General features: G+C 33.3%; 6 protein-coding genes across 11 annotated transcripts in view; 5 read left to right on the top strand and 1 right to left on the bottom strand.

The window, feature by feature from the left end:
- The window catches only part of LOC129310679 (formyltetrahydrofolate deformylase 1, mitochondrial-like), a 3663-nt gene extending 3274 nt beyond the window's left edge, over positions 1-389 (top strand). For all 4 annotated transcript variants that reach the window (XM_054952590.1, XM_054952591.1, XM_054952593.1 and 1 more), the window contains exon 8: positions 29-389. In XM_054952590.1, coding sequence (XP_054808565.1) covers positions 29-175 — 147 coding nt within the window. In that variant the 3' untranslated portion in view covers positions 176-389. The remainder of the gene's footprint in view (positions 1-28) is intronic.
- Positions 390-2391: 2002 nt separating this feature from the next.
- Positions 2392-3466, top strand: LOC129312206 (uncharacterized). 2 transcript variants are annotated; one of them, XM_054954839.1, is made up of 3 exons: positions 2392-2531; positions 2688-2840; positions 3102-3466. In XM_054954839.1, exons 1-2 carry the CDS (start codon positions 2526-2528, stop codon positions 2838-2840), a joined length of 159 nt encoding a protein of 52 aa, XP_054810814.1. In that variant the 5' UTR covers positions 2392-2525; the 3' UTR covers positions 3102-3466. The 2 variants fall into 2 exon arrangements, with proteins under 2 accessions (XP_054810814.1, XP_054810813.1); XM_054954838.1 differs by having other exon boundaries at positions 2688-2836.
- A 27750-nt stretch (positions 3467-31216) lies between these two features.
- Positions 31217-31882, top strand: LOC129311514 (pathogenesis-related protein 2-like). The gene is made up of 2 exons (XM_054953844.1): positions 31217-31474; positions 31575-31882. Exons 1-2 carry the CDS (start codon positions 31291-31293, stop codon positions 31880-31882), a joined length of 492 nt encoding a protein of 163 aa, XP_054809819.1. The 5' UTR covers positions 31217-31290.
- A 10501-nt stretch (positions 31883-42383) lies between these two features.
- LOC129310281 (pathogenesis-related protein 2-like) lies at positions 42384-43193 on the top strand. Its single transcript, XM_054952092.1, has 2 exons — positions 42384-42676; positions 42776-43193. The coding sequence occupies exons 1-2, from the start codon at positions 42493-42495 to the stop codon at positions 43075-43077; spliced, it is 486 nt and encodes a 161-aa protein (XP_054808067.1). The 5' UTR covers positions 42384-42492; the 3' UTR covers positions 43078-43193.
- A 21212-nt stretch (positions 43194-64405) lies between these two features.
- Positions 64406-68709, top strand: LOC129310323 (uncharacterized). Of its 2 annotated transcripts, XR_008593087.1 has the most exons (8): positions 64406-64734; positions 65080-65250; positions 65805-65969; positions 66045-66209; positions 66627-66761; positions 66918-67015; positions 67516-68241; positions 68322-68709. XR_008593087.1 is itself a non-coding variant. In XM_054952143.1 (7 exons), the coding sequence occupies exons 1-7, from the start codon at positions 64540-64542 to the stop codon at positions 67709-67711; spliced, it is 1125 nt and encodes a 374-aa protein (XP_054808118.1). In that variant the 5' UTR covers positions 64406-64539; the 3' UTR covers positions 67712-68709. The 2 variants fall into 2 exon arrangements, 1 of the variants encoding a protein (XP_054808118.1); XM_054952143.1 differs by having other exon boundaries at positions 67516-68709.
- A 1048-nt stretch (positions 68710-69757) lies between these two features.
- Positions 69758-71781, bottom strand: LOC129311574 (60S ribosomal protein L15-1-like). Its single transcript, XM_054953913.1, has 4 exons — positions 71651-71781; positions 71371-71537; positions 70489-70686; positions 69758-70408 (listed from the first exon to the last, which is right to left on the bottom strand). Exons 1-4 carry the CDS (start codon positions 71652-71654, stop codon positions 70163-70165), a joined length of 615 nt encoding a protein of 204 aa, XP_054809888.1. The 5' UTR covers positions 71655-71781; the 3' UTR covers positions 69758-70162.
- Positions 71782-72089: the final 308 nt, after the last annotated feature.

Here is a 72089-nt window from a genome sequence, read left to right on the forward strand (position 1 = left end):
CTGAAATGGCTGGATCTTATATTTGCAGGTGGAGAGAGTATCCCATAGAGACAACCTACAGAGCTTTGTGCAGAAATCAGAGAGCCTTGAGAAACAATGTCTTTCAAAGGCTATCAGATCTTATTGTGAGCTTCGAGTATTACCATATGAAGGAAAGAAGACAGTTGTATTTTAACTGGGCACATACAAAATGAGACACGAGCTAGTGGTGATGGGAATAGATTGCTGTAATCTTTTTTCTCTTTTGCTTTTTTCTCAACTTGTTAGTATAATCTTTTGTTTACGGATAACAATACGCACCAAAATGAGGTGCATTTACATGTCGATTCCCTAATTCATGTTATAAGTTGCAATAATAAGCTAAAGGAAAAAAGAAAAACCATTGATCATGACTGGTATGTTTCTGAAAACATTATGGTTACAGCTGATGGTTTTTTCAGCCACTTCTTTTCATGACTTCTCTAATGGAAAAAAGTTGGTGATACAGATGATAAAACAATAATACGGTTTTTAATTTTTAGAGTTTTCACTTGTTAAAGACCAATAGACCATGCATTAGCTTGGTTTTCCAGGACAATATGGGTCCGTTTGGTTTTCTTTTATTTCACATCCAAAAAGTAAAATTTTATTTTTAAAAAGTTGAAAGTTGTTTGAGTAGAATATTTTATAGGAAAGAACATTCTGAAAGTATATTCAAACAATAGCTAAAAGTGAATTTTTAAAACATAACTATTTGAAGTTTTTAAAAAGTGAATTTAAAAAGTAGGATGTTATTTGACCATATTACCCTAAGTTTAATTTTTTATTCTTTTATTTAAAAAATAGTTAATTCATTAAAAATATAATTATTATTTTAATAATAATAACTAGGTATCAATTTTTTTAGTATTATAAATTGAGTAATTAATCATGTTAATTTTTAACATTAATGTATAATAAAAATTATAAATCTTTATTACATCTTTTAAAATTACAGATTAAAAAATATAAATAATTAGAGATCAAATTTTTAGTATTATAGATCAAAATTCATGTAATTTAAAATCTTTATTATATTTTTAAAATATATTATATTTGTATAATAAAAATTATAAATTATTATAAATTAATGTCCTTTTTGATAATTGTACATTCAAAAGCATATTTCATTATTATAAATCAAACAACTTTCAATATATCAAACTAATTTTTAAAAAAATATATCCAAACATAAATTTCATTATAACAACTAATTTTTACTAAATTAATTTTTATTAAATAAATTTTTATTAAATAAACTTTTAACAAATTAAAAGTCAAACGCACACTAAGCATTCCTATCAGTCATAGGAAGAATAAAGTGAAAGAGTTTAACAAAACAACGCGCTAGGTTTACCCAAAAAAAAAAAAAAGGGTGAAAGATGCCAAGTTTCCAGAAACATTTTCCTTTAGATTAAAATAACTTGTGACTATTTTGGACTGTTTGCATGAAAGCTCTTTATCAGTAAAAGTTTGCATGTTTGATTCTATTTCGTAATTTTACATCAAGGGCCTGTCCCTGTATTTTTTTTTTAAATCTAATGATTTTGAAAATTTTAAAAATTTTAACAGTAAGAGTAATTTCAACATATAGGTATGCTCTTGTGTAGGTAAAATTTAGATAAAAAGTTGTCTTATTTTTGTTTAAAAGAAAAGTATCAATAAAAATTAAGTTCTGTAAATCTCCATTTTGTCTCACAATTATATATTTATGGCAATTAAAAATTATATATCTTATCATATTGTGATTAACATTTAACAATTCAATGACAAGTAAATAAAAATTTATATATAAATTTAATTTAGTAGTTAATTTGGATTTAGATTCTTGTTGCATCAAGGAAAACTTTTTTTTCAGTTGTAGTATATATGTTTATTTAAAAATAGACAAATCGATAAAGACAGCCGAAATATTTAAATCAAAATTAAGTCATGCAAATATCTCAATGTACACATGCTGTCTGAATTTTTTTTTTTTTGGATTGCTGTCAAAAAATATAATAAAATGTTATCAATACATAAAAATTTCAAGTTGCATTATCATTTTATAAGAAATATTTGTGTAGACTTAATATGATTCATAATTTGTCTAATAAAAACATGCTATATCAAAAATTTGTAAATATAAATTTATTCAGCTCCAAATAATAATGAAGAGAGAAAAGATAAGAAAAAAATTTAAAAAATAAAATCATTGAGAATAATAATATATAATATTTTATTTGATTGAATTAAAATTATCTTGACATGTTTTTATTAGATAGACTATAGATATATATGCAAGAATTTTTCTTATTTTATAGAATTTTTAAATTCAAAAGAAATTTCTTGATTTAAAAATAAAAGAAAAATCCTCATGATCAGTAAGAGTTAAGAAGACAAAACCTCACATCGATCCTTCTATCAGACTCTAAACCAATCCTTCTCCCGTTCACCCTGTAACCCCAAAATTCCGCGTAGAGAGACTTGAGAGCATAGTCCCTAATCCGATCTCTGACTTCCCCGATATGGCTGTAAGGCTCTAATGATTCCCTCTATTGCTTTTTCTGTTATTGATTTATTGTCCAGATCTCGATCTCTTATGTTTTCGTGATTGCCTCATTTTCTTCGAAAATTTTATCAATCTGGTATTGAATTTCTTCATGTGTTGTTAATTTCTCGCGATGCAGGGCAAGATATTCCTCGAGGTGGAACCTCCAAGCCCAATCAGATACTTAATGGGAGCCGCCGTTATGATGATCGGAGTCGTATTGCCCGTCGGTTATATGATGTTCCGAAACAAGCGCGTTCCCTCGTCTTCTTCCTACTCCAAACAGACGTAGGTGTGCCTTTGTTTTCTTCCGTATTTTTCCCTTTATCCTTATCAATGTTAGTTACTTAGATCTGCATTATGGCACAATTTTTTCGTTTCTTTCTTCAATTTTCTAATATCTTGGCTGGCTATAAAAACTACTTCATTTTTTAATGTCTTATTGGAGGATATTATAAAAGAAATTAATAGATCCAGAATAGCGAACTGGGAATGTATGATTGTTGAACGATTTTGATTGAGACCGCTTTGACGACTTGTGTTGTTCTTCCAGGGATAAGGTTCTGATATAGAGACGTAATCACATGAGAGAGCTGCGGTTTACTGGATCTGGATTTGGCAGGTTATGTTTGAACTTGATTCATAGAAGACTTAACCAGATTCAAAAATAGTTCAATTGTAAATGCAATGAGATCCTGTATCTTGTTAGTGGGTTGTTCTCCAAGTTCTGAACTCCGAGATCGAGAAATTATATGATTGGGAATGATTGCATTCCATTTTTTGTCCCGGATCTTAATCTCGTGTATCTCACTGATATTGATTAGTGGTGCGGGAATATTACAACATGAAATGTCTGTTCTTTTACGTTTTTATCATGAAAGGAAGCAGAAAGATCTGACTCTTGTTAATTGGCACTCAGTTTCACTATCAGTCATTGATCATTTGTCTTTCTGCTTGAGGGGATACTCTCACCAAAATGTCTAGGAGCTTTAGTGTTGCGTACTGTGTTTTGCATATTCATGGATACGAAATGGGATTTCAACTGATGGGAAAGGAAACCAATTACACTAATTAACGTGTAATTCAAGAAGGAAATGGTAACGTTATTGGGATTAATGGATATTATTGTTTTTCAACTATTTGTTCAGAGGCATTCGGTATCTTAATCTTTGATTTGTTGCCATGTTTCACTTGTATGTTTAAAAACATTGCAATTTGACCCTTGTGCTATACTTGGGACAAAAAGTGAAAGGGGGGGTGAATACCAACTAAGAATCTTATAAAAAAATTAATATCAAATTAAAATTTTTAGTATTGAAATATGGGAGAAGGAGCATTGAATTTGGGAATGTTAGTATTAAAGAAATCTTAATTTGATACTAATGCTTTTGTAGGTCCTTATTTGTTGTTCTCCCAAAAGGGAGGTGAGGGGGAGGTTTTTTTTTTTTTTTTTTGATAACAATTTTTTCTCCTATTTGGTTATGAAGAGAAAAGTGGAGGGAAAATAACATGTAAGATTTGAATTTTTTACCTTCAACTTTTCTCGCTAAATATAGAGAGATTTTGGAGAGAAAATTTCATTTTTAGATATACCCATCAATTTTTAAATTTTATATTTATAGTGTAATTATATTTTGATAATGGATTTTTGTTAAGCAAGCACTATATTTAATTTTTAGATTAATTAGATAAATGTTAATTCTAAATTTTTAGTGAAGTGCCTTATACTTGGTTGCGGTTTCAAAATCTTATTATATATTTAGTAATTTAATAAATAAAATTATAAATTGGATAAAATAATTTTTGGTCTCTATTGAATAAAATAATTTGTAATTATGTTTTTATTCAATTAATAATATATGATAGAAATTATTATTATATATATATAAAAGATGGTAAAATATTAAATTTTATTATATATAAATAATTTTATAAATAATGAAATTATTATTGTACAAATAAAAATAATAATTTTTTTCCTATTTTTTCTGGCGAGTCAAGTACGACATTAATTTTAAATTGCAACAGGCTATAATGACGTTCCCAAAGTCATCAGTGCAGCGATGAAGAGGAAAGAACGAGAAGGGCGCACTGGAGTAAAATGAATGTTTTAGGTCCTATTTAGTTTTTGTTTTTAAAAATAGTTTTTTATTTTTTAAAAAAACAAAATGAATTAAAAACTTGTTTCGCTAACTGTTTTAAATTTAACTATTTTTAAAATTGTTTTCATTTTTTTTTAAAAAATAAAAAATAAAAAAAATCATAAATCTATTTTTGTTTTATTTTTTCAAAATATATTATATTTTGATTATAAAAAATTATAATTTTCTTGATCAATTATGATCATAAGCTACATTGGAGACCATTATTATCGATCAATTTTTTAATTTTCAAACAATTTTAGAATTAATACAATCAAATATATTTTTTACTTGTTTTGTTTTGAAAAATAGCTTTAAAAACTATATTGCAAAATAATTTTTAAAACAAAAAATGGAAACCCTACCAAATAAGCTCTTAACATCGTCACTCCAGAGGACTTGATTTTGATGCTCATCTTTGATGACAATGAATACCATGGTATTCATTATTTTTAATGAGATTTTGATTGTTCAAATTTAACTTGGACAGTTTGAATTTAAATTTTTTATTTTATATTTATTAAAATAAAAATATAAAAGTTATCAAAATTTTAATAAATTTGTTTATCATTAATTTGGATAGTACATATTTAATTTAAATAATTTAATTTAATATTATTTTTTTATGTTTTCATAAATTGATTGTTCAGATATACATAGACTATACAAATTTAATATCCAAAACTTTTTATAATTTTTATAATTTTTATTTTAATAAATATAATATTAAGAATAAAAATAAAAAATTATGTAGAGGTCCTATAGATAAAATTTATTTATAAATAAATCTTACAAAATTTAGAAATCACAATCAAATTTATTTACAACTGGATATTTTAAGTTACAATTGTAAAAAGTTAAAGTAATTGTTGTGAATTACTTATGTGGTAGTTGTATACAATTAGTATTAAATTTGTGACACGTGATTATTTTAATTGTTGAATATGTAAAATTATAATTATAAAAAGTTAAAGTAGTAATTGTAAATTATTGAGGAGGTAATTATAAACAGTTAGTGTTGAACTTTGTTAATAATAAAAAATTAATTTAAATATTAAATATATAAAGTTATAGTCGTAAAATGTCCAAGTAATAGTTGTAAATTATTGATGAAGTAGTTATACAAAATTAGTATTAAACTTATAATGCATGATTAATTTAATTATTTGATATGTGAGGTTATAATTGTAAAAAATAAAAGTGATAGTTGTAAAGTGATGATGAAGTAATTGTAAACTATTTGATTGATTTAATGTATTTTTAATAGGGAAGTCCTTGAACTCCAATCTCAAATTATACTCAGGCCTCAAGAAACTTGATTGTGATTTTTGAATATTATGAAATTTATTTGTAAATAAGTTTGTTTCTACTAGATCTATACATAATTTTTTCCTAAAGATAATATTCTAATTGGTACTTTTTAAAACACATGTTTCTTAGAAAAATTACAAGTTAAAAATTTTAAATCTAAACTGTTTAAGGTAAACCTGGATAATCCATTTATAAAAATTTAATATTAATTATAGACCATCTAAATTAAATCTAAAATGTCTAGATAGTAATAAAATGTGATAAAATAAATTTATGTAGGGGTGTAAACGGGCGAGTACAGGCCACCCGTGACTGTACCCGTTACCCGCTCGTTTATGGGTAAACGGGTGGCTACCCGCCCATACCCACTTATACCCGTTTGAATCCATTTTTAAACGGGTGCAAACGGGTCTGGGCGGGTCTGGGCCACCCGTTTACCCACCACACCCATTTTCTTAAAAAAAAAAGAAATTAAAACATATAATTTTCATTCCACTAGAACTTAACATAAGTACTCAAGTAGCATCATTCTAAAAATTTAAATCTTTAAATAATACAAGGACAAATATTTTAATAACAAATGCTAAATAAACAAGGATCAACAATTCTAATTTTTAAAGTGAAAATCCAGTCTCATCAATTCTCATTTATCTTCTTTGGAGTCACTTGATACAGCAGAAGATTGAGTTATTGACTCTTCCTCTACAAGACAAATTAAAACAATTAGATTAGTAAGTAATAATATATATTATATAATATGGAGAATTAAAATGAATATAATTAAAATAACTTATTCATATTATTATTACCATCAACAGCACGTAAAGTCTCATCAAAATAGTCAATATCAATCTCTTCCAATAGGGTGCATGATGTTGATGATAGCCAATTCTGCGTGCAAATGAGTGCCTCGACCATTTTTGAAGATAAGAAACTCCTGAAAGTATCTAGTACTCGACCCCCAGTACTAAAAGCAGATTCTGAAGATACTGTGGAGACAGGCATAGCTAACAAATCACATGCAATCAAACCTAGAACTTTATACTTGGAAGAATTTACTTTTCACCATGCCAAAATATCAAAACTATCATCATAAACATCAACTAACTCTGCATTTAAGTACTCTTCCACCTCTGAAATTGATTTCTTTGGATGCTTACTCATTGCAGTGGCTAAGAAATCTTGCATTGTCATATCAATAATTTTTTTAGAAGATAGAGGAACTTGCTTCCCTCCACCATTGGCACTAATATCCCCCATCTCTATACCAGTTTCAGATGGTTCACTACCACTGGTTGTAAGAGTTGCAAAGTACTCATCAAACAAGCGATGCAAAAATCCCATAATCTTCTTTTTCATCATTTCCCTCTCGTGTAATCACCAATAAAATGTTTAAAAGCAACTTTAACATAAGAAAATTTGTATCTAGGATCAAGAATCTTAGCTATTACCAATAATGGATTCATGTTTTTTGCCTTTTCCCAGTACTTGTCATACTTACTTTGCATCCTTTCTGCTATGTCACTCAACAAAGCATTAGATTCAACTGCAATTGAATCCAATCGTGTCTTGATTGCAATTATATTTTGAAAGCATGTGTTTGATGTGACATAATTTGATCCAGAAAATTGAGGAGTCATAGTATAGAACAACTCCAAAAAGGTAAGAAATTCCTTTGCCACACTCCAATCATAAGCATTAGGAGGTTTAACTGTACCTTCATCACCATCATGATCACCAAGCTCATCTTCATCCTCCTCTTCCATCCTATCAACAAAGCTTGAGCTGGAAGACAGTTTAAATTTCTTTTTGAAGTAGTTCTTGTAATCTTGATCCTCATCCTCCATTCTATCAAAGACCTTAGTAAACTTAACGGCATTCTGCAACATGATGTATGTTGAATTCCACCTATTACGGCAAGAAAAAGATTTAAATGTTAGGAAAAATTACATATCATAATGCAAACAATCATAATTTAATAATAATATAAATTATCTAGCGGGATAATCCATGGTAAGAAGACTCTTTGAATCAATTCTCAATTTTTCAACAAGCTCCTTGAATTTTTTAAGCCTACCAGGAGAAGATCTAACAAACTTGATTGCATGCTGAATAAGTTCAATAGATTGATTCATATCTTTAAGGCCTTTTGAAATGATTAAATTCAAAATATGGGTAGCACACCGTATCTGCAAGAATTCTCCATCACAACCTAGACCTCCCAAATCCTTCAAACGCTTCTTTAAAAATACAATGGTAGAATCATTAGAAGAAGCATTATCAACTGTAATTACAAATACTTTCTCAATACCCTAATAAAATAAGCATCCCTCAATTTCATTTCCAATGGTGTCCCCTTTATGGTTTTCTACCACATAAAAATTCAAAATTCGTTTCTACAATGTCCATTCTTCATCAATCTAATGAGCTGTTAAACACATGTAGTTGGAATTTTGAATTGAAGTCCAACAATTTGTGGTGAGTGACACGTGAACTTTAGATTTCTTAAAATACCTCTTCAAATGTCTTGCTTCTTCTAGATATATCTTGTAGCACAACTTAGCTATAGTGGTGCGAGAAGGGCATGTAAATCTCAGTTCAAGCACTTCTAACATTTTTTTAAAACCTTGCCCTTCCACAACTCAAAATAGCATCTCATCCAAAATGATAAATTCAGCAATTGCTTTTTTGCATCATTCTGCATTCTACGGTTGATGAGTCATTGATTTACTAAAAGAAGCAGAGAATAAAGACTGTCCAGCCTTGGCTTTGTTTGGATTCTTTAGGCAAGAATCAAAATGTCGCCAAAGGTTCTTAGTCCCAATTTTAGAAGAATGGCCTACAAAATCCTTTCCATAATAGTTGCATTTAGCTCGATACTTACCTTTTTTATTTATAAATTTTTCATAATGATTCCACATTTCAAATGTTGCACTTCTTTTTTGTTTAGAAAGTGGAGCATCTTTAGCTTGGGAAGCTCTAGGTTCAATAGGTGCTGCTGGGATGGTGGTGGTATTGGGAGCTTTAGATTCATGTGCCCCTTCCATAGCTTGCACATTTTCCATAGTAACTTTAAAAGTAAAAACTATATAGCAACCAAACCAAATCAATCACAAACACATTTGGTACTAGGTACATCACATTAACCAAAATATCAATAAAATTATAAGTTTTCAATACTGCGTGCATCCGTCTGCTAGGCTGCTAGTAAAGTAGAGCCCACCTAGAGCGTGTCCATAAATACAATAGATTTGTTTTAATACAGTTACTACGAAGCATTTCTATTTGTATAAAATAAGTTATACAATAATACATTCAAAATGGCCACAAACATCAGATCGCAATCAGTGCTTCATGTCCCTAATCATGGCAGGACCATATCAGTTCATGCTAGAAAAGCCATGCAGCCAGACAAATCAACACATAAGTAAATGAGTAAAAAATTTATGATTCATAGAAGCAATGGTTTCTGAGTATTGATACAGCATTTAGACAGCGTTAACTTGCTATTGATTGCATCAATTACCACATTCAAATATCAAGAATTTTAAATCCTTTTCCATACCATACAAAAGAATTAGAATGAGGTCTTTTCATGTTTCTAAAAAGTTAAAACTATAGATAGAAAAGAAGGTTCAACAAGTCTTTTTATTTTTCTATTCACCAAGGAAAAAAAATAGCTATGGAGTTCAACTTCTTGTGAAATAAACCCATAGTGCATTTGTAAAAAAGAAGAAAAAGAAAAAGCAATTATCAACAGAGGAGCCTGGAGGTCAAACCTGGAGCTGGAGCGTGCTGCTGCATCTGCGTGCGTGCGTCTGCTAGCAGAGTAAAGCCGAGGTTGATGCTGGAGGTGGAAGCCTAGAGCGTACGTCTGCTAGCTAAAGCTGGAGGAAGGTGAATAGCGTGCGTCTACTAGCTGGAGGCCTGGAGCTGGAGGAAGGATGAGAATCTCGCACAAGCCACGATGAAGATCAGGCGAACAGTGGAGAAATTGGCTAGGCGAACTTGTGAAGTGGTGGACGCCAGACGGAACGACAGAGCTAGGGCACTGGCAAAGGGTGTCGCTGTCGATAACAACTAAAGCAGTCTCAACTCTCATGGGTAAAGACGAAGATGATCTCACGGAGTCACACAGGTTATGGGTAGACAAATGACGAGGCGAGGGTTCTGATTTCTGGAGCAGTGGAGCTTAGGACTAGATTGATTTGGACAACTAGAAGAGGCATGGGTTCTATTCTAACTCTGGAGCTTGGACTAGATCACTGGACTAATTTGGCTATTCTTTTTTTTGCCAATTAACGATAGCACTAGCAGACCACTCATCACTGGACTGAAGTCTGCCAAAAAAAAATATATATATATATATATATAATATATACGGGCGGGTATGGGCTACCCGAGGGCTAACCCGTTACCCGTCTGTTTATACTTATACGGGTATTACCCACCCGTACCTGTTTTTCTTCCCTCACTAAACGGGTATGGGTTGACCCATTCATAAACGGGTTAGGCAGGTTTGGGCGGGTTGATGGGTTTTCAGGTATATTGCACACCCCTAAATTTATGGATGAGCATTGATGAACACATGGCATGACACATGGGTAAAAATTAGTCTAACTTTACATTCTAGCAAACCACTTTAAGCCTTAACATTTCCCAACTTAACATTTGTGTTAAATCACTATGTTTTTAATTGGGATTAATTAGAGTAATTAGATAACTATTGGACCCTTTATTGACTTAAATCTTACACTAAAAAGCTATTAGGTTACTTTGGGTCTAAAATTAATGGGCTTAAGTTAGGGTTGTATGTTTGTTTCATCTACCATAACAGATAGTGCCATATGCCACGGCAAGTGCATCAGAAAATTTAAACTCTAGAGACGAGTTTGGACTTTAGAAAAATAGAAAAGAGAGTTGAAAGAGTGAGGGAGAATGATGGAGGCTCTACAGAGGCATGCTAAATCTGGCTAGAGGAGGCTTTTTAGAATTAGCACACCCCTAAGTAAGCCTCCTTATCCCTTCCTACACTTCCTTTATGAGTTTTTCTGGTAACTTTTAGGGTGGAAAGGTTAAGTCTAAATTTGTGACTAAGTGTTGTTCATTCCAATTACTTTAATGGAGTCTAAGAATGCTGTTAAAAATGGGTTTAGAGTTAACCCTAATGCTAATGATCTTAGATTAAGCTAATTAAATAGTCTAACAATGTTATTTAGACTAATAAAATATTAAATAAGCTAACAGAAGTTAAAAATGAGGTTGTTTATGGTTAATGTAATTAACGGAGGTCTTAGGCTTTAATTTTGATAAATTAAAAATTAATGATGATTAGTCATTAAAAATATTCAATAACTTTGATTGTATATTGACATCTTTTGAATCTTGTTGATTTCTTGAGAGCTCCTTTGGTATCCAAACTTACTTTTGGTGTAATAAAATTAAGAGTTGAGGTAACTGAAAGTTAAATTCTAGTATATGTTTGTATTTTTATTTATAAGCTTGTTTGATTATGTCATGGAATGGCATGAAATGATTTGAGCATTCTTGTGTGAATAGTTGAATCACATGTTTTGAATGCAAGTGTAAATGAATGGCTTTATGGCATGCAATTGAATACTTACATGTGAATGTGGCTTTGATGAATATGAGATGGATAAGATGATGAACATGATTATGATTGCATGGTTAAGTTTAACATGGGAATGGCTTTGAACATGTCATTGCGCATGATTTGGATTTGTATGATCATGGATGGGTAGGAGTTCATTTTAGTAAGATAGGGCATTGTGACAATCCACATGTTATTCACCATCACTATAAGGCCTTGATGTTTGGTTCTTCATTATTAGCCCTTAAACCCCACCTAGCAAAGGTGGTATAGGGTCTTCCCTTAAAACCCCAACAAGCAAAGTTAGTAACAGAGACTTGCAACACCTTTAAGTTTAGAATGGGAGAATCCATAGTCCATGAATGAGCATGTAGCCTTAGCCGAGTCACTCATATGATTTAAGAGCTTGGACTATCCTAGTCAGATGGGTCTAGCTCCTCATTGACTCACATGTTATATGAATATGAGTATATCATTGAGATACATGTTTAATAATTATGGAATCTTAAATATGAACACAAGCCTCATATGCTCTTATGTGCCATACGTTTAGTTTCTTGAATTTATATGTTTGGCTATTGAGATTTCATTTCTCACTCCTTATAGTTTAATATTTTCCTGGTGATGCTTGGGTCAAGGGCAAAGGGAAAGTCGGTGAAGCTAGAGACACTTAGCCAACTTGTAATATCTCTAGCCATCCTCTATATATAACTAAATAGACTATTGCCAACATCATGGGTTATCTACATATAACTATTTGTCATTTGCATCGTAGTCTATAATGTCAACTCAAGCATTTTGGTATTGATCCTATATGTTTTGTGATTATGGGTCACGCGATGCAAGTGTGTGCATATTTTGAAAGGTGAAGCATGAAAGATTTAAACATGTTCATTTGCATCCTTTACATATGGTTTTTTTTTAGAGGCTAATGGCTAAGAAATAGTGTTATGGGACAGTTGGTTGATATTATGAATCTGTTAAGCATGATTCTAGCCTCGAAAGCCTAAAATTTCCATATGATATCAAATGGTGATAAGGCTAGAGTCATTAGCTAGTTTATTTAATTATCATCGTGTGGGTGCTTGATTTACCTAAATTAGAGGTCCGAATAAAAGGTTAGGTGCTTCGAAAGTTGGATCAAAAGTTGTGAGCTGATATGGCTTATACACCATAGAGGAAGGCTTGGTTGAGCCACGGTGTAAGATGCCAAGTGTGTTAGACACAGTGAGGGGTCTTGGTGCCACAAGACGTAAGTGGAATGTGCCTTTAGCCATAATGAGTATCCTCTATACCACGAGCCAAGGTAGATGCATCCTTGGCCACTTTGGATGATAATATTTTTGATGAAATGACTCTTTTTCCCTATTTTAAATAGTTTTCAACGCTCAATCTTTTTCATGCTTCCTAAACTATTTCTTACTTTAATTTAATATGTTTAAAGGGCCTTTAAAATTTATCTTTAAACCTAATTTATTTTTAGGATCCTATTTATATAAATATTTTTATACATAGCCTTTTGAATTGTATTTTAGCCAAGGTTGATTTTTTACTTCTTACTATTTCTTTTATCATTTACATCTATTTAGTCATCCTCCTATGTATCAACAATTACTTGTTTACCTTTTTCCTAAATCTCAATTCACACCCCCTGCTTCTCCCTCAACTCTAGACCTAGTAACCTTATAGATTGTTTCAACTCCAGACCTAATAACCTTGTAAGTTTTATCATCAATTAGAGACCTACTACCTTCCCTTGTTTTTACCTCATTATTACCAAGTGTACCAAATAATCGACAGTGATGATAAATCCAAATGTCCCTAGCATTTTTCAAAGTAGTATGTACCTAAAAAATAAATGACTTGTCATCCTCTCCATTAGACTCACCATTGTTGTTGTCCTCACTAATACAATCTTTAGCACGGTCAAATGCACCATCATCGCTAAACTCTTCCACATAATTGTGTAACCCATCTCAATCGTCATTAACATCTTCCATTCAAAAACAAATTGAATGAAAGGAAAATGTTCAATTTTACTTTCAAAAGCTAACAAAAAGGAATCTTTATAAGTTGAGGTTGAAGAATCTTACTTGTAGCTTGATGAGATATTAGTGCCTCTGCGCTCGTTCTTGCTTGACCTAAGCTCAAAAATCACATATGCCTCCCTCTCTTGTCTTCCCTAGTAACTCACAAGCTTCTTTTGTTCACTTTAAAGTTCAACCGCTCCAAAGAGGCTAGAAGACTTTTCACCTTTGTTCAATTTAGAGTTGACCAATTTCACTTTCACTCTTGCAAAAGTCCCATCTCAAAATTACATTTATGCCCTTCTTATTTTAGTCAAGAGGTCAACCTAGTTCCACCTCAACATTTATGGTCAAAGTTTAGTCTAACTAAGAAATTCAATGGTTAATGTGTGAAGATTTAATGTTATGGTAATGGATACTCCAAATTAATTACTTAAGGGATGAAAATGTTATATGAAATACTTTAGAGTATTGAATATTTCTTGAGGAAAACCTCAAGAGTAGAAATGTAGTTTTACCCTTTATAATAATAAAACAACTTTATATTTATGGCTTGGTGAAGCCAACATTTAAAATTAGGAGGGGAAGGCCACACTGGGGGATTCCGTTGAATGATATAATAAAAAGGGTTAAAGGGAAAAATTGTCTTGGAACTTTTTTTTTTCAAGGGCACCTGGCACCCTAATTTTTTTAGAGCATTTTTACCCCAAACTTTTTAAAAAGAGAACATTTTTGCCACATCGTTAGAAATTACGAATGTTGATGGTTAACAGAAGTTTGACTAAGGGTTAAATAACATATTTTCCCTGAAACTTTTTCTTCAAGGGCGCTGGGTATCCTAGAATTTTTTTAGAGCTTGTTTACCATGGAAGTTTCAAAAAGAGATTAATTTGCCTTGCCGTCAGTATTGACCGTTACTTTGACTTTAATTACCATATGTAGCCATGCAGCATTTAAAAAAAACACCTTGATAGCAAGAACAACTCCATGAACAGCAAGCAATTTCAAATCATCTGAACCTATACCTGAAAACAATCAACTATCCGTTGAGTTAATCTATGTGAACTCAGCCATGTGGAAGCTCTCTTCTTCTATATTCAATAATTCCATTATCTGACTCAACTATAATGACTCTATAGACTTCGACCTTAACTTGAACTCTTTTAAGAGCTTCACATCATTAAAATTGACTATTGTGGCAATAGTAAAAGTAGCAGCTTGGATGTTACATAGGCAGCACGTGGCAATTGTTGAGGGAGAACAAAGGCAATCCTAAAGGAAGTTAAGAATAGTGGATTTGCCTTTGATAGATAAAGCGGTGACGTCGTGGGCTTGAATGATCATTTTTTGGGGGTGAAAGTATCAAGCTAGATGCAAGACTTCTTGTGAGGCTCACAAATCACATCATACATTTATTTTTCCCAACTTCACATTTAGACTCTAATCCATGATAATGTGGGAGTTTTCTAATGGAAAAGGAGCAAGAGGAAGAAGAGAAGGAGGATGAAGAAGAAGGTAAGGAAAAATTACTCTCTTTTTGAAACTTTCAGTAAATAAGCTCTAAACAAAAGTTCAAGGTATCTAGTGCCTTTGAAGAAAAAGTTCAAGGGCAAATATGCTATTTAACCCTTAGTTAAACTTCAGTTAACAATTAACATTTGTAAATCCTAATGGTGGGGCAAAAATGCTCTCTTGTTGAAAAGTTCAGGGCAAAAATGCTCAAAAAAAAGTTGAAGATACTAGGTGCCTCTGAAAAAAAGTTTTAGGGCATTTTTATCCTTTAACCCTAATAAAAAATAATTAAAAGTATAATTGGTTCAAAATAAATCGATGTCCAAATATATATTTTTATTAGACAGATAGAGCTATTATTATTATTATTATTATTATTATTATTATTATTATTTCTTGTTGAAAGATATAGCTATTATTAATATCCTGTGGTTAGTCTTGTTAAAAATCATTCAAATCTTTTTTTTTGTTTTGAATACAACAAAAAAACTTCATCCACTGGAATGTAACCAATTACAAACAAAGAGAAACCTAAAGCAAGAGAGAAAAAGACTCAAATAGGCCCCTCATTAGCTAAGGATGCATCTAATAAGGCGGTTCCTAATACAAAATAGAGTCGCAAGGAACACTATGAGCTAACTTAGCCAAATAATTGGCTTCCTTGTTTTCATCACTATAAACAAAATGAAAATTAATAGAACATTTCCTAAGTAACATTTTCCTAATAACCTAAACAATATCACAAAAAGGATGGTAACTGTGATTGTCTCGTGTGATAGTCGATATAGCATACGCACTATCACAAAAGACCTCCACAGCTCTAAAACCCTTCTTTCAACAAAAATCCAAACCATGTAAGATTCCAAAAATTTCAACAATGCTAGTTGGAACATGATCCAGTTTTTGAGTAAAGACTAGGATCCAATTACCAATTGAGTCTCTTAGTAAACCTCCACATGCATTGCGCCTATCTGTATAGACTGATCCTTCTATCTCAAGTTTAATGCTCTCAATTCTAAGGTGATGAAATCCAACTACCCTCCTTAAGCCAAGGCGGTTGTCAAAGTCCACAATCATCTTAGTGTTTGCAACTACTTTGATCATGAAAGAGTTTGGATTGTCTAGAGAAGCTGCTTCTCCTATTTGGAAAATAACCTTACACCTATCCTTCTAAATGATCCCGCAAGTATAAGCAAATAGAGTATCCCAAGAAACAATGCTAGTGAAATGTTTTCTAGCATTGTGTTTTAAGTTTCATGAAATCCATTTTTTTATATCTAGGCTAAAAAACTTATCAATTACATCTGGCCGAACATAAGCATTCCACCATTTCTTGGCATATGGGCAATCTCAAAAAAGATGCAAAACATCTTCTGTATAAGGACAGCCTAAAGGACACCTTCATTTCCCGTAAGTCCTCGCTTATGTTGTAACTCTGTTGTATGTACTCGATCATGTGCCATTAACCACAAAATTGTTTTGATCTTCTCAAAAAATTTCATCTTCAAATGTTACGCTAAATGGGATTTCCATGTTCCTCCGTACCTATAGAGAGAAGACCATAACCAGAATTTACATAATAGTTACCATCATTAGAATAAATCCATAAGTGTTTATCCTCTTCTCTCTCCTCACAAGGTGCTTTCAAGCTGGCAATGGTGTTTACGATATGGTCTGAAAGCCAAGGCCTCATTTTAAAGATATCTTAACCACCTGAAGGAAGGGACATAGTCCTTAACACATTCATTAATATCAATGAGTTCCCTATCTTGTTCAACATATTCAATCAAAGTTTTTTTGCTAGGAATCCACCTCTCAAACCAAAAAGAAGTATTATTCCCCAACCCTATAGATTTCGTAAGACCTACTTGGAAGGACTCCCAAACTTTCACAATGGTCGTCCATATGATCGATGCCCTTACTCTTCTTTTCACTTTAAGGATATCCCTTTCACTACACTTATACTTGGATTTCAAAACCTTTACTAAAAGTGCTTGATCATTAGTTAACAGACCCCAATATAATTTCTAGATGAAAGCTTTGTTTTGAAGTTTGAAGTTCCTAATGCCATGAACACCCAGGTCTTTGTGTTTCTGCAAAAGATCTAAAGAGATAAGATGTATTTTTCAATTCTCAGTACTATCACCCTAAAGAAAGCCATGGCTAATCTTCCCAAGCTCATTTAAAATCCCTATAGGAAGAATGTAATGTCTGCCTTGACATTACCAGGACAACACTCTTACACACAGTTGTGATAATCAGGATTGAATAAAATCTCAAGCAAAGGTTATCACAAACTAAGAGTTTTAAAAGATAATTAGTTAGAACAATGAGATCTCAAGAAAATCCTTTTTAAAAATATTATTTGAGCTCAAACTAAGATTTAAAATTAATTGAGAAAAAATATGGAAGCATGGAAAAATATCAAATTAAGCTAAAACAAGCCATTTTTCAAAAATTTGGCTCGTCCGCCGCGACGGATGGCATAGAGGGTCAAGTCTCTCGATAGCCACTTGTGCCGCGGCGCAACTACTATGTGCCGTGATGTGCACCTACTATCATGACAGCAGTCATGACAGCTTTCCAAACTTTTAGAGCGAGCCATTTTGCCATCTGACGTTTGATTTGAGCAGTTCAAGTGTCCATACGAAGCTCTTTGAGTCCTCTAGCTAATGACACCGGTCTCATACTCAATTAATCATCTGTTTAAAATTTTGACACCTAAAACCAAAATGGTTTGTTTTCACCTTAAAACACACACAAAGGTGTCCAACTCACAATGACAAATGCCATAAGTCCTAGAGACACTTTGACCACCTTAAATGGACCACACATAACATGACAATTCAATCATCACACACAATTAAGCATTCGCACTCAAAATGACCATCAAAATTCCAATTCACCACAACATAAAGGGATGGATTCAATTTAACATGCATATCAACTTGGTCATTTTGGCACATAAATCACTTCAATTATATCATTTGTAATTATAACTTGTCTAAGCACACAAAAAATCAACCTTGAACTAAGATATGCTCACTTATCACAAATTCATACAAGTGATATCCCAAAATAATGTCATGTTCCTAAGTTAGCATTATATATTGACAATATTCGTTACAATACCCAAAAAGAGGAAAGGAAATAGCTATACAACTATACTCTTCACTCTTCAGACGCCCTTTTCTTCCCCTTGCCCCTACCAAAGCCCTCACCTGTGAAATATAGCCACGAGGTGAGATAAACATTTTAGTAACAGAATAATTACTACTATTAATTAACATGCACAACTATTAGAGAGTAAAGTTATTAAAACACAAAAATATAGTTTTGCATATTATAATATACTCTTTTTCATCAATGTAAATCATTTACCACTAGCATGATCATTCTATCATCCAAGCCTCCTTATCACCCCAATGGAAACCATAGGCTCTTAAATCAAGTACACATCCATAATAGTTCGAGCTCACCTTTGATGGTAGGATCACCCAGCTAAAGGCATCTTATCCCACTTCTGAATTATGGTCTCCCCCTATTGCACACGAATCGGGGTGTCATTACTCCAACATTGGATCATTGATGCTAAAGAGCGTTACTCTCTAATGCCGTATCCCGCATGAATACTAAGAAAAAAATCTCCAACACCGTGCCTTACTAGACACTAAGGAGATATATGTCATATAGACTTTCACTACTCCTTCCTATGGATGAAACCCCACCTCCTAATATAATCATGCTCAAATTACCACACATTTCACATCCTTATGAGAAATCACTAATTTTCATGTAAGAACTCAAAATTCTTTATCATTTTGAAAGTAGTTTCTAATGCATGAGAAAATCATCTTCTATAATATGCCAAACTTTCGAAACACATGTAAACATATATTTATCTACTCACAAATAGTTAAGCAATATAATCAATCAATGTAAATTATTCCATTATCTCAACCTGTTGTTACACAAAAAGGTTACTGTGGCTCAACATTAGCTCCACACATTTTATACACACGAGGTAGCTCGAGCAACACTCAATCTACACAATCAAGTCACAATTGTCAATTATCATTCCTGATAAACCCTAAACTTTCTAGGTTCTAAATACTCATAACACTCAAATTCCTTTTCTAACAACACCAACCATTCCCAAACACTCTAACCATCCTATTAAACATCCTAACACACCAAAATCATTAGCCAATTCCCCATATTAACTCAAAACCTTCAAATTATACTTAAGGTTTGTCTAAACCCTCAACAAAAATTCTCAATCACCACAAACCTCATAAACTTAGAGTTAGAGGCTTGATTTAATTCCCTAAGATCTTGAGTAAACTAATGGATCGGTCTAAACCCAAAGTAATTGAGATCAAGTCCCGCACTACCACTTAAGTTAGAAATTTTGCATAAATGGGGAAAGAGAAGGAATGTGAAACTTATCCAATGGTGATTCAAGCTCCAAATGGTCTCAACGTGGCCTAAAGATCGTGCCCTAGTAGAAAACACTCTCTTCTCTGTCGCTCTCTCATTATCTCTTTTTCTTTCTTTTATTTCAGGTTTGTTTTCATGTTTGATAATTATAGATTTTGCACGTGCGCTGCGGTGCATTGACATGTCCTGCTCAAAATTTAAACTCCCTTCCATGCCATGTCCTGCTCAAACATCAACTTAGCCCTCTTCTAAGGCTATCCAAAAATCCAAAAACTATAGTAGTCTCTCATCAACCTCATTAATCAATAATTTACCCAAATTGACCAAATTACCATTGGAAACACTAAAAATTCCTAATTAGGAAACTTAAAATGTTACAAAGAAGGATAGTTTGCATAAAGTAAGACAATAAAGTTGAAAGGACTAACTTAACAAGAGTAGATCTTCTAGCCATTGTGAGATAGTTCCTTTTCCAACCCAACATCCTTTTCCTAGCTTTCTCTAAAATTGGAACAAAGAGGTTGTTAATGACCCTCTTGTGAATAAAGGGGATAGCTAGGTATTTCCCCAGGTCCTCAGTTAGTCCAACTCCCAACATATAACTGAGTTCTTGCTTTCATGCAGAACTCATATTAGAAAAGATAAAAAGCTTTATCTTCACCTTATTCATTTTTTTCCTTAAAACTAGCACAAAAGCGAGACATACAGCTATCCATGGTATCCATTTATCTTCGAGAAGCTTCCCCAAATAGCACAAGATCATCAGCAAAAAATAAGTGCGAAAGTAAAGGACCATCTTTCACCAACTGTATCCGTTTCCATTCCCCTCCTGATATCGCATCCTCAATAATGTGGCTCAATTTTTTCATGCACAGAGTGAAGATATATGGTGATAAACAGATCCCTTTGTCTTAGACCTCTGGTAAGGGCAAATCTAAAGTAGGTTCTCCATTCTAGAACAGTTTAGAGACAGGAGTATTGACACAAGCCATAATGATCTCACACATTTGATCTCCAATACCCACTTCTTCAAGGCATCTCTAGATAAATGGCCAATCAAGCCTATCATAAACTTTTTTTAGGTCTACTTTCATCGTAACAAAACTTTTTTTCCTAATTTCCTCCTCATGGAATTAATGACCTCCTAAGCTACAATGATATTATCAATACTCTGTCTACCTGCAATGAAACCACTCTAGTGTCCACCAATAACTTTATGCATAAAATCTTGCAAAGGGATATAGGCCGAAAGTCTTTCATAAACTCTGGTTGATCAATTTTAGGAATAAGAACAATATGTGTACTATTTATCTCCTTGACTCTCAAGGGGTCTTGGAAAATCCTTCTCACCAAATCATAGATCGAGGCCCTTAAGGATTTCCAATATTATTGGTAAAAAACAATTTGAATACCATCCGGGTTGGGAGCCTTAAAGGCCCTTAAATCAAAGGTAGCTTGCTTGATTTCCTTATCTGAAAGTTCTCATTCCAAGTTAGCCCTCTCTAGATCATTAACTATAGCATAACTTGTAAAGGACACAACTGGTAGCTTGTAGGTAGGTTCCGACTTGAAGAGCTTCTTATAATAATCTAGAGCTACAGCTTTCAATTTCACACTCTCAAAAACCCAGTTGCCCAATTCATCTCTAAGAGCCTCTACTTTGTTTTTCCTCTTGCAGATTTCAGTAGTAGCATGGAAAAATCTACTATTTTTGTCTCCCTAATTTAACCACTTGCATCTTGACTTTTGGTACCAAAGTAGCCCTTCTTCAGCCAGAACTTTATTATACTCTTTCTAAAGATCAACTTTGACTTGCTTAAGGTATTGAGAGTCTTTCTTTCTTCTTGCAGCATCAACACCTTCCAATCTCTTTAGTAACTTGTTCTTTTTCCTTCAAATGTTCCTAACTCTAGTTTTATTCTAGGTAGTCACAGTAGTCTCAAATCTTTTAACTTTATCACTCCAATTATCCATGCTTCAACTATGATTAACAACATCTACAAAACCCTCTTCAAGGAACCATGCAGCTTGACATCTAAAGATAGGCTTCCCCTTCCTCCTTTATGGAAAAGTAGAATCCTTAAAGGGCTGATGATTTGACCTAAATTTACCAAGATGAAACACTTTAAAATTAGGGAAACAAGAAGACCATGCACTGTTGGAGAAAGCCCAGTCAATCTGCTCCTTGATAAAACCATTTTCCCATGTGAAACAATCACAAACAAAATCCATCTCCAAAATATCTGCCTTATTAATCCCCTCTCCAAGTTGTCTCAGAAACATAATTCAGCCATGTACCCTTACATTTGTCTTCCTTAGAAAGATAAGCATTAAAATCCCCTACTACTAGCCACAGCCCTCTAACACAACTAGCCAAAGCTTCTAGACTAGCCCATAGATGTTTACGTGGACAGTGGTTTGTCTCTACACACACACACATGACAAATCAAAAGAAGAGTTTGAATCCCAGTCCTTAACCCTCACATGTAGCAATTGGGTATTGGAACAAAAAAAATTGATCCCTATAGAATTAGCAAACCACAAAAGCTAGATACCCCCAAAGAAACAAGTGGCTTCAACCCGTAACTAATTAGAAAAATTAATTTTCTTGTAGATCCTATAGGCTTTAAGACCACAGACCCTAGTTTCAAAGGGAATTAGAATATTTACATTCTTGCCTCATAACAAATCTTTGATTTTGTTAGGGAAGATTTTAATAGCTACTCCCCTACAATTCCAAGCTAATTCTTCCACAAAATCAATGAACTCATTAAAGTACAAGTTCTTGGGAACACTCAGTTCGCACTTTCCATATCAGTGCCCAGGGACGTACCATGTTCACTCTATAAACTTTCTTCATTGACTTCAAAGAATTGATCTTGTGTCTCTATTTCCCCATCCATACTAGAAGGTTAGACTGAACATCTTTGACGGGGCTCCGGTGGTTGACTAGGATGATGAAACTACATCTCAGAACCATGTGTACCCTGCAGTTCTGAGGGAATATCCATGGGCACATCGTCCCATATACCTCCAAAATTGTCATTTAAATTAAGTTCCCTAGTTGCGTTCGAAGTTGGAAATAACTCCCCTCTTCTCATCATTGACACTTCTACCAAGCTGTGCTTCCTGACTGAGCATTTCAATAAGGGAGATAAGTCCTTTAGTTGAGACGTTGCATTTCTTTTAAACCCACTTTAATGGGGGACCCCTTACCAGCTCCATAATACTTTTTCTTTCTTCTTGAGCCCAGAGCTTCGTTTCCCTTTTTAAAAGCTGAAGCATTAAACTGAAATAATTGTTCATTCCCACTTGGGCTTTTACTAGACTCACCTTTGGAGTAATTCACGTGCAAAGCTTTCATCAGCCTGTTATGCTTTTTTTTTTCTTGAGCCCAAAAATTCCACAGGTTATTGGCCCAATCTAGGTGCGTTAAAACAAAAACCTGAGTCCGTTTCTGCATCATTATCCAGACCCGCATCCTTCCTAGTACAGCTATCTTCAATGACGTCATCCTTCAATATTGATTGACCTTTTGACGTTCCCTCACTGGTCCTCTTCACGCTAACTGAGGACTGCTACTGCCCACCAACTTATTGTCCCTCGGTTCTCGTACCCATCCTATCATGAGAAGTCTCAGTTTTTTGGACGTCCTTTCGCCTCCATTCTATTGCATAAGATTTTGTTGTGAAAGCTTGTTGATCAACATTTTCTTCTCTCTCATCAGAGACCTCTTCTAGCACACAAAATCTCGAGGTAGCTGTACCTTTATTGTACTAGAAGGAAGACTTTTTCTGAGCAAACTGACTTTGCCATTGACCCGTATCCTTACCCCAGCTCAGTCTAGACCACCTAGGCCTGTAGCTTCTCCATTCTAACATTCACCCACCGTATTCCTCTTTGATCGAAATATGCATTGGACTAAAATCCCCAGACTCCTGCCTGACTGAGCTTTCAGTTTTCTTCTCCGGTGATCACCTCTATCTGGCATTTTCTTTTGGGCTTCCTCTTCTCTTAGCAAAGGACAGTCATCCTTCTTAGGGCCTTACCTCCCATAGTGGAAACATATGACCTCAGGCCCCTCATACATAACGTTAAAAACTTGATTTCTAACAACAAACCTTGAATGCAACTTCTTATTAAGATCCACCTCCATACTTACTCTTACGAACCTTCCTCTCCCCATTTTCACAAAAAGATCATTTCTTTTCACCAATGTGTTTCTATCAATCTTAAGCACCATACCAATCTTATTTCCCACCTTTCTTAACATATCCTCCGTGTTAACAATGCAGTGGTAGGATTGGTATTCAAACCCATATCGCGAGCTTCTACACATTGTTGTTAAAAGGATTAAAGTTAGGGCTCCATCGTTGTATAGCTAAGTAATGTCCTAAGATCACCCACGGGCCTTCGTTCAGTAACTTCATTCTAAGAGGTTTGTTATCAGACCTTAGAGCGAAGTAGTTATTTGCCATATCAATCAGTTCAAAATCCAACGAGCCTAACAACACTCCCAGTCTCTTCCTTAATTCCGCAAGCCATAATCTTTTACCCATTAGAGTTATGATTAGGGCATTTTTCCAAGGTAAGCATAACTTTTTCCACTAATCATCCGGCATATCAACTCTGGGAATTTGGTCGAAAATCTTCCTTTAGGATTCTGTGAATGCTGGAGATAGTTCCTTTTCTACTCTGAGCCATCCTTGAAAAATGTCCTCAAAGTCCTCTTCTACTTCCTTACAGTCCTTTTCAACTAGAATATCCCTGAAGGAGACTTGGGACCATGTTCTTTCACCATTTCTTTTACCTCCCTCTTGGTTCAGCATTGCCTCAGGCCTCACTTCCTCCACACCAGTAATCCCCTGAGACATGCTCTGCTTACTTGTCTCACCTCGATGGTGAATCTTATTGACACTCCGGGCAATCACATCCTCTTCATCGTTAGATAGTCCACGGCTAGCTTCCCCAACTCTTGGACCAGACTTAGAACCATCGCCAATTAACAAACCCCCACTCTCACTCTCACTCATCATCTCTCTTTACACATCCGTGTTTTCAGTGAAAGTGCTTTTAGATAGTTGTAAAAAGTAAAATGAAATCATTCAAGTATTTGGAGTGCTATAATTTAACTTAATTGATTTATTACACTCAGGAGCAAGTGAGGTTCGGTACGTAACGCCTTCTCTGTGGAAGACGACTACTAGGATAAAATGACGCTATAAACATTAACCAAAAAAAAAAAAGACGCAATAAACTAAGCTAATTTTGGTCTGAAAAAAACTAAGCTAATTTTATTTTCTTTCTTTCATTACTTAAATTGCATTGTACTTCCTGGTAGGCTTTATATATAAGTCATCTCTAAATAGTTGACTGAAATTAAAGAGATGTAATTAAATTATTAATGTCATCTAAATTTTAAAAGAAAGAAAATTTTTAATTTATTTTTATCAAATGATACTTTAAAAACATTCTCTCTCTTATATTTAACCTTTTTACTATACTTATAGAAAATTATGAAATGGTAAAATTGGAAGGAAAAACAATAACCAATCTTTTTATACAAAGTGATTAATAAAAAGGATCACTAATTTTTTTTTTAAAGGTAACTTATACATAGAATCAAAAAAGCATCAGACACTGAAATTTTTTTTAAAAAAAAAGCTAAAGAGATGAAAAGTCAGAAACTCAAGTGACAATATATAGTTGATTCATCTCTACATCGATAGCTAATTTAAAGCAAATTAAGAAACTACATGAATAATTTTTGACATAGTCATAGATTGTGGTGTTATTTTATATTTGGTTGGCTTTAGGATAAAAAGTTAAAAGTCATTTTTTATTCTTAAATTTTACTTGAAAGATTATTGAATACTACTTTAAATTTAATTATAGATTAATTCTGTTCTTCAATGTTATAAATTATCTCCCTCATTACCCTATCCTTTTCTCCCAATCTCTTTATTATTAGTGAGTCTCACATTATAATTTTTTAATTTTTTTATTATAAAACATTGTGTTGAGGGTGCCTATGATCTTTGATGTAAAAGCTAAAAGGTAAAAATAAATCTTAACTTAATCAAAAATAATAATAAAATATTAAAAAATGGTGAAACTCACTGATAACAAGCGGTAGACATTTTTAACATTAGAGTAATAAGAGAGAAAATCTTTAATGTTAAAAGATAAAATTAATTCATATTTAAGTTTAGAGTGTTCAATAATTCATCAAGTAAAATTAAGAAGCAAAAATAATTTTTAACTCTAAAATAAATATATGGAGTTCTTTTCTATGGCCCGTCATGATTATCAACTGAATTATATATGGTACTGTAAACTAAAGTCGCAATACTTGATTAATACATAGTCCAAGTCCTTTTTTTTTTTTTTGACCAGCAATACATAGTCCAAGTCTATCTTTATACCATTCAGGTCAAAAAAAAAAAAAAAACACAAAAGTCTATCTTCATACTGGGGATTTTTCAAATGTAAAAATATTCTCTCTCTTATATTTAACCTTTTTACTAAACTTATAGAAAATTATGAAATGGTAAAATTGGAAGGAAAAACAATAACCAATCTTTTTATGCAAAGTGATTAATAAAAAGGATCACTAGGTAACTTATATATAGAATCAAAAAATATCAGACACAGTGAAATTAAAAAAAAAACAAGCTAAAGAAATGAAAAGTCAGAAAACCAAGTGACAATATATAGTTGATTCATCTCTCACTAGTACAAAATATAAAATTTATGGGATATTTTTTACATCGGTTGGAAGGCAAACAGTGTAAAAAATAAAGGCGGTGGCATTTTTATAATTATCGTGAATTATGTGACACTTTTTACACCGGGTGTCCAGGCACCCGGTGTAAAAAGTTATCTTTTTACACCGGGTTCCCCCACCCGGTGTAAAAAGTATAGTTTTTACACCGGGTGCCTGGACACCCCGTGTAAAAAGTGTCCTTTTTACACCGATGCCCCCACCAGGTGTAAAAAATATACTTTTTACATCGAGTTCCCAGGCACTCGGTGTAAAAAATATACTTTTTAACCAGGTGGGGGAACTCGGTGTAAAAAGTATATTTTTTACAACGGGTGGGGGCACCCGGTGTTTTACACCGCGTGTCCAGGCACCCAGTGTAAAAACTATACTTTTTACACCGGGTGCCTGGACACCCGGTGTAAAAAATATTTTTTAAATTCATTTCTCCCTTCATTCATCAGTTCCCTCGTGCCCTCCCTCTCGTCTCCCCTTCGTCCACCCACTCCCCCTCCCCCTCGTCTTCTCCCTCGCCGGCCGCCCTCCCCCCCATCCGCCCAGCCTTCCCACCCGTCCGCCGAGCCTCCTCCCCCTCCTCCCCTCGCCACCCACTCCCCCTCCCCCTCGGTCCGCCCAGCCCCCTCCTCCTCGTCCGCCGCCCCCTTCCCCTCCCCCTAGGTCCGCCCGGCCGCCCCCTTCCCCTCCCCCTAGGTCCGCCCAACCCCCTCCTTCTCTCCCTCATCCCGCCTCCCCCTCCCCCTCCCACTCCCCCTTCCTCGGCCGCCTATCCCTTCCCCCTCGTCTCGCCGCCTGTCCCCCTCCCACTCCCCCTTCCTCGGCCTTCCCCCTCCCCCTCGTCCCTTGCCCACCCCCCCTCCCCCTCTCCCCTTGCCCACCCCTTCACTCTCCCGCCCCCCTGCCCCTCTCCCTCCCTCTTGCCCCCCTCCACGACTCCTTCTCCCTCCCTCTCAGTGTTGAGCCGTTGCTGCAGCTACCACCACCCAGGTATGTGTTGAATATAAATTTTTAAATTTTATAATGTTTAAATTTAGTTTTTAATGATATTGATTGTTGCTGGGAGTGCTGTTAGTGGCTTCATAAAGCCTCAAGTTGTTGCATGTGATTCATTTATTTGGTTTAAAATTGTTAATTTTCTCGTGTAAAATTTTTTAAAACTTTTGGGAAGTCCAATGTTTAGGGGAGACTCTGTCGAAATTTTTTTTAAATTTATTCTTTCCTCTAATTTTTTTAAATTTAGTTTTTAATGATATTGATTGTTGTTGGGAGTGCTGTTAGTGGCTTCATAAGGTCTCAGGTTGTTGTATGTGATCATTTATTTGGGTTAAAATTGTCAATTTTCTCTTGTAAATTTTTTTTAAAAGTCTTGAGAGATCCAATTTTTAGGGGAGATTCCGCCAAAATTTTTTCAAATCTTAATTTAATTAGGAACTTAGTTTTTTAAACTAGTTTGAAGATAATAACATTAGTTATATTCTTTAGGAGGTGACATATGGATCGTAGTTGGATGAATGCTAGATGAACAAGTGACGAGTATGATAATGGGGTGAAAGAATTTTTGGAATTTGCTAAGAAAAATATTGTTGACAATAGTGAAAGGTTCTATTGTCCTTGTGTTAATTGTTTGAATGAAAGGAAACTAGGTGTTCCCGAAATAAGAGAGCACTTAGTTTGTGATGGGATTTGCAAAAATTATACAATATGGATTTGGCATGGTGAACGATTGGAAAATTATAGTAACACATCTCAATGTGTGGGAGTTGATAATCTTGATGATGAAGTAGAAATAAATGAAGATCGATTAGAGCACATGATCCGTGATGTTGGGGAAGAGGCTTTTGAACGAGCAAATGTGTATGATAACTTGTGCACTGACGCAGAGAAGCCTCTATACCCGGGGTGCACTGATTTTAATTTGTTATTTGGGGTGTTAAAACTAGTTACCTTAAAGGCAAGAGTTGGGTGGAGTGATCAAAGTTTCACATGGTTGTTAGAGTTACTTCAAATAATGTTTCCGAAGGGCAATTTACTACCAAATCGTTATTATGATGCTAAGAATATCTTGTGTCCAATGGATATGAAGTATGAAAAAATACACGCATGTCCTAATGATTGTGTGTTGTACAGAAAAGAGCTTGAAGGGGAGGAGAAGTGTCCGAAATGTAAGGCACCACGGTACAAAGAGAAGGGGGCTCCTACAAAAGTCTTATGGTATCTTCCAATTATACCAAGGTTCAAGCGTTTGTTTGCAAATACTAATGATGCAAAGAACTTGATGTGGCATGCAAATGAGAGAATATCTGATGGAAAACTTTGACATCCAGCCGATTCTCCTTAATGGAAGAAAATTGATCAATTGTTTCCTGAATTTGGCAATGAGCCAAGGAACTTGAGGCTTGGACTTTCTACCGATGGAATGAATCCTTATGGTAGTCTTAGTAGTATTCATAGTTCATGGCCTGTTCTTTTGGTGATTTACAATCTATCACCTAAGTTGTGCATGAAACGGAAGTACATGATGCTATCCATGTTGATTTCGGGACCAAAACAACCGGGAAATGATATTGATATTTACCTAAAACCTCTGATTGAAGATTTGAAAGCGTTGTGGGAGGTAGGTGTGGAAATGTTTGATGCAAAGGTGATGCTATACTTTATTAATATGTTCAACCATTAAGATTTCTTACTAATTTTTTATGATTTGTTCTTATATAGAGTCATAGACAATCGGTGAGGACGAACTTGTGCGGTCTATATGTCATGAGGCACATGCTCAATATTATCACATTAGGCATGACCGAATTTACAAAAGAGGTAAATATATATATTTTTAAAAATTTTATTTTATTATGTTATTTGAGATTGATTAATATGCCTACTTTATGAATTAAATTTTAGATGTTTGATAATTCGGATGCATTTTCTGAAGTTGAAATTGAAGACATCCGCATACGTTAGGCAACCTATTTTGTGGAGAACTTGTGAGGTTTTTTGTTACTTTTAGACATGTTTTAATTTTGATAGTTGACATAATTTAGAAAATTATTAGTTTTCCTAATAGTTAAATAATTTTGTATAGTTGATAAATACTTGATAAACAATTGTAAATGAATTGAGCTGTCTGATTTGGCAATTTTTATGCACAGGAATGGCAATTTTGACAATTTAGAAAATTATTAGTTTTTTTAATAGTTAAATAGCTTTGTATAGTTGATAAATACTTGATAAACAATTGTAAATTAATTGGGCTGTCTGATTTGGCAATTTCTATGCACAGGAATGGGTAAAATCAATGAAATAAATATAATATAAAATAAAATAAAATACTTTTTACACTGGTTATTACCACAACCGTTGTAGAATATAATATTTTTTACACCGGTTATGGTCACAACTAGTGTAAAAAGTGTATCTTTTACACCGGTTTCGATCCCAACCGATGTAAAACGTGCAGCTTTTACACCGGTTCCGATCCCACCAGTATAAAAAGTGTACCTTTTACACTGGTTCCAATCCCAACCGGTGTAAAAGGTGCACTTTTTACACCGGTTGGGATCGAAACCGGTGTAAAAAGTTAAAGTAATTTTTTTTTTAATTTTCTTGTATATAACTTTCAACATCGGCTCTATAACCGATATAAAAAATTTAATTTTTATATCGGGTTTATAACCGATGTAAAAAAAGAGACTTTTTACATCCCCTGGAACAACATCGTCTCGTTAACCGCTGTAAAAAGCCATTTTTGTACTAATGTCTACATCGATGGCTAATTTAAAGCAAATTAAGAAACTATACGAACAGATTCTGGAATAGACATATATTGTGGTGTTATTTTTTATTTGGTTGGTTTTAGGATAAAAGGTTAAAAGTCATTTTTTATCTATAAATTTTATTTAAAAGGTCACTGAATACTTTAAATTTAAACTAGGTCAATTCCGTTTCTCAACGCTATAGATTATCTCACTCGTTAACTTGTCTTTTTCTCACAATCTCTTTATCATTAATGGATCTCACATTACAATTTTTTAATATTTTTTATTACAAAACATTAAGTTGAGGGTGCTTAACGATCCTTGAGGCAAAAATGAATCTTAACCCAATCAAAAATAATAATAATAAGATATTAAAAAAAATGGTGAAATCCACTGATAACAAGTGTTAGGCATTTTTAACATTAGAGTAATAAGAGAGAAAATCTTTAACATTAAGGGATAAAATTAACCCATATTCAACTCTATAATAAAATGACCCATCAAGTAAAATTGAGAGACAAAAATAACTTTTAACTCTATAATAAACATATGGAGCTCTTTTCTGTGACCCGTCATGACCATCAACTTAATTAGATATGGTATTGTAAATTAAAGTTGCATTACTTGATTAATACATGCTCCCTCTATTTAAAAATATAAAATATTTTTTTAAAAGTTGGATGTTCAAAAATATAAGACACTTTTAGTTTTTTGAAGTATAATCATTGCCTTTTTTCAAAGTATTCCTATTGATAATAACTTTATATTTATTATAGAGTGTTTAATAAGAATAAATATAAAAATATGATTAATTTAAAAGTAAGTAATTATTTTATTGAGAGATGAAATTTGATTAAAAATATTTTAATTTTTTTATTTTTTTTACTAGCAATATATAGTCCAAGTCTATCATCATACTATTCAGGTCAAAAAAAAAATTCTATCTTTATACTGGGGATTTTTCAAATTTAAAGGTAGAAACCTCTTCCCCAAGAAATATACCTAGTGATGACTTCGCACACCTATATTGCCTATAAATAAATACCCTGCCTCTCCTAAGAAAATCGCCCAACACAGTCTGATAAATCTTCTTCTTCTTCTTCGTCTCAAAACCTCATAGCCCTAGCTCAATGCTGCCTGTGCTTTGACCTGTGTTTATCATAAATCATGGGTGTGTTCACTTACGAGACAGAGACCGTCTCTGTGGTACCTCCTGCTAAACTATACAACACTTTTGTAAAACAATTCGACACCATCTTTCCAAAGGCTAATCCCTCCGTTAAAAGTGTCCAAGTCATTGAAGGCACTGGAGGCCCTGGAAGCATCAAGAAAATCACTTCCGTTGGCCAAGGTTAGTATCAAGGAAATCAACACGATCAATTGCTAATCAAGAGGATGCATGCATGCATGCATGCATGTATGTATGTATGTATGTTAATGGATGGATGCAGGAGGGAACGCCATTGATGTGTTACACAAAGTAGATGAAATTGATGAGGCAAACCTTAGATACAATTACAGCGTAGTAGGAGGAAATAAATTTCCAGAAAGCTTGGAGAAGGTGTGCTTTGAGACGAAGGTGGTGGGAGGCTGTGACGGCGGATCCATCGTGAATTTCGTCATCAAATACCATACAAAAGGGAACTCACCGCCAGCGGAGGATCTGGTCAAGAGAGGCAAGATGAGGGGGGAACAGCTCTTCAAGGTCGTTGCAGATTACATTGTGGCAAGCCCCGACTTTAACATAACTAGCTGCTAGGGTCTTTGGTTGCGGCAACTATGGCAAATTATATATTCTAGGGTCTTGCTTTAATATATACTGTGATGAGTCTTATTTTGGGATCTTGCAAGATAAATATGATTCGTAAGTACTGTGGGGGGTTTTTAAAAAGTTAATTTTTTAAGATGAATTTTTCTTTTAAACTTCTATGAGCAGTGATGCTTTTGTTTAGGGGTTAAATATGTCACGACAAAGATTTTTTTTTGAAATAAAAAAATACTAAATCATAGACAGCTTGCAAGTTTAATAAGGTTTTTAAGTGTCATGGTGTGAAGCTATTAAGACCGTCGTCTTTCAAATAAGATATATTATTGTTATGAGTCTTATGTTAAGCAACTTGAATGTTGCAAATTATACATTCACAGTTGTATTTTGTGTTGTATTTTGTCATGAGTGATTGATTGTCATGTAACTTATACTATACAAGGAATCATTATATTTAAATCGAACCACTCTAGTATACCCATGAGCCAGTTCTTTAGTTGGTCTGATCAAGGAAGCAAACCAGGATTACAGTAACATGGTTTTGTTGTGGTAATTGAATGTGTGTGTTAAAAGAAGTCTCACATTACCTAAATGAAGAGTACTTTTAGTGTATAAATATTAAGGAATGAAATAAATTAGTAAAATGAGTTTGGAAAAAAAGTGGGTTCATGCACACGAAATAAGCCAATTTAGGGTAATTGTAATTGAAATCAATTGATTCACCCCTTTGCACGCGAGTTCAAGAGTCATTGAGTTTTTTTACTAGATTATTTTTATAAAAAATAAAAAAATTATTTATTTTTTGAGCCTACTGGAAACTTCATTTTTTAGCTGTCTGGAGTTTGAATTCAAATCGTAAACATTTTTTGGCTATTAAAACAAATTCTTGAAACGAATGAATAAATTCTTTAAACGTGTTTGTCCACCAATGTCTTCAGGCAATTGTTTACATGATTTTTATGTTTGTATAATCGATGAATTAATCTAATAAATGTAATGCTACCCAACGTTTGTCTTTGTGTAACTGATAAATTAATCTAGTAAATGTTGCCCAACATTCATCCAAGATCTTGGCCTATATATAGGCATGCATGCGGCCTAAACTAGACACCAACCTCTTGAGCTTTTGGGGCATTTCTCTCCTCCTCCAACTTCTCCTGTGTTCTTGTTCTTCACTTGAGTTTGTTTCCCGTTAGTGCTTGCTATTTTGATGCCTTGCTTGTACAGGAAGTGCTTGTTTAATTTTGAAAAACTACTGGTCTATTATCCTGGTGTGTCAAAATAGTTCTTAAAAATAATGTCCCTTGACATGACTCAAATAACTCAGCTCACAATTTACCTTCATATCGCCAACAGGTTTAGCCCAATTAACCTAAAAGACTGGCCAACCCCATTGGGTCAATCAATTCACTGGCTTGTTGGAAAAAATTAAAAAGGAAGAAAAAACCAGCGACCAAAAAGAAGAATAAAAGAAAAGGGATTAAAAACATGGACGAATAAAGGAAAAGGCATGAAGAAAAAGGAAGTGGGGTAAAAGAAAAGAGATTATAAGAAGACATAAGGAAAGAAAAGGTAGAGGAATCGGTACACACACCCACACACGCCAAAGCTATGACCCTTTTTTTTTTTAATTAGAAGGCTATGAAAAAATTGTGTAGATAGATATATTAAGTCATATCAACGTATAAAAAGTTATTATAATCAAAAGGTAGACTATTAAAAATATGAACAATTGAGTTGTCAGGAAAGGTTAATAGGTCATTCAATCTGCGCATTTGTTAGTCTTTCTGAAAACGTAATCAAAAGTGATTGACCAATTATACATAAGAAGATCTCTGACTTTGTTAATAATTGCAGCAAGTGGATGAATAATAGAAAGCTCATTGCGTATGGGCACAATTGCTTCACTAAAATCCGAATAGACATTGACTCTATTAAACTTCTCAGCCTAGCAAATACTGAATCCTTCAAGAATGTCCATAAGGTCGGCTGCTATACTAAGATGGTAGTCAAAAAATTTAGAGAAGTCCTTAATCTAATTGTCATGGTTATCTCGAATAAGACCACCATAAAAAGCAGCTCCTTGATAGAGCTATCTATATCAAGTCTTATCCAATTTTTTTAGGAAGAAACTATTTAGCTTTTGTTTTATCTTCCTGTTGAGTTAAAAAATTAATTTTAAATTAAAAATATTGATTATTGAGAATATTTTGTATATTGAAGAAGGTAATGTTTCTCTCACTAAATTGGAGGTATTGATTATTTAGTCAAAAAAGCCATGACTTTTTCAACTTCTCGCATCTACGATTTTTGTTGCATTAGAGGGAAGATGAAACCTGCACGCAAAAAGCCAGACGGAGGAGGAAAATGATGATCGGAGGAGAAATTTTAAATTAATATTTTTAAAACGTGCCATTGATGGCTGTGATTGACCTCGACAAGGCTCGGAACTAGACAATGCATGCATCAAGGCTGGACGATCTGGATCAGGAAAAGAAAAAGACAAAAAGAAAATTGAGCAAAAATAGTTGGATCTTAGTTATTTCAGATTTTTTTAATCGAGAATGATTGCCTAGAATCTCATATTATCTTAAATCTACTAATGCATGAACAATATAATAATTTTTTCTCTTAAAGGTAAAATACACAAGTTCTTCATATTAAATACACCCAAATGCTAAGTCACTGCACAAGCAATCAACGTCAGCCTAGCTTTGTCGGGTTTCAAACAGTGCCCAGCAATGAGGGAAAGAAAAAATAAATATCATATTTTAATTTAAATTTTAAAATTTAAATTTATAAATTATTTTTTATTATATATTATTTATTAAATTTAATTTTAATCGATATAAAAAAATTTAAATTCACTCACACTTAAGCACCTAACAATCCACTTTCATTTGCTTCAGGAAAATTCGTGGGACGCTGAGTTTGCTTGACTTATGATATGGCACTGAATGACGTCATTAAATTGGGGCATCACTTTTCCTCCATTTTGTTCGTTTGTTGTACGGTTCCTTTTCTTTTTTATTATCTTTTTTTTTTTATGTTACTAGTTTCACAACGGTGAGGGTATATTAAATCATCATATGATTGAGACATCAGAATATTATATAAGAAGTAAATGTGCAGCAATGCAAGAAAAAAAAATAACTCAAATATGCGGAAAAAAAAATCATGATCATACTTGTTATTTATAATATAATTAGGATTATATTGTAAAAGTAAGTGTGAATATGTAGATTAAAGAGCAACATGCAAATAATATTATGCATGTCGTTCATATACATGATAAATGAATGTAATTAGTTAACTAATATTAATAAGGAAAAAACTTAATTATATGCTTGGCTATATATACTTAAAATACTTATTTTCAATTAAATCAAGATATGTATATCATTTATAGATTATTTATTATATAATAAATTATTGTTATTAATATTATTAACACATTAAAATATAATTGTTTTGATTTTATTAGATAAAGTACATTAAATATATAAGGCTAAGCACCTAATTAAATATATTTCTTTTCTTTCAAATCAGGACAAATTGACTACTGCAGCTCAAGCATGGTGTTAATCTTTCTTGATAGAAATGTTGATGTTGTGATTAAAATTGGGATTAGTGAGGGTAATAGACAGATTGGCTTGCTAAGAAAAGTATGTGAATTAATTTGACACTTGTCTTACTCTTAAGATGTCACCTAGGAAGCTTCTCTCTTTGTTATATAGAGATTCTGTGGGGAATTCAGTCCCTCGTTTTATATATTAGTGAATGATATTGTGTGGGCTTAGCTCTGTTTTCTACAAATTAAAAAACTTATGTATGTATATTTTGGTAATTAAAATATTTTTTATTTTCAATTATTTTTTTTTCAAGGTTTAGATTTTTTATTTATTTCATTATTTCTAGTTCTTTTTGTGCTACTATTAATTTAGAAAGTTTATTTGATATTACTTTTCTTATAAAATATCTATATATAATTTCATAAGTCTTTTTTTGTATCTTTGTAGTCATTTTTCACAATTCGCAAGGTTCATTAGTCTCTTGTTTTCAGTTGGGCTTTTTTTCATGTGTAGTTGTAAAGCCCATCTTCTAAAAGCTTAGCGTGCTCTTCTTTTACTATCTTTATCATTCTCGTATGTTGATGTTTTTGCTTTGACCCATAAAATTTAGAATTTGTGGGTGTGTGTTTCTAATAGTTTCCTTTATGGTTTGATGAAATGTGATCTTTCATTCAAAAAAAAAAAAAAGAATGCTGTAAGTGTATTTGGGTTAACATGTGAGTTTTGCCTCAAGCTCAACTATTTAGGCCTAAAGAAGTAATTTTAGCCCAAGCTCACATCAATTTTTTTTAGAGGAGAGGTAGTTACTTGATAAGAAGAAGAACTAATCCACCACTTTAAAAACAACGAAAACTGAATGAAATTTTGGAGAAAATTGTAGCTAGTGGCATAAAAAAAAGCATGAAACTAAGGAAAAATTGCCATTTTGTGCCAATAGAAAGGAAGCCACCACACACATATGTGGTCAACACAATCTTTCTTAGCACTTCAACAACTTATCCCAAAAATTTACTTGTTTAGCGCAAAACTCAAACCTTGATCTTGCGTTATAACATCATAAATTTTTTCATTAGTAATTATTAGGGTTTTAAAGAGTAATTTGGTCAATTTAGATAAATTATTATTTAGTGAGATTTATGGAGACTAATATGATTTTTGGATCCTTGGACAGCCTTAGAAGAGGGCTAGGTCAAGGTTCAAGCAAGCCATGGCACGGAAAGAAGCTTAAAATTTCATGGGGCTTTTTGTGCCATGCGCTGTAGCGGGCGAGTCAGTGCGCAGCGGCGCACGTGCAAAATCTGTACTTATCATATGCGAAAACAGATCAAAAACAGAAGAAAAAGAGAGAGATAATGAGAGAGCGATGGAGAAAAGCTTTTGGTCTACTAGGGCACAATCCTTAGGCTACTTTGAGGGCATTTGGAGCTTAAATCACCATTGGGTAAGTTGTTTATTCCCTCTTCTCCCTCTTTTATGTGAAAATCTAAACATTTGGGGTAATAGGGGCTTTGATTTCAGTTCTCTTGGGTTTAGACCAAACCCATTGGTTTATTTAAGATCTTAGGGAGTTAAATCAAGCTTCTAACCCTAAGTTTATGAGTTTTGTAGTGATTGAGAATTTTTGATAGGGGTTTGGACGAACCCTAAGTATAATTTAAGGATTTTAAGATAATGTGGGATATTGATTAGCAAATTTGATGTGTTGGAATGTGTAGTAGGATGGTTAGAGTGTGTAGGAATGGTTGGTAATGTTAGAAAAAGGAATTTGAGTATTTTAAGTACTTAGCACCTAGAGGATTCAGAGTTATTCGGAGAGATAATTGACAATTGTCACTTATTGGTGTAGATTGAGCATTGATCGAGCCTTATTGTGCATATAGAACGCATGGAGCTAATATTAAGCCACGATAATCCTTTTTGTGTGACAAAGGGTTAAGGTAACCATATAGTTTATTGTCTTTATTAACTATCATAACTGTGTAGAAGTAGTTTTAAATGATAAAGTTATAGTTTTGAAGAGTTTTATGCATAATTTGACATTGTAAATGATTTTTGTAAGAAAAAGTATTGTGTAAATGGTTATTGTTTTTAATTGAAATGTGTATACTATGTACATAAATGCGATATGAAAATGTGATGAAAAATGAGGAATTTATGAAAGAGCATGATCATAAGGGGTAGAAGTTCACCCAAGATCTATGAAAATATATGTGTGTGGAGATATGTGAGTGAAAAATTTATATGGTCAGGCTGACATTATGGGTTATCCGGTGCAGCAATATATGGGACTGTTACTATGGGTCATCCGAACAGTCTGGCAACTCTCTAATACCCATTAGGGTGTGGTTAAGAGTCAACGACGCCTCTATTACAAGTGTGTGAAGAGGAAAAAAATCATAATCCGTAGAAGGGTTAAATTACCTTTAGCCGGGTATTTTTATCACTAAAAGTGTGCTCGGGTCAACAAGTAGTTGAACCAGGAGAGCCTATGATTTCGTGTCGGGAAGCATTGGAGGTTTGGTGGTTAGATGATCATGCTAGTGTAAAACTATATGTTTTGTTGAGAAGAGATACATATATCTTATAATTATGGTATGCTTGTATTACTATCGTTTTGATACTTTTTCATGGTTATTTATGGTAATAAATATTTGATGAGCTATATTGGTTACTGAGATGTTTATCTCACCCCATGGTTATATTTTACAGGTGAAGGTTTCAGTAGGGATAAGGAAAAAGAAGGGGCATTTGAAAAGTAAAGAGCATCATTGTATAGCTTTTTCCTTTTCTCTTTTTGTGTATTATAATGAATATTGTCACTAAATATTGACAATGTAGGAACATGACATTATTTGGAAATCAGTTGTATGAATTTGTGATAAGTGTGTATGTCTTGGTCCAAGATTGGTGTTATGGATTAGATGTGTGCTTGGCCAAGTTGCTTACAAGTGATATATGTATATATATATATATATATTAAGTGTTTTGAGTGTCAAAATGACTAATTGATTGATGTGTTGAATTTTATCCACCCCGTTATGTTATTATCAAATGGGAGTTTGGTGGTTATTTTGAGCATAATTGCTTAATTGTATGATATAAATGGATTGTTATGTGGTGTGTGGTCCATTTGAGGTGATTAAGGTGTCTTTGGGGCTAATGGCATTATATATTGTGAGTTGGACACCATAATATGTGCTTTGTTGTGAAAACAAATCATTTTAGATTTGGGTGTTCATCTTTTAAACAAATGATTGTTTGAGTGTGAACCAGTGCCATTAGCTAGGGGGCTCAAAGAGTTTCGTGTGGATACTTGAATCGCTCAAATCAGATGTCGAATGACGAAACGATGCGCTCTGAAAGTTTAGAGAAAAGTTATGATAGCAGGTGCGCACCACGGTGCATGATTGTTGCGCTACCACGCAAGAGGCCCTTGAGGGATTCATCCCTTTGTGCCATCCGTCGTGACAGATGGACCAGTATTTATTGAAAAATGGCGTTTAAGCCAGTTTTTGATGTAATTTGTTTCCTATGCTTTCGTATTTGCTCTTAATCGATTTTTAACCATGGTTTGAGCTCAAACAATATTTTCAAAAAGGGTTTTTTTTAGGATTCCAATGTTTTAACTAATTATTTTTAAATCTTTGAGTTGTACTAACTTATTCAGAGGATTTTATTTAATCTGAGTTATCACAATGATATGTGAGTGTTGTCCTGATAATGTCAAGGTGGACATTATATGTGTCACCCCCAAGCTTGCCTAACGCTACTCTTTTTATCTTTCAACTAATTCAACATAGCGCCCTTAATGCACCGTGCATCTAGCAAAGAGCAGTAAGTTCTCTATCAACCAGCAGAGCACTAACTCCTAGCAAAATAACAATAATAATGTGCCAATACTTTCTCATTTCTTTTTCTATCTTTTATTTCCTATAATTTCTCTTTTATTATTATCAATATTATATTTGCTTCTCTCACCATGCAAGTCTTGTAGGTTTCTCCATATTTGTTTCTACATTTCCTTCATTTTTAAGAATTTATATTCAGGGAAATTATGATAAAGAAGTCGAGGAACTCACTATTTGATTTAGAAGTCAGGTAAATAGCACCTTTTAAAGACATGCTCCTATGGCATGCTCAACCACAGCAAACAATTTTTTGGCATGCCTTATGGGACCCATACATGTGTACCAATGGCACCACCACGAGTCAAATATTTTGAATATGAGGATGATTTCCTTGAACTGGTGACTTAGAGGATTGTCATAAGTAATGGGCTCTATAAGAGCCAGCGATTTAGGAACCAAAACACCCATACATTGGTGCTCTAATAGAGTCATGAATCGACATATCCTTAGAATCATTGAACAGGGCTTCCCAAGTGCCATTGCTTTGGGAATCAGAATACTCAAAGGTGATTTAGGAACCATAATACCTAAAGAACCGTGCTCTAGAGATCAACGCTCCAGCAGAGTCATGGATTGGCATACCCCTAGAATTAGTGACTTGGATTCCTTAAAAGCTAGTAATTTGGGAATCAAAATACTGAAAGAATTGTGCTCCAGTGATCCACACTCAAGAAGAATCATAGAACCAACCAATACCAAACTATGTCTTTATGAAACCGTCATGAAACCAAATGATTGAATTGAAAAACAATGCTAGGGCTTGCAAAGTTGAAGAGCTAGGAGCAATTCTAAGCTACTAATTTTCAAAGGTAAAGTTGTGAAAACTTGGAATTATGTTATGCAAAAATTTACAATTTGGTAATCCTTTTAGATTAATCCCTTGATTACCTTAATCTTGGAATTAATTGAAAATTAGTACGAGAGACTTTACATGCATGATTGACACAATCTCTCTGAACACTTCAACAACTCAACCCTAAAATCTACTTGTCCAATGCAAAACTTAGACCTTGATCCTGTGTCACCTTAAGCTCTTTCAACGTGACACTTTTTATCCTTTAGCAAATTCAACATAGTGCCATTAAAGCACCATGCATTTAGCAAAGAATAGTGAGTTCTCCAGTAAGTAATAGAGCACTAACTCTGAGCAAAACATCAATAACAATTCGTCAATGTTTTTTTTTTAGTTTTTCATTTTTCATTTCTTGTAATTTCTCTTTTATCATTATCAATATTATTTCTGTTCTTACTAAGCAAGTTTTGCATATTTCTCCATCTTTTTTTCCTTATTCCTTTTACTTTTAAGCATTTGAATTCAAGAAAATTGTGATAAAGAACCCAAAAATTGTGATAAAGCTGAGATGTAAAAATGAACTTTAATCCAATTAAAATTAATAATAAAATATTAAAAAAATGGTGAAACCCAAGCGTTAGGCATTTTTAACATTAGAATAATAAGAGAGAGAATCTTTAATATCAAGGGATACAATTAACCCATATTTAAGTATAGGGTGTCCAATGACCCATCAAGTAAAATTGAAATGTAAAAATAACTTTTAACTCTAGAATAAACACATGGAGGGATACAATTAACCCAAATTTAAGTGTAGGGTGTCTAATGACCCATCAAGTAAAATTGAAAGACAAAAATAATTTTTAACTCTAGAATAAACACATGGAGCTCTTTTCTGCAGCCGGACATAACCATCAACTTAATTATATATGGTATTGTCAGTTAAAGTCGTATTACTTGATTAATACGTGGTCCAAGTCTTTTGTTTTCTTTTGTTTTTTTTGTTTTGTTTTGTTGTGAGCAGCAATACATAGTCCAAGTCTATCTTCATACTATTTAGGTAAAAAAAAAAAAAGTCTATCTTCATACTGGGAATTTTTCAAATATAAAAATAAAAACTCTCTATGTTTAACCTTTTTACTATACTTATAGAAAATTATGAAATGGTAAAATACGAAGGAAAAACAATAACCAATCTTTTTACACAGAGTGATTAATAAAAAGGACCAATAATTTTTTTTAAAAGGTAACTTATATATAGAATCAAAAAAGTATCGGACAAAGTGAAATTTTGTTTTTAAAAAAAACAAGCTAAAGAAATGAAAAGTCAGAAAATCAAGTGACAATATATAGTTGATCCATCTCTGCATCGATGGCTCATTTAAAGCAAATTAAGAAACTATATGAACAGATTTTGAAATAGACATATATTGTGGTGTTATTTTTTATTTAGTTGGTTTTAGGATAAAAGGTTGAAAGTCATTTTTTATCCATAAATTTTACCCAAAAGGTCACTGAATATTTTAAACTTAAATATAGGTCAATTTTATTCCTCAATGTTGTAGATTATCTCCCTCGTCACCTTGTTTTTTCCCACAATCTCTTCATCAATCATTAGTGGATCTCACATTACAACTTTTTAATATTCTTTTATTATAAAACATTGAGTTGATGGTGCCTAATGATCCTTGAGGTAAAAGCTGAAAGGTAAAAATGAATATTAATCCAATCAAAAATAATAATAAAATATTAAAAAATGGTGAAATTCACTAATAATAAGTGTTAGGCATTTTTAACATTAGAATAATAAGAGAAAGAATCTTTAATATTGAAAGATAAAATTAACCCATATTTAAATTTAAAGTGTCCAATGACCCATCAAGTAAAATTGAAAGGCAAAAATAAGTTTTAATTCTAGAATAAATACATGGAGCTCTTTTCTGTGGCTGTCATGACCATTAACTTAATTATATATGGTATTTTAAATTAAAGTTCGTATTACTTGATAAATACATAGTCCAAGTCTTTTGTTTTTTTTTTTTTGACCAGTAATACATAATCCAAGTTTATCTTCATAGTATTCAGGTCCAAAAAAAAAAAAGTTTATCTTTATACTGGGGATTTTTCAAATATAAAAATAGAAACCTCTTCCCCAAGAAATACCTAGTGATGACTTCGCACACCTATATTGCCTATAAATTAATACCCTGCCTCTCCTAAGAAAATCGCCCAACACAGTCTAATAAATCTTCTTCTTCTTCTTCTTCGTCTCAAAACCTCATAGCCCTAGCTCTCTGCTGCTTGTGCTTTGACCTGTGTTCATCATAAATCATGGGTGTGTTCACTCACGAGACAGAGACCGTCTCTGTGGTGCCTCCTGCTAAACTATACAGCACTTTGGTAAAGCAATTCAACACCATCCTTCCAAAGGCTAATCCCTCCGTTAAAAGTGTCCAAGTCATTGAAGGCACTGGAGGCCCTGGAAGCATCAAGAAAATCACTTCCGTTGGCCAAAGTTAGTGTCAAGGAAATCAACATGATCAATTGCTAATCAAGAGGATGTATGCATGCATGCATGTATGTATGTATGTATGTTAATGGATGGATGCAGGAGGGAACGCCATTGATGTGTTGCACAAAGTAGATGAAATTGATGAGGCAAACCTTGGATACAAATACAGCGTAGTAGGAGGAAGTATATTTCCAGACAGCTTGGAGAAGGTCTGCTTTGAGACGAAGGTGGTGGGAGGCTCTGATGGCGGATCCGTCGTGAAGTTGGTCATCAAATACCATACTAAAGGCGACGCGCCGCCGGCGGAGGATCTGATAAAGAGAGGCAAGATGAGGGGGGAACAGCTCTTCAAAGTCGTTGCAGATTACATTGTGGCAAGCCCTGACTTCAACGTGACTAGCTAGGGTCTTTGGTTATGGAAACTATGACAAATTATATGTTCTAGGGCTTTGCTTTAATATGTTTATGTGGTGGGTTTTAATTTGAAGCGAAATTATGCTACAATAATTAGATGCTTTAATTATACGTGTGTGTGTTGTAATGATGAGTCTTATTTGGGTATCTCATGAGATAAGTATGATTTATAAGTGTTAAGGGATTTTTAAAAAGTTAGTATTTTAAGATGAATTTTTCTTTTAAATTAATGTTAGTATTAATGCTTTTATTTAGAGGTCAAGTATATCACGGAAAAGATTTTTTTTAATGAAAAAAGTACTAAATCATAAATAAATTAAATAAGATTTTAAGTGTCATATTGTAAAGCTATCAAGGCCGTCATCTTTTAAATAGGATGTATTATTGTTATGAGTTTCATGTTAAGGAACTTGAATGTTGAAAATTATGCCTTCGTTGTTGTGTTTGTGTTGTATTTTGTAATGGGTGATTGGTTGTCATGTCATGTAGTTTAAACTATACAATAATAAACAATGAATCATGATATTTAAAATCGGACCAGACTAATAAATTAATGAGCCAATCTTTTGATTGGTCTAGTCAAGGAAACGAACCGGATTAAAGTAACATGGTTTTGCCCAGGCAACCCCACAAAAACCAGCCAACCTGTGGGGTTAATCAATCTACCGGCTTGCTGGGAAAAAATAAAAAAGAAAGTAAAAACAAGCGACCAAAGAAGAATAAAAGAAACGGAATTAAGAACATGGATGAATAAAAGAGAAGTCATGACGAAAATGAAAGGGTTAAAAAGAAAAGAAAAGAGATTATAAGAAAATATAAGGAAAGAAAAGGTAGAGGAATCGGATATATACCAAAGCTCTGACTTTTTCAACTTTTCGCATCTACGATTTTTGCTGCATTAGAAGGAAGAGGAAAGCTGCACACAAAAACCAGACGAAGGAGGAAAAAGATGATCGGAGGAGAAATTTTAAATTAATATTTTTAGAACGTGCCATTGATAGCTGTGATTGACCTCTTCAAGCCTCGAAACTAGACGATGCATGCATCAACTGGACGATCTGGATCAGGAAAAGAAAAAAAGAAAATTGAGGAAAAGTAGTTGGATCTTAGTTTTCCAAATTTTTTCAAAGAAGAGTGATTGCCCGGAATCTCACATCATCTTAAATCTACTTTCACTTGAACAACCTAATAATCTTCCTTTTAAATGTGAATTTACAAGTTCTACATATTAAAGACATCCAAATACCAAGTCCCTACACAAGCAATCAAGGCTAGCTGCTTAGACTAGGAACAAGGGAAAGGAGAAACGAGTAAGATGAATAAATGAACGTCACATCTTAACTTAAAACCTCAAAGTTTAAGCTTGAGTATTTTTTTATTATATATTAGTTATTAAGTTTAATTTTATTCAATGTGTGAAGTCTTAAATCTACTTAATCACACTCAAACAACCTAACAATTCACCTTCATATCTGCACATGCACTTGAGAAATTTCCTATGGAAGTCATCTGCTTCAGGAAAATTCATGGGAAGCTGAGATTACTTAACTTCTGGTATTGCTCTGAATGACATCATTAACTTGGGGCATCACTTTTCCTCCATATTGTTTGTTAGTCACTTAGTTGAATTAACTTTTCTGGACAAGCTGGAATCACTTAATATGATTCTTTTTTTATTATCTTTTGTATGTAACTAGTTTTTGAACCGTGAGGGTATATTAAATCATATGATTGAGACATCAGAATATTATATAAGTAAAAGTGTAGCAATGCAAGAAAAGAATAACTCAAATATGCAAAAAATCATGATCTTACTTGTTATTTATAATATATTTAGGATTATATTGTAAAAGTAAGTGTGAATATATAGATTAAAGACCAATCATGCATATAATATTATGCAAGTTGTTCATATGTATGATAAATAATGAATGTAATTAGTTAACTTATATTAATAAGGAAAAAACTTATATGCTTAGCTATATGTATGCTAAAGATACTTATTTTCAATTAAATCAAGATATGTATATCATTTACAGATTATTTATTCTATAATAAATTATTATTAATATTGTTAAAATGTTAAAATTTTACTTGTTTTTATTTTATTAGATAAAAGTATATTAATAACATCAGGCTAAGTACCCATGTCTTACCCTATTAATAAATATTTCTTTCCTTCAAATCAGGACAAATTGACTACTGTAGCTCAAGCATGGTGTTAACCTTCTTCATAGAGATATTGATGTTGTGGTTAAAAATGTGTTTATAGAAGGTAATAGATGTACAGATTGGCTTGCTAAATAAAGTGTGTGAATCAGGTTGATACTTGTCTTACTCTTGAGACGTCTCCCACAGAGCTTGTGATGTAAAATGGGAAGGGGAAAGGGGAAGAGAGAGAAATAAGATAGGAAAAGGCCAAAACTCTCAAAATTTATAATTCAATAATACTCAAAAGTTAAATACAAATGAAAAATCTAACTCTACTTATAGAGCTCTAAAAATAATAAAATAATAGTAATTTAAATTCAAATCTTAAATTCTAAATTTAAATATAATCTTGAAGATATTAATATCTAAGATAACAATAAAATAAATAATAAATTCTAATTCTAATAATTCTAATGGATAAGTATCATTATTTAAATATCCCTAATGGATAATCCTAACATCTTAAAAAATTCTAATTGTCTTAAGACTTCATTAACCATTATCCCGTATTATATCGTTTCTCCCCCACTTGAAGAATGTGTCTCCCAATGAGTTAAAATTGAGGCACAAATTAGGTGGGAGGGACAGGTGGGATAAAATTTCATGCATGTGCATAGATCTTAAAATCCTTTCCAACAAATGAGATAGCGATGAACTGCATCATGTGAAGGACAACATTGATAATTTAGAATCTTTAGAAAACATTTCTAGCAGACAGGATATTGTTGAACCTTCATGTTAAGTGACAAGACAATCTTGGCAAGAGCAGCTTGTAGATGAGGTGAATTTGTAGTAAGGTGAGGTTGGTTCTGGCTGATCACAACTTAGAAAAGTGCCATTTATAAAGGACATAAAGGAACCTTTAGTGGAGTTTTTAATATAGCCTGTAATAATAAAGGTGCTGAAATGGATAAACCACTCTCATGATTAGGCTCCACAAGGATTACTATAGATTCCTTTAAATTTAAGGTAGGAATTTTAACCTCTTCTTGCTTATTACTTATTTTTGCTGATTTAGTGATTCCAAAATAGTTTGGAAACACTTCTTTAATTTTTTCAATTAAATGTGCACCTTCTTGAATTTAATGTTTTAGTTTAGCGTTGGATTTAGCATTGTGGTGTTTAACCTCAGTTATTCGCCTTTCAAAATTTAGCATAAAAACTTTCATCCTCAACAATCTATCGTGCATATCCAACCCTGCAATGTGCTTCACAACCACACCATTGGTCATATGCATACTAGTATTGTCATCATTTTTCAATTATTTTCCTTTAATAGCCTTCGTTATATTGTGGATGCCCAACACACCGAGGTGTGGTGCCATAATAATTTTGGCACTCCCTACATTAGCACTCATGATAATATCCCATATAAAATCATCAATATATGGACTGAAGATTACCTTTTAAATATTTTATATGATGACATGTGGTTTTAGGGAAGGTTTAGGTTATTTTATGAATCTCAATCAGAAAAGCAACACAAGGAAGGGAGGTGGACCTAGGCTCTAATATCAAATTGATGTGAAACAAGAAGGGAAAAGGGAAAGAGAGAGAAGAGAAAGGGGGAAGAGAGAGAAAGAAGAAGGGGAAAGGCCGATACTCCCAGAATCTGTAATTCAATAATACTCAAAAGCTGAATACAAATAAAAAACTTAACTCTATTATAGAGCTCTAAAAATAATAAAATAATAATGTATAGAGCTCTAAGTATCTTAATTAACCGTTATTTCAAATTCTATTAGCTTGTCTCTCTATTATATAGAGATTTTGTGGGGAATTTGGTCCCTTGTTTTATATATTAGTGAATAATATTGTGTGGGCTTAACCTTGTTTTCTATAAATTAAAAAAGGAATTATTATGTAATTTGAACCCTGAACTATAGGTTCAAAGATTATTTGAATTCTAAACTTTTAAAAAGTAAATTATGAACCCTAAACAATTAAAGTTGATGTAATTTCGCCTTCATTATTAAATTTAAACAAGCATCCATCAAATTTTTTAAAAATTAGGGCCTAATATGTAATTTTCTCAAATGCCATTGGGAGAGTGAAACTTGGTGAAAATCGCACATTAAATCTTAATTTTTAAGAAACAGAGAAGCGTTTGTTCAAATTTAATAGTGGGGATTAAATTATCCTAATTTTAATTGTTTAGAATTCATAATGTACTTTTTAAAAGTTTAGGATTCAAATCATCCATTAACATATAATTCAGGACTCAAATTGTATATTAACCCCTAAAAAAAATTTGTAAGTATAATTTGGTAACTAAAATATTTTTCTATTTTCAATTATGTTTTTTCCTCAAAGTCTAGATTTTTTATTTATTTTATTATTACTAGTTCCTTTGTGCTACTATTAATTTAGGAAGTTTAATTGATATTAATTTTCTTATAGGATACCAATGTATAATTTTGTGGTTCATTTTTTTGTACTTTTTGCAGTTATTTTATACAATTTTAAATCAACTAATGGTCAAAGTTATATTTTTTTAATGGCAGAGTGTACCATTTTTAAATGTTAAAGGAAAGAAATTGCACACATATATATTTAGGATATTAGACTCTCTTGAGTGAATAGTTGAAAAGTAAAAATACTTTTTAACCTTTTTTATATATCACATCCACTACTACAGAAAGGTGTATAATTGACGCCCTATAATTGACATTTATTTGAAAAAAATGACAAATAAAAAAGATAGAGAATACTTGACGGTTTTTATGAAACAAGCATCAAATATTTAAGTAAATACTTGACGGTTATTTAAAGATAACCGTCAAGTATATATATTTGACGTTTTTTATAAATAACCGTCATATAGATAACCATCAAGTATATATATTTGACGTTTTTTATAAATAACCGTCATATAAAGCTAAAATTTACACGTCGGTCTTCAATAAACAAACGTCAAATTAATAGTAGAAAAATAATTAAATTTTTTCACATACTTAACGCTTGTTTTGAAATAACCGTCAAGTATTGTCATTTAAATTCCTTTCAGATTTCTTTTTTGCTCTCCATTTCTACAAATCCTTCGTCTTTAGAAATAAATCCAGAGCCACCGAAACCCATTTTTCGTCACTCTAACTGCCAAAAAACACATTTTTGGTCTCGATTCTTGAGGGGTTTTTGATTCTCAGCCTCCATAAATCTCGTGGGCGCTCGTTCGTTTGGATTTTCGGTCTCTATCGCTCTACAATAGACTCTCATCTCTGTTTTTCTACACAATCGGTGTTCCCTCTTCTTGTTGAGGTAGGTTCTTGCTTTCCCAATCATTAATCTTCATTTTGAATGTATGGGTTGTTGATTTTGATTTTCATACATAATAAATAATTTCTGTGTTATTTATTTTGATCTGCATTGTTGTTCTTCTCAGTGAGTGTTTGAAGTTTTGAGTTTTTGGGTTCTTAATTATTGAATTAAGGGATCATCCAATTATTTTATTGATATGAGGAGATTCATTAAGAATATGAAAATAGTACACCACCTAATTACCTTGTTTTTAATATTTTTGATATTTTAAATTGATATTTATATAGTGTTTGATATGGTTTAATATGATTTTAATTAAAATTGAATTTCTTATTAATGTTGTTATTATTGTTGTTGGATTATATATAGTCTCATTATGGATAACTTAATTTTTTTAAAGACATAAAGACCTGGTAATACTCATTTTAAGCCGTTATATATACTATCAATTTTTTTAAATTATTCTTGAATATAACTTTATGTGTTTGTTGTTGTGGATGCTGTTGTTGTTGTCATTTAGATTAATAGGAAGAGGGGATAAGGCCCGAGAAACTCTCTTTTTTAAATTGTTATGCTATAGAAATTATTTCAATGGCTAGCATTAAAATATAATTATCAGTTTTAAACAAGATTAAAGAGGGAATGTGCAAACATGTGGTTAGTGACTTATTGACTAATTAATCTTTGTATCTAATTCTCCCACTATCTAGGAGTAGTCAAAGTCACTAATCATATTTCCCTCTTAATCTTTCTAGGAATTATGGATAAGGAATGGATATTTGTCAATTGTTTATCCAAGGAATATTGGGATGGGGTGGCAAATTTTGTTAAGATTGCAGTTAAGCATGCGGAGGATCCTACTAGGATTGTTTGCCCATGTTTAAAGTGTGGTCTTGTGAAGCGGGTTAGTCCAGATACTTGTGAAGAACACCTAGTGATTAATGGGTTGTATTGTTGAATGGTATATTTGTGAAGAGGCTGTTGACTTTTGTACTAAGTACCTGAGTCATATTAGCTATGTTGGGCTTCCAAAGTCTCGACATATGGGTAGAATAAGTGGAGAGGGGATCATGGGAAATAAAGTCATTACTATGTCAAGTATACAGTGGGAGCAAGCCCACTTATATGTGTTGCACAACACTGAAGAGGTTGAAGAGTATGTAGATAAGCATATGGCTGAACTTAGGAGGGACAATCTCAATAAATCATAAATTTGGTATGCTAGGGAACACAACAAAACTTTTACAAGATGGTTTAAGGAGCATATTCTTCAAAAGTTAAATGTTGATTCCAATTCAGTTTCTAATAAATTGAGATGGTTAGCTAATGGTCCAAGCAGACAGGCCATTTCTTACACTACTTACCTTGTCAACGGATACACATTTTATACAAGGGAGCAAGATGATAGGAGCACAATGCAAAAATAATGGTGTAACTCTTGTAGCTCATTCCATGCATATTTCCAGCACTAAGGATAAAAATCCTATCTATGCAAACATGTCATACTTTAGTGTAATTGAGCATATATGGGATTTAGATTACATATCCTTTCAAGTTTCAGTCTTTGGGTGCAAATGGATTAATTGAAAAAATGGCTTGAAATTTGATTACCAATTTGGCTTTGTACAAGTCAATTTAAATAAGGAAGGGTATAAGGATGAGCCTTTTATTTTAGCACAATAAGCCAAACAAGTATTTTATGTCCCTGACCCTGCTAATAAGGGGTGGTCTATTCTTATGTTACATGAAAAAATAAATGAAAATGTAGCAATTGAAGATGACCCATTCGAAGGGATATCAAATCAAAGTAACGACACTGTTAATGAAGCTCTATACATAAGAAATGATCACAATGAAGGCATTTGGATTTCAAAGAGGGGTAAATTATTTCAGCATAAGAAGAAAATATTTCAAGGAGGGGGGAGTAAAAAATCCAAGTTAAAGAAACGAAAAAGAGCAACTTGAACATGTAACTTTTGAATTAATTATGCCATTTTTGTTTCATATTTGAATTAATATAGTCGATTATATTTGAATTAATCATGGTTGATTAATTTTTTAAATTAATCATGGTTGATTAATTTTGGAATTTTATTGTGTTACAGGTAAATGGCTTCAGATTCTGAGTCCACTGAAATCCCTCCATCAGATCCCTCTACAACTTTTACTAATGCTCCGTCGTCACAAAAAAATTAGAATAGGAATATTACAATATCCAGCGAGGCCTAACAATAATGGAAGAAGTCACAAAAATAAGAGCTGTAGGGAAAAAATTTTCAGTGTAGTGGAACAAGAAAGGCCAAGCCATCAAATCTGCAAAGTTTATAAGTTATATTGGGGTTGTGGCAAAGACAACTGTACCTATCACGCAGAAATCTTGGCACAAAGTTGATCAAGCCACGAAGGACATTGTTTGGGAGACTGTATCTGTAAGTTGCATTTAATTAAGTTATATTCTATTATAATATTATAAATTGATGCACCTAACATATTTATTTTATTTTACAGTCAGGATTTGAAATAGATAAGAGCAAGAAGGATTTTGTCCTTCAAAAGGCTGGGAGGGCATTACGATCTTTCAGACATTTTATTACACAAAAATATTTGAAAAACCCTGATGCTGAATTTGTGGCCCAAGTTCCTCCTCTATTACAGCCTTTAGTAAAGCAAGAAGATTGGGATGCTTTTGTTGTCTCTCGGCGCAAGAAGGAATTTAAGGTATTTATGTTTCTAAAATTTAAATTTTAATGCCTTTTATTGAATATATCTATGTGTACTAATAGGATATTTTTGTTATTGATTAAAGGAACTGAGCGCCCAAAATAAGGAGAGAGTGGCCAAGAATGAATTCCCTTACAGAGCAAAGAGGTTAGGGTATGCAGGCGTGAAGCAGAAAGAAGTTGAGGCTGAAGGATCGGATGTTACCATATCTCGCCAAAGACTCTGGGCATTGGCATGAACAAATAAAGGTGGAGTGATTGACAACCCTTGTGTGAAAGAGGTTGCTGAAAAAATTGTAAGTGTTATTCTTATCTATCAATTAATAAATAATTATTAAAAGGCATACTAATTAGCTCTACTTTTCACAGGATTCCCTCTCTCAAGAATTATCACAGGGCAAGCTTCCTGAGCATGAGGATATCTTAGCTAGAGCATTGGGGACCCCTGACCACCCTGGTCGTGTTAGGGGTGTTGGCTTCGGTGTCACAAAGAAGTAATACTTTGGCAAGATTAAGAAGCAAACATCGGCTTCTTCATCCGAGGTCCAAGAGTTGAGAGAAGAGCAAGCTGTTATGAAGTAACAGCTAGAAGCCCAAACGAAGTTAATTGACATGCTATTGAAGGGCCAGATCCCTGGAAGGCTTTTGGGTGACGTTAGCCCCAGCAGAAAAGATAGCTGTACAGTCTCTTCAGACAAAATACCCGAGGTAATGCATTTTCTCTTTTAAATTTGCTCAACTAATTTTTTATCTAAACAACTAACATTCTTTATTTATTTAGGGCGAGAATAATTGTAACTGTTTAGCAGACGATCCGTCATGCAAAGTAGTTGCAACGGGACGCATGTATAACATTGCCGAGGACACAATCCATAACCTTCCCCTCTCGCCCGATTGCATTAGGGTTTCCTTGCTTGTTGCAATTGACCCCAAGTATCCATTACCTTATCCTACCGATGAGATGCAAACGGTAGGAGATGTGTTGGGGAGCTTCGTTGCATGGCCCAGCCACCTTGTTATGGTTGGTACACCAAAGCCGACAAAGGACCCAAAGCCACCAAAGGACCCCTTGCCACCAAAGAAAAAGGTATATACGATTTATATAATTATTTAAAATCTTTAATATATATATATATATATGTGTGTGTGTGTGTGTGTGTGTGTGTGTCTAACTTTTTCATTGTATAGCCAAGGGGGAAAAGCAAATTGAAGGGTAAGGTGCCGGGCCATACTAAAGAGTTAGTCACGGTTTCGCAACATGTAGTGCCTATGCCTATTGTAGAAAATAAATTCCGTGACTCTCTTGAGACCTATGCTTCGGCTACGAGGATGATTCATCAAGAGCCGATAGGGGATATCATTAATTTTGATGATGGGCTATTTGGTAGAGCATCATTTGAAGTCGTTCGGGATGAAATTTTGAATGAAATCCTCAAGCACGATATGGCGAGTACTAGTTTGATGACTTTCTATATGAGATAATTCTTCAACATTTATTAGTTAATTTCTTGAATTATTTATGTGTGTGAGTATGCAAGCATATTAACTTATATATTTTTTCACCCAAGTCACCTTTATACCTCATTCGTGGTTCCTGGTGGCCTCGAGTCAAAGATCAAGCTAGTTAATCCTCATGATGTCTATCCCCACAATAATATTAAAAAGGAAGCCTTTGAAAATCAAGCAAGAAGGCTTTCGGATCAATTTCGAGAAAGGGAAGCAGCGAAGGATACTTTATTTCTCGCTCCTTACTGCCAAGGGTGAGTTGTTAATATTTGTTACGAGTAAATATTTTTTTATATTTATTTGTTTAGTAACATGTGCTGTTTCTTCTTAGGGGACACTGGATGCTTATTATGGTTAATCCCGTTGCTCTAAAAATATGGTATCTTGATCCCCTTAATGGAGAGCCAAGCAACAGGGAAGATATGGTGGTACTTTTTAATGAGTAAGTTGGATTTTTTTACTTGTTATTTCTTTTATTTTTAGTTTTCATTCATATATATTTCTCACATTCATTCCATAATTTCTTCTTAAAGCTGTGGTGTTATATCGCACTGCGACCGACATGACTGTGTCCCTTAAGATGAGGGCATTTGAATCTTCAGAGAAATGGGTCACTATTAAGGTATTCGTTTAATTGGTCAAGTTTTTAATCAAAAAATTGTCTTATTATATTTTACAATTTCATTGATATGTGTTTTTTATAGTATCCATTCCAGCCAAATCAGATCAATGACTGTGGTTATTGCTTGATGAAGTTCATGAAGGACATTATCACTCATGCCCCTACCACATTATCTGACAAGGTATATATATAAAATTTAATTACACTTCAATTATAAATTTTAAACAATTTTAATTAGCTACCTATTAACTTGAAATTATTATAACTATTTGCTTACAGTACTTCAAGGATGTCTATTACGTTTGTTATATGGCTGCACATGTAGAAGAGGTCCTTGAAGAGGTGGCCCAATGTGTTTTCAATATGTAGGTAGCAACAGTAGTTAGGCCGGTACAATAGTTAGTTACATTTATATACACATTTTTGAGCCAATTTTTATGGGATAGGCCACTTAATTTTAAAACATTAGTTTGCAAATAAGTTTAGATTTTAAGGTTAAATGTATAGAAATTTTTATGTTAATTAAATAGGAGATACTATTACAAACATTCATTATATTACATTATTTTCGTTGCTGGCTGGCTGTTTTTTATCTTTATCTGTATCTTTATGTAAGGGGCTGCTTACCATATTTAAAAAAATTATGTCATTAATACTTGACGGTTATTTCAAAATAACCGTCAAGTATCAATATAGTTGACGCTTGTTTCAAAACAAGCGTCAAGTATTTGTAAATACTTGACGGTTATAAGGAAACAAGCGTCAAGTATTTATTTTGAGAAATGCATATTTACTTCATATACTTGACAGTTTTTTTCAAATAACCGTCAAGTATAAGATTAATACTTGACAGTTTTTAACCGTCAAGTATTATTTCTTTAATATATGTCGCACCCTTAGTATTATGAAAAATAAGCGTCAAGTATGTGTATTTTCTGTGGTAGTGATCTATCATAACTATAACATATACCATATGAATGAAACCTTTTTCATGAAATCCTTTTATCATAATTCATAATCATAATATTTTATCTCTCAAAGCTCTTGTCACATTGCCATGCTCACCATTCTTCAAACTGATGTTGCCTACTTTTCAACATGCTAGCTTTGTTTGTCTTCATTGTGACTTCCTTTCCAATGTGAAAGGCCAAAATGTGTGGCTTCATTTGCTAGCTTTTCAACATGCTTGCTTTAATGCATGGTTGTAAAGCCCATCTTATAAAGGGCCAGTATGCTTTTCTTTTGCTATGTTTATTGTTTTCAATATGTTGATGTTTTTGTTTTGATTCATAAAATTTAGAATTTGTGGGTATGTGTTTCTAACTATTTCCTGTATAGTGTGATGAGATATGATCTTTCATTTAAAAAAATAGAAAATGTTATAAATACGTTTGGGTTAGCATGTGAGTTTTGCCTCAAGCTCAACTATTTAGGCTAAAAAAAAGTAATTTTAGCCCAAGTCCACATAAATTTTTTAAAAGAGAGATGGTTACTTATTGACACACCACTTTAAACATGATGAAGAGTTGATGAAATTCAACAAAAAATTGCAACTAATGGCCTAAAAAATGGAGCATGAAGATAAGGAAACACTGTCATTTTGTGCCTATAGAAAGGAAGCCACTAAACACATATGCGATCGATACAATTTGTTTGAACATTTCAACAACTCAACTCCAAAATTTACTTGCTTAGTCCCAAACTCAAACCTTGACCTTGTGTCACCCCAAGCTCACCCACCACAACTCTTTTTATCTTTCAACAAATTTAACATAGCGCCCTTAGTATACCATGTCTCTAGCAAAGAGCAATGAATTCTCTACCAACCAATAGAGTGCTAAGAATAAAAATAATAGCATGCTAGCGCTTTTTCTTTTAGTTTTCTATATTTTATTTCTTGAAATTTCTCTTTTATCATTATCAATATCATGTTTGCTCTCACCATGTAAGTCTTATGTGTTTCTCCATATTTATTTCTACATTTTCTTCATTTTTAAGAACTTGTATTCAAGGAAATTATGGTAGAGGAATCCAAGAACTCACTGTTTGATTTAGAAGTCAGGTAAAAAGCAGCTTCTAAAGGCATGCTCTTGTAGCATGATCACACATTGTGAACAATTTTTTGGCATGCCTTGTGAGACCTATGCATGTGTACCAATAGCATCACCACTGTGAATACCATATTTTGTCAGTGCATTTAACAAAAAATAAATAAATATTTTTTTGTTTTTAAATAACCTTTACTTTTAAATGTATTTGTTTTTATAAAAATAATTAAAAAATAATTAAAATATAAAAATAAAATTTAATCCTTTTTTAAGAATTATTTTTTTAAAAAAAGAGAGGAAACATGAAAAATGAAATATTAATTCTAGTTAAGAATTATATTTCAAAAAAAATATAATCAATATGAAAACAAAATATTAATTCTGATTAAGAATTATATTTCAAAAAAAATAATAAATATAAAAAAATGAAATATTAATTCTGGTTAAGAATTATATTTAAAAAATAAAATCTAATAAATATAAAAAAAATAAATATTAATTCTGGTTAAGAATTATATTTTTAAAAAATCTAATAAATATAAAAAATAAAATTTAATCCTTTTAAGGATTATTTTTTTAAAAAAATAAAGAAGATAAATAAATTTAATCTCTCTTCAAAATCAATTTCGAAAATAGATGAGAAAATCATGTTTAAATCTTTTAAAATCTCCCTATTAAATTATCTCAATAATTAAAAAAATCAAGAGAATCAACTTTTTTAAAAAATTAAATCTTTTAAATTCTTTCAAATTTGATTGTTTTCCTTATATTTATATATATTTTTGATTTAAAATCATATTTCGCCTCCCAAATCCTTGAAATTAATATTAAAAAAAATCGAAAAATGGATAAAAATAAAAAAGTTAATGAAAATAAAATTAAAAAAAATGGGGGAGTGAATCGCTAACCCATGTAGCATTTCACTCAGCCCTATCCTTCCTCAGCTTCTAATACACGCACGCAAAGGGAAGATTGCAGAGGCGGCAAGCAACAGGGGGAGAGTTGGACGAACGCTGAAGAGATGAGCGTGCAGAAGAGAAGCGTAGGGACGGCAAGTAGGAGGAAATTGAAGAGTCACAGCAAGTTTGTCTGGATTGTACGGAGCAAGAAGCAGCACGAAATCAGCACTGCAGTGAAAGCAAGAGAGACAGAAGCGTATGGATTAGAGCATATGGGCGGTGAGGCGTATGGATGTTGAAGTGCTGAGAAGGGGGGATCAAAGTTTTGAGAGCATGAAAGAGATAGAGGGGAAGCCTGACGCTGAAGAAGCATTCAAACTGAGAGGGATCTAAGTTTGGAAGAGTGACAAATTGAGGGGGGTCTAAGTTTGAAGCACATAGAGGAATGGAGAGTGACTGAGCCGTCGAGCACTCAGAGAGAAAGGAGCGATTCAGCACTTGAAGAAGGGAGACACACGAAACAGAGAGGAAAGAAGGAAGTCAGCCGAACAAGACAGAGGAAGAGCTCAGTTTTAAACGGTAACAATTTTTGCATTTACATTCTTCTATGATTAATGTAATCATAATCTCAAATCTTTCCGAAATCCATTTATGCATGAGGATGGGTTGAATTATGGAATTTAATTCTTTTTTGCTCGGGTGATTTGAAAATTTCGTATCTACTGTGCGATATTGAAAATAGACAAAATGACATATAATGCTTGCTCTTCTTTCCAGATATGCATATTAGATGTTTGATCAAATGTCTAAATGGGAAATATTGTTTTGAAAGGACCTTTGTGCGTGTGATTTATTGGTTATGTGCTGTTCTCAATTTCTTTTGTTTATAAGTTCTTTCTCTAAAAGTGATAATTTCATCCTCTTGGTTTGGTTATCTCAAGAAGAGATAATGGATCAAGGAATTCCTCATTTAAGACTCTAAATACTGCGGTTTCAAAAGCACCAGTATTTCCCTTTCCATATTTTGTTTGCTAAAAAAATTGAAGATTGAGTGGAAATCAGTTTATTTGTCAGTGAGACCTCCTTCATCCATTGTGTTATGCTTTTATGAATTGATGCCTCAACAAGGGAAGTTCTGATTGATATGTATTGGATGAATTATTTTGTGTGGCTATGATATCATGTGACGGTGCTTAAAATTATCCAATTCTGGGACATTGAGATTCATTGACGTGTCATGAAATTCCCTTGTGATGACAAGATAAAGGCTGTAGCTCCTTGTCATGACTGTCTTATGCTTTATTGAAAATTTTGAGTTGCTACTCTATTAGCATCATTGAGCCGCTGTGCCTAATTTGGAGAAATTGATGACCATCATAAGGAAAGAAGGAACGAAGCATTTAGATCCATGGTATAAATTAGCTCTTGAATAGGTGCATCACAATTATGTGTTGATTGTAATTTTATTTATTTATTTATTATATTTAAATTTATTTGTCATGTAAGATTTTAAAAAATCTTCGCATGCATTTAAAATGATTTCATATTGTGTAAATCAATAAGGTTTCATAACTATGAGGATCAATCTTCGCATATATTAAAAATGGGTTTCAATGGCTCATCATTAAAATTAACTCTCTTTTTTTATAATTTAAATAAATAAAATATTTAAGTCTTATGTGAGATTTCAAGAGTCTTTATAGAGATTTAAATTAATCACATTATTATGTAAGATAAATAAGTCCTCATAGATGTCGCAATTCTTAATTTATATGATAAATAAATAAATGGACTTTGCAAATAATAACATAATAAATATTTAAAAAATAATTAATTAAATTAAATAATAACCATATTTACACAATTAGATCTTTTAGTCACAGTAAAATTTTTAAATTTTTGTAGACATCTAGAATAATCATATTATCGTGTGAGTTAATAAGGTTTTGTAGGTATAAAGATTAATATTTTTTATCTATACATGCCCAATAAATCAATTAAATTAAAAATATATTTAAATTTAATTTTTTTGTCGCATGAAATTTTTGAATCTCTACAGATATTTAGAATAATCATATTACTGTATAGGTTAATAAGACTCTGTAGGTATAATGATTAAGATTTTATATAATACATGTTTAAAAAAATTAGAATAAATATAAATATATACAAATAAATAATTAATAAAGTAAATAAATTAAGCTATTTAATTCTTTTATTGTGTGAAATTTTAAGATTCTCCATAAATATTTAGAATAACCGTATTATCATGTGAGTTAATAAGACTCTATAGGTATAATGGTTAAATTTTTTAAAAATAAAAATAAAAATTTTTAAACAAAAAAGAATTTTAAACTATTTTCCTTGCAAATTCAAATTCATGAAATAATTAAAATTAAATTACTTTTTATCTTTTTGTAATTTAAAACATACATATTCAAATTTTAGAAAATTGTTTTATTTGTAAAATATAGTAAATTATTTTTCAATTAATTTCTCTTTAAAAAAATAAAATACCAACAAATAAAATTATGATCCCAAACTATGTGATCTTTGATTCCTCTCGCAGGATACGTAGGCCCTAGGCTCTCATCTTAGATCAAGTCCTCTTGTAAATAAATAATAATTTTCCTTTCATATTTAAATTTAATTTTTTATTTTTCTTTAGATTTTTTTTTAGCTAGGGTGAATAATAAAAAGAGTAGTTAAAATAATCTTAAAAGGCCACACTTATTGCACAATTAATTAAAGTAACCGTTCTGTAAAACACGTGATGTGGGGTGCGTAAAACCTTCCCCACTCACAATTGACTCTCGAACTTATCTCTAGTTACAAAGATCATCTTTATTACCTTCAATTGGTTTTTCAAGATTTTTTCTTAAAATCTTGGTGGCGGCTCCCTCCTTCTTTTCCCTCACGACGAACAAACCACCACGTCGCGTGGCAGGTGTGACAACCACAAGTCAGATATTTTAAATACAGGGATGATTTCTTTGAACTGATGACTTAGAGGATTGCTATGAGTATTAGGCTCCCTAAGAGCCAGCAATCTGGGAACCAAAATACCATGAATCAAGGCACCCTTAGAATCAATGAATAGGGCTCCTAAAGAGCCATTAATCTAGGAATCAAAATACTCAGAGGTGATTTAGGAACCATAATACCCAAAGAAGCATGCTCCAAAGATCGACACTCCAACAAAGCCATGTATTAGCATAGCCTTAGAATCAATGACTTGGGCTACTTAAGAGCCATTGATTTGGGAATCAGAATACTGAAAGAATGTGCTCTGGCAATCTGCACTCCAGAAGAATCATGGATCTAAACCAAAATCAAACTATGTCTTTATGAAACTGTCATGGAACCACACTTTTGAATTGAAAAATTAATGATGAAAATTAAACCAAATCTCATGGTCTGGAAAGTGATATTGCAAGTGCAATATATGAGTCAACTGCATTATAATCCAAAAATAAGTATGGTGAGAAGAGCTTTAAGGTGTAGGATATCTTCCCAACTATACATTAGAACCTTGAATAAGTATTAGGAATCTCACAATGCAACATAAAGCATCAAGCAAAGTTACTAGAGCCTTTAAAGCAGTGCAACACGTCTTTAGATAAGTACCTCAAGTCCATCAAGAATGTATTCAAAGAGCTTGAGGAGTACTCTTTTGACAACTCTACGGATGAGCTTTGTGAGGAGGTTGAGGCTGAGTCCTAACCTTTAGATCTGAGCATATCTAAGCACTTTTCTAATAGCTCTGAGGATGAGATCTATAAGGGCAAAGAGCTTGAGGGCAACTCTAGGTCTTTAGAACTAGTCCTATCTGAAGAACTCAAGGGGTACTCTTTTAATAGCTTTAAAGATTATCTTTACAAAGATAACAAACCAACGGCCAACTTTGAGCCTTTAGAACAAGGTACAAGCAAAGAATCCAGAGGTCATCTCTAAGCCTTTGGATCCAGTTATAAATGAAGAACTCAAGGGGCAACTCCTTAAGAGTACCCAACTCTCTAGACATGATGAACCAAAGACAAACTCTATGTCTTTGGAACCATTTGGAGAGCAAGATCCACACATAAAACCCTTCACAAAGAATGAGCCAACTCCTCAAGTAGGCCCACCACTTGGAAATTTGATTAAAAAGAGTTGGCTTGTAACATCTTTTGCTTTAAATCTAGAAGTTAATTGCTAATTAAAGGGCAACTAGTAAATTTGGTGATTAATTAATTTAATCATATTTTCAAGTTACTAATTGACATTTTGGATCATAAAGAGCCTTAAGATCAAGTTAGGGTAGAAGTTGGATCGAATCAAGTTAGAGTAGGGGAGCAAAAGTGAGATTTTGCTTATTGCATCATGTGCTGTGACATGTGTGCCACATGTTATAGTGCATGACATGCCAAACACTATAAACATGCAAAAATCATCCAAAAATTAGAATTTAACATTTGAGAAAATGGGAGCACGAATGGGGAACATGGGGAGCTAAGCTATGGCTTCAATTTGGGCAAGATTGGAAGTTCAATTAGGTCCTTAATAATTTGAGTAAGATTGCTAACTGTCTCTCCTCCTTCTCTAATTCATTTAAGGGTTGGATGATTTGGAGATTTTGAATTTTGAATTGGCCTGAACTCTTGAAATTTGTATGTGATGTTTGAGCTTAACTTATACTTCTTTGAGTTGAATAAGTTTTAATTTGAAGCTTGAGTGGTAAAACCTTAGGTTTAGATGAACCCTAGGTGAATTTGGTATTGTTAGAGTTGTATGTTGGAGCATAGGACAGCTCTTAAAATGCTCAACGGAGTTATTGAGGGTTAGTTCGAGCTATTAATAGCTTAATGATAAAAGTTACGGATTATAGATAGCTAAATTTAGTTAATTTGACTAACGGGTGCTTATGTTAGGTATGAGAAACTAACATATGGTGCTTCAAATTGTAGATTTACATAATTTAGTGCTTCCACTAGTCATCAAGACTATTGGAGCAAATGTTACATCACGGATAACCCTTTTGGTAAAAAAGAGTTGAGGTAACCATTTATTCTATTAATTAACTAGTTTAACTCTGAATAAGTAAATGTTATAGTATGGTGGGGTTGTGTGTGTGATTGTTAATGAGGATGATTTATAAATTTGCATGATTTGGTGTCGAAAAAGAGTTTGATTTATAAATTAAGTTATTTGTGAAAGTAAATTACTCTCTATGTGTGTGGATATATGATTGAAACATGTGATTTGTGTGTGAAAAATGGTATGATCATAATAGTGAGAGTTCGCCGATGTGTGTTGGAGTGTGAAAAATCTATATAATTGGGTTGGCACTAGGGGGGCCACAATGTAGCAATTATTTAGGGACTATTACCATGAACAATCTAAGGGCAGTCAATAACTCCCTAGTGCTTGTAAAGGTATGGTTAGGAGTCAACAACACCCCAATCGTATATGCGATAGAGGAAAATTTATAGTTTGAAAGTGGGATAGAATGCCTTGGTTGAGTGATTCTATTACTGAAGGTGTGCTTGAATCAATGTGCACAGGATTGGTTAGTAGAGCTTATGGATTCAGTTGAGAAACATGGAGGTTTGGTAGATAGATGATCATGCGAGTGTGTAAAAATGGTTTCACAATAATGGATGTAAATATGCATGCATGCATGCATGTATTATTTGTGAAAATAAGAATAATAATACAATAGTATTTTGTTTACTTGTTTATACTTATTCCTGTTAATAGATAGTTATGAATTATTTTGGTTATTAAGACATTGTCTCACAGTATGAATTCATGTTTTACAGGTTTTGAGATGAAGTGAGGACAAGGGAAAGAACAGGACAAGGAGTAGCCAAACTATTGATGTAATGTCCTTTATTATTAGAGTTTATGTATGTGAATGTGTATAAAGTTAAGGTTGCCAACTGGAAATTTATGTATTTGAGTTATACATGTGTGATACATTTTGATACTCTTGTTGAGTTGTATGTTGTGACATGCAAGTGTATTGAATGAGTGCAGTGAAATTGGGTTTTGCACTTGTAGTTATATGAGAATATGAAGTAAAATTAACTTAGAGTGTATATTTGTTACATCACCTATGATAAAGGCTAATTTTTTATTATAATTACAAGATGTGGTGATTTGTTTGTCATGTGAGGGGTGATATGAATGCATGAATAAGTGTAGATTTAGGGCATTTTAGTCTAGAGAGAATTTTGTTATGACACTTGCAACAAAGGCTAAAATACATATATAAGTGTGAGCTATTAGTGTTTGTGTATAATAATGAAGATTGTATGTTATAGGTTGCATATATTTAGCCTTAAGCAAGAGTGGCCAAATATTAGTTCTCATGTGTTATTGGTTGTTTTACTATTTAATCAAGTGTGTAACGATCCATTGGACTTGGTTTAAACTTTAAGATAGGTTAATGGTATAAGTTTTAAGTTTTTAATACTTGGATGCTTGAGAATCATTTTAAAATCTCACTTAAGGCATTCAAATGTCTAAAATTTTCATATGGTATCGGATTAGAACAAAACTTGTACTATTAGTTAGCTTATCAAATAAATTTTACATAGACATTTAAATCACTCTAGTCAAATATCAAATGCAAAAATGGTGTATGTCCGAAGGCATGTGCACCATGGTACATGGAGCAGAGGCTAAATTGCCCTCTTTATGACACATGCCACGGCGCATGGACCATGGGTCGTGGCATATGTACTAGAATGTGTCAAAATGACATTTTTTTTAACCTTATTTTGCCATGTTTTGCTTGTTTTTGTCTACCATAATTCCCATAATTTTAAATATCAATAAGTTTGAGCTCATACTATTTATTTGAAGGATTTTTGAGATCCTAAATATTTTAAATGTATTTTAACATTTTACTTGATCTAACCCTTTTGTAATTACATTAAGTTTAGGAGGGATTGATGACAACTAATTACCATTGTATGTTATAATTGTGTGGTGAACATTAGTAATATCAAGATAAATATTACATGGCTCCCCAAGTTCCACATTCCATATGTCAGGAATGCGTAGAGGATAAAACAATTCAAATATCCATATAAACTTGGCCAACGACAAACTCAACCAAATCTATATGCGGGAGTCAATTGTTTAGGTTAAAATGTGATGTTTACCTCAAGCCCAACTATTTGGGCTAAAAAAAATAATTTTAGCCCAACCTCACATAAATTTTTTAAAAGATAGATGGTTACTTGTTAAAAAGAAGAACAAGCGCCCCACTTGAAAAATGCCAAAGAGTAAATGAAATTTAGGAGAAAACTGTAATTAGTGACCCTAAAAAAGTTGAGCATGGATCCAAGGGATAATTGTCACTTTGTACGTATAAAAAGGAAGCCACCATACACATATGTGATCAACATAATCTCTTTGAACACTTCAACAACTCAACCCTAAAATCTACTCATCCAATACAAAACTCAAACCTTGACCTTGTGTCACTTTAAGTTTTTCTAGCATGATTCTTTTTATCTTTTAGCAAATTCAACATAGCGTTGTAAATGCACCATGCATTCAGTAAAGAGTAGTGAGTTTTCTGGTGAGCAAATAAAGCACCAACTCTTAATAAAACAATAATAACAATGTGCTAATGCTTTTTCTTTTAATTTTCTATCTTTTATTTCATATAATTTATCTTTTATTATTGTTAATATCATTTCTACTTTTATCATGCAAGTCTTGCATTTTTCTTTATCTTTATTTTTTTTATTTTTTTTACTTTTAAGCACTTGAACTCAAAAAAATTGTAGCAAAGAATCCTAAAACTCATTTATTACGGCAGTCAAGTGAATCAACTTTTTGAGGACAAGCTCCTTCGGCATGCGCACACACTACAAACAGAATGAAATTTTAAAAGTTTAATAAGAATTAAATACTACAAAGGAGAGCGACTAAATATTAAAATATGTGAAAGAATGCACGTTTAATCTAGTGTATCCTCATCATTACAATAATTCACCTTCTTTTTTTTTTCTTTTGCTTTTCTTTTCTTTTCTTCTTTCCTTTTTTTTTTTTTTTTTGGTGACAAACAAGAATCAAAAGCACGATGCCGTGATGTCTCTCCTGAGTCTTGAGCCCTGACTCCTGAGTAAGATAACGATAACGGGGCTGAAGGCTGAAGCCGCTGAAGTGCTGAGGTTCAAAATTAGAATCCATGGATTCTGTGGATCACAAAACTAGTACGGTGAAGTACGGCATCATAGGGGTTGGAATGATGGGCAGAGAGCATCTCATCAATTTGTACCATCTTCGCACCGAAGGCATCGTCGTTGTCGCCATAGTCGATCCTCACGTTACTTCCCAACAGCACGCCCTGGATTTAGCTCAGTCCTTTAATTGGCCTCTCAAAGTAAGATTATTCACTTTTCCCATCATCGATTTTTCTTTTTTTAATTTCATTTCCTTCTAGTAATATTCTTATCGGTGTTCATATAGTTTGATTGGAGTGTTGCAATGATTATTTGTAGTTTCATTGGTAGTTATGCAATCATAAGTTTGCTTATTTCAAATTCCGCGGGGCGTATAATATTTGCGAGCTAAGATTATAATTGTATGGAGTATGATTAATGAGTGGTACGTATAAATTTTATATTATATGTTGATATCAATTTACAATTATTAGGACAAGCGTTTTAAATTGTTCTTCTTTTGCTTGTACTGCATTTGAAGGTGTTTCATCTTGTAAATTTGGAAGGTTTTCGAAGGGCACCAGGAGCTGTTAGACAGTGCACTCTGTGACGTTTTGGTGATATCAACTCCAAACATGACCCATTACAGAATCTTAATGGACATCATCAATCATCCCAAAGCACATCACGTTCTGGTAGAAAAGCCATTGTGCACCACTGTCTTGCATTGCAAAGAGGTCTGTATCCATTACGTGGAAATGTGTCTACTTAGTGCTTACTGTATTAGTATCACTTTGCAATGAGTACAAAAGAAACGCCTTCCAAGAAAATATTTTGTTGTCACACCTTCATTTCAGTGCTTTAAATCAACAATGAGATGTCAACTATATTTTGGCATTGCCTTAAAAGTTGTTTTGTGAAGCCTGAGTTATAGTAGGGTCAAAGTTCGTTTTGGCTAAAAATGCTAGGCAGATACTGTTTTTCTTGTTGTGAATGAATAGCTGCCAGAGATCCTGGTGATATCTTTTAGGATAGGTTTAAATTGAGCAAAAGCTAAACTTGAGTAGGAGGACATCAGCATGACATTAATATAATTAAAAAGGTGAAGATAGCACAAATTTTTCTATCTCCTTCCCTTTAGTCAACAAGCAGGATCTAGGGACATAACATTACGTATTTGTCTGTTGATTATTATAATTCTAAATTAGGATGCAGTAATTATGTATTTGTTGCATATTTTTGTATTCCACTAATGGCTTGCATTCTATTTTATTTTTTTCTTTTAAATCAGGTTGTTGATGCTGCTAGAAAGAGACCAGATATCTTAGTACAAGTTGGACTGGAATATAGATACATGCCACCTGTTGCAAAACTGATAGAAATAGTCAAGGGAGGAAGTGTTGGACGGGTCAGAATGGTAGCAATCAGGGAGCACCGGTTTCCTTTCTTGGTTAAGGTCAAAATATACAACTTTAATTCATATGTTTGGGTTCTAGAAGCAACTAAGCCGAAATAGTGATCAATGTCCCAGGTGAACAATTGGAATCGATTCAATATGAACTCAGGGGGCACTTTGGTAGAAAAATGCTGCCACTTTTTTGATCTGATGAGGCTGTTTGCTGGTGCAAATCCTGTTCGTGTGATGGCTTCTGGAGCAATTGATGTTAATCACAAGGATGAAGTATATGATGGGAAGGTAATTTAGATACAGCAATTTTAGTTACAATAATACCACTTCTTAATCACCAATCTTTGTAGTGGTTTATTTGAGTCCTTTGCTGAGACTGAATATCATTTTGCTTGAACTGATTACGAATGCCATCAGATTTATATGTTGTGGTTTGGCAAATATATATATATACATAGATATCCTGTGTAATCATCAGTCCCAGGTTTCAGTGTAATGTAGTTTTTTGACTTGCTGATTATGACTTTTAGCTATGTAAGATTATGGTCTATTCTATTCCAAATATATTCTGAAATAAGGAAACTGTTTCTTGGTTGATATTCAGTGGAAGAGGTGCATGTTTCTGTATAAAATCTGTAATTGCCATGGGTTCTCTAATCATTGTTGTTCTATACTGTCTGGTATTCAAAATTTTGCTTTGGGCAGGTGCCGGATATTATTGACAATGCATATGTTATAGTTGAATTTGCCAATGGTTCTCGAGGGATGCTTGATCTCTGTATGTTTGCTGAAGGGAGTAAAAACGAGCAAGAAATATCTGTAGTGGGTGACGTCGGAAAGGTAAGGGGAAAAAACAGACTCTAGATAACTACTCAAGTACTAGAGACGTGATTGAGGTTGATAAATTTTGTTGCAGTTTGTTATTTGAAAGACAGGATCTATCATTAATTCTTGGAAGTTGAAGATACATTCTTTGGTTTGCGATCTTCAAAACAGGGGGAGGCCCTTGTTCCTGAGAGTATCGTTCGGTTCGGTACAAGAGAGGCTGGGCGAGATGGTGTTCAAACATTGAAAGCTGAGGATCACAGGATAAGGTGGGTGTTATAAATATATCATCACCTTAACATATATTTCTTCCATCCCGAATTATAAGACAGATTTAGAAATATTTTATTGTCCCAAAATATGAGACAATTTGACAAACATTAGATTTCATTAATAATACTTTTCTAATACTACCCTTCAAATGGAGAGAGAGAATTGAATTGATTGTAGTGTAATGATTAAAATCATTTTTTGAAGTTTTATATTTTTGTTTTGAAAAAATAAGGCTGTAAAGTGTCATCATTGAGCTTTATTTGTAGGCATAATCTTGCCTGAAATTACCTTGTAATTTGGGTCTTTGATCATCCTCTACTTTGTTGCTATAAAGTGGCGAATGATGAAATGGTATCTAGAGTCATTTAAACTGTTTGTTAGTCTCTTCTTGTTGTACCTCTATGGTTAGCTATATATATATATATATATATGTCCACGTTTATTCTAAAAAAAATAAATCAAATAATAATTGGCTGTAATGTTCTTGTCCCTTTAGGTATGATGGATTGCACCATGGGTCTAGTTATCTGGAACACCTGAACTTCTTGAGTGCAATTAGGACTGAAGGTCAAAAAGCTCCAGCAGTAGATCTCGAAGATGGACTGATATCTGTTGCCATGGGAGTTGCAGCGCAGCTTTCCATTGAGTTTGGCCGATTTGTTACTATAAAGGAAGTTATGGATGAGCTTTAATTATGAGAATGGTGAATACTCTTGTCTCTGACCCTTCTAACCTTATTGTCGTTTTATGGGGAGGCCCTTGGTGGCTGGCTACAACATAAGAAATGTACAGGTCTATTACACCCCCCCCCCCCAAAAAAAAAAAAAGCTATTAGCCTCCTTTATTTCCCGTCATTTGTTCTCTGTAAATTGAAAATAGTAGAGTGGAAAAAAATTATATGCAACATATCTGGGAAAATTTGAGGAAGAACCGTCTTCCCAAATATTCTGTTCATGTGATTATACCAGAGCAATATGTTTTGGTGCACTCTCCATAAAATCTATGTGCTTAGACAATTCAAATCATGGTCTATATTAAGTTAAAGTACAAATCTCAAATTTTTTTCGGAGACCCAATTGAGAAAAGGGGAGGTGAGGACCATACAGAGGCTGATTGAGAATGGAGCGTCCATAAATGGTTGGGAAGAGAAGGGATTTGGCGAAGAACTTGGAAAACCCACTGTGAAGAACTGATCTGTGAGAGATGCAAGATTTGAGGAAGGGTAAAGCCTTTTCTCCGACCAGTTGTAGATTGATTGCTCTGGGTTTCTCCACCATGACCAAGACTCAATCAATTTTGCAGAACTCTGACGAAAGGAGTTGAAGGGTTTGGCAAATCCACTGTTTGAGTTCTAGATTTGTCGCTCTGGGCTTCTGCATCATGCTTGGGACTCGATACGCATAATCTGTGACAATTGACAAGGATTTGAGCAGTCTCGCAAATCCACTGTCCGAATTAAGGGAATCGAAAGGAGTTTCAAATTCGTCTTCGCTTGAAGACGAAGGAGAATGGAGATTCTTCATTGATCGACGACAGCACAGGTTCAATGGTTTTAATAGCTAAGATTGATCTAGTTTTGATTTATCACTCTATTGTTGTCCTTTGCACTTTTTATACTTGTGGAGTTATTGCTGTGATGTATCACTGATTTTTAGTTCTGATTTATCAAGTTCCAAATTTATCGCTCTAATTCCTCTTGGGTTATCGCACTGGTTTTTGTTTATCTCTTGGTCTATCACTCTCCCACTCCTGCTCCTCGGACCTCAGATCCTCTCTGTCGTCCATGGAGGAGTTTATTGATGTGCTTGCCTAGTTTTTGGGTTTGAGAGTCAATTATTGAGGATTGGATTCTGGGTTTATGAATCAAATGAATTGATTGAGTTGTTTAATTGTTCTTGGCTTGGTTGATTGCTTCAAATAATATTTAGAAAGATACTCAACGTAATTGACTGATTGAGGAACGAAGGAATTTTTTTTTTTTTTTGGGGGGGGGGGGACTGAATAAAAAAATTAAAAATGAGTCCCACTTTTACACACGGACTTCCGTGACTTAAAATTTCAGGAAAAGATTTGTACTCTTAACTAGGCCAGATTTTTGCAGATTATTGAAGTTGTTGTGTAACTCAAATGGCGTTAAACTGGTCAGGAATATCATTGTTTTGGTTAATTTTGATCCGGGAAAAGTGAAATCTAATGCTCCTTTGGTTCAACTGCAAGCTACCTTGGTAATTCAATGGAATGTAAGGCTAGTTTTCGTTGGGAACTTCGGATTTATGGCTCAAATATTCATTTGAAGAAACTACTGTGAGTTGCTTTCGGCTTTTGAGAGATGTACACAATAGTCACGTGGCAACCTCTTCTTCCCATACCATCATCTTTCACATACAATCCTCCCTTCCCATATTATAATTAACTTCTATTAAACTAACTTTTGACATGTAGACTTGTGACAAATGAACCCTGGTCAAATTACGAGCCAAACACACTTGCTGTAAAAATAAATCAGTTGAAGATGCGAATCTTTTACTGTTTAGAAACCAAACACGTGATTTTTCGTTTCCGTTAAAACGCAATTTTTACTAATGCTATATGCTAGTTTGGCTGCCGAAAATACATTTCGAAGAGTCCAGCCGAACATATCAGTTTGTAAGATCGGCATTGTAAATGCAATTTTGAAATTCTGCATGGAATAACCAAACATCATTAACATAACCCAAAATAAATGTTCGAGCCCAATATAAGTGAAGTTGATCATAACGAATTTTCCCCCGCCAAACAAAGGGAACGGAGAAGGAAACAGTCACGACTCACCAATCGAACTATCCTCACTATGAATCTAACAAATGAGGGGATTCGTTCCTTAACACAATGATAACCTGCCAATTACTTCTTGCACAAACCTAGCCGTCCCAACAGACGGAGTAAATATATATATACATATATACAGCAATATATTTTCCAGTAAATATTACTGGAAAAAAAATTATGGAATTAATCCCAAGGGACCTTTGATCTTTGGCACTCATTAATTAGTTAGATTTTATACTAAACGATTCGTGCAGGAAAATTTCAATTCATAAAAAACTACCATGTACCCAACAATATATTCGGAAAAATGAAGCCCCAAACTAACTCTAGCAAGATCATCGGTAGCGACGCAGGGAAAGAGTATTGTTCCTCTTCCAGGTAGCCCTGCGGGATGGTCGAGCTTTATGATAGAGGTGTCCTCTGCCACGGAGGCCTCTGTATTTCTTGCCAGCAGAAGTGAGGCCACGCAGTTCCCTGTGTTTGTGGACAGGATTGCACAACCAGTTGATCCTTGGGTCATTTCTGACAGCATTGTGAGCAACATCGACCAGGATGATCTCGAAGTATTTATACGTCGAGTCCTGCACCGGCAATGTACCGTTAGAACAAGTGGTGAGTCGTTAAGAACCAAGTTTCAAATTCAGAACAAGTATTCACTAACCTCGTTCACCCAGTAAGAATTGAGGACCCTGAGGCCCCCCAGCTTCCGTCCAGCTCGCTCCTCAGCTACTGACCTCTTGCTCCTCTGAAATTTCAGTTGGGTGACACCTTGATTTGTGGGCTTCCCATATACAATACCTTTGGGAACTGGTCTCTTCCGGCCACCCCTCCGAACACGAACACGGTAAATCACATAACCCTGCAAATATTGTAATCTTAAGCATTACTAGAACATACAATTGAAGCACAGAGTGCAGAAGAAAATGATTTCCTTTTTTTTTCCCCAAAAAAAGTAAACAAAACACAGAATTAAATAATCCTTGAATACAGGTAAAACACACTTGATTAAAATGACAGAATAAGATGTGTCAGATCGAGACAAAAGAAAAATTGATAAGAGGACAATTCACTTGGTCAGATGATCTGACGGTTAGCTTGAATATCGCTGGTCTCAGGAAATGGCCAATCATTATACATATGCAATGAATCGCTGCTGAACCAGCATCTTATCCAGATATACCCCAATTGTGCAACATTTATAGGGTTTCATGAGAACCTGAGGGCTTACAGCACAGAGAACACAACACTCCTCGGATAACGGATGGGAATTTGGAAACATCTAATTTACTCCTAAAAACTCGCAATCAAGGGGTTGCCACAAGAAAATTAACACTGCATTCAATTGCAGCACACATCCTAAAAGCCAAATCAAACAAATAGCTTAACACATCCTACAAGCCGATTTCGACAATTTTATTTTAGATTTTTCACCAATTTTAGTGTGCACCCTCCTTGTGTAATGTATGAACCGGATACTCATTCGAAAAAGGCACCAGACAATAAGACATTGCAAATCATTTTCACAAAGTAGACTGTTCATTACCTGCTTAGCTTTGTAGCCCAAGCGACGTGCCTTGTCAGGACGAGTAGGCCTTGTCACACGAACAATGGAAGGTTGCTGCCGATACTCCCAGCACCTCACCCTCTGCAAGAACTTCATGACATCAGACTGTTTCTTGCGCCAAAGCTCCGATACATACTTGTAGGCACCTATATCCAAGAACAAAAGGAGTAAAGAAGATCAGCTTTTCTTCGCCTTCACATCAATGGATTGATCCAAGAAAAATAAATAAAAACAAAAGCGCAACAGAAGCAGGCCATACCCATCGAAGCAAGGTGAACCCCGACGACGCCGCCGCTCAATAATCCAGTAGAGTTAGGGCTTTGGGACAACCGTACGTTAAATAAATAGCAGTCGTGGAGATAGATTGGGCCGGGCGGACATGGGGATTTCTCTTCGCTGCTCATCATGTGAAGAAATCTCAAATCTCATGTTCCATATTTAAAAAATTAATTTTATATGTTTAAAATAAAAATTTTAAAAAATATTTTTATATCTAATAGGGTTCATATTTAATTTGTAGGGTTTAATTTTATATTTTTATATAGTGATTATTCAGATGTATTTTACAAAATTTTTAACTAGTAATTTTTTTAAAAAATCCATTTAGAAGATTATATATTTTAATTTTTAAATAACATTTTATAAAAATTATAATATTAAAAATAGATTCTGCAGAGCACATGTAAATAGTTAATATA

Source organism: Prosopis cineraria, unplaced genomic scaffold, assembly GCF_029017545.1.
Source record: "Prosopis cineraria cultivar Desert tree isolate PC_DT_omini unplaced genomic scaffold, ASM2901754v1 PC5, whole genome shotgun sequence".
Taxonomy (NCBI): Eukaryota; Viridiplantae; Streptophyta; class Magnoliopsida; order Fabales; family Fabaceae; genus Prosopis; species Prosopis cineraria.

Coding starts and splice junctions, on each gene's coding strand:
- LOC129311514 (XM_054953844.1), top strand. CDS start 31,291: ATGGGTGTGTTCACTTACGAGACAGAGACCGTCTCTGTGGTACCTCCT. Junction 31,475..31,574: donor AATCACTTCCGTTGGCCAAG/GTTAGTATCAAG, acceptor GGATGGATGCAG/GAGGGAACGCCATTGATGTG.
- LOC129310281 (XM_054952092.1), top strand. CDS start 42,493: ATGGGTGTGTTCACTCACGAGACAGAGACCGTCTCTGTGGTGCCTCCT. Junction 42,677..42,775: donor AATCACTTCCGTTGGCCAAA/GTTAGTGTCAAG, acceptor TGGATGCAGGAG/GGAACGCCATTGATGTGTTG.
- LOC129310323 (XM_054952143.1), top strand. CDS start 64,540: ATGGATTCTGTGGATCACAAAACTAGTACGGTGAAGTACGGCATCATA. Junction 65,251..65,804: donor CTGTCTTGCATTGCAAAGAG/GTCTGTATCCAT, acceptor CTTTTAAATCAG/GTTGTTGATGCTGCTAGAAA. Junction 65,970..66,044: donor GGTTTCCTTTCTTGGTTAAG/GTCAAAATATAC, acceptor TCAATGTCCCAG/GTGAACAATTGGAATCGATT.
- LOC129311574 (XM_054953913.1), bottom strand. Junction 70,687..71,370: donor TGGGCTACAAAGCTAAGCAG/GTAATGAACAGT, acceptor CAATATTTGCAG/GGTTATGTGATTTACCGTGT. Junction 70,409..70,488: donor ATTCTTACTGGGTGAACGAG/GTTAGTGAATAC, acceptor TTGCCGGTGCAG/GACTCGACGTATAAATACTT.